This window comes from Gastrolobium bilobum, unplaced genomic scaffold (genome assembly GCF_033153095.1).
Source record: "Gastrolobium bilobum isolate Gb01-03AN ecotype WA unplaced genomic scaffold, APGP_CSIRO_Gbil_v1 utg14995, whole genome shotgun sequence".
NCBI classification, from domain to species: Eukaryota; Viridiplantae; Streptophyta; class Magnoliopsida; order Fabales; family Fabaceae; genus Gastrolobium; species Gastrolobium bilobum.
This window is the reverse complement of record NW_026897755.1, coordinates 301,669-366,782: the sequence shown is the minus strand read 5'-3', so window position 1 is coordinate 366,782 and position 65,114 is coordinate 301,669. Positions and strand designations below refer to the sequence as shown.

The following is a 65,114-nucleotide window of genomic DNA, read 5'->3' as shown; positions in this document are numbered from 1 at the left end:
GGATAGTTTAATTTTTAATAAGTCAAGTAAGTGGTGAATTAGTGACCATATGGAAAAAATTTAAATATGGGAATTGGCGCTGTCAGCGTCAACTTGGCGCTAGTGGCGCCACAAGACTGAAAAGAGACAGTGAGTTTCGCGCTCACAACGTGAAATCCACGCTCTCAGCGCCACTGATCAAAAAGTTCTAGTGAGCTCCGCGCTCACAGCGTGAACTCCACGCTGTCAGCGCCAGTGTCCTCACTATTTATCTTGACTTTAGTATTTTCGTTTTGCTGTTTTGAGATTATGGTTTGATTATTTCCTCATTTTACATACTGAGTTTATTACTATTGATGTTTAACAAGTGTGTGTGTTCCACCTGTGCAGAATTAGCCCTTCGACTAGTATAGTTTGTTGCTGAGGACAACAACGTTCTAAATCTGGGAATTGGTCGCATGCTGTATGCGAGCCTTGCTAAATACTGCGGAACTACACAACAGAAAGGACGTCTAAACAGAAATTTTTTTTCTGAAAAGGGGAGATATTTTAACCTTCAATTTTTTTTATTTTTTTTATTTTCTGTTTTCAGTTAGATTCAATTTTTAAAGAAAAGGAAAAAGAAAATTAGAGAATTCCTCAACAAGCAGTCCCAGAGTGTTTTAAGCTTACTCAGTAAGTAATTAGATTGAGTTAGAGGAAGCATGATATCTGTGAGCAATTAATTGTTTTTATATGAGAAAGATGACTGCTCGTTTTTATAACTGTTTTGGTGAAAAAATTTGGATAATGTTTGATGTGAAACTTTGAATTGAGATTCTAGTTTGAATTATAACTGTGAGGATTTGAGCCTAAACAGATTTCTTTTTAGAGAGGCCTCACTATAGTAGTTTCTAGAACTTGAACTGTTTCTCTGGCTTGCATGCATTACTAAAATGATAAGGGCATTTTTATTCTTGTTAACTTAGAGCCAAACAGCCTACCTATAAGAATTCCCATTGTTAAGCCCTTTTGAGCCTTAAACCAGTTCATTCAAACCTGATGAAAATTACTTAATCCTGTTCCTCTTTACACACCTTGAGAGATTGAATGTTGATCAAAGAAGAAAGTCAAGGTACTTCTCAAAGGAAAGATAAGTAGTTGAAAAAGGAAACAAAAGACTGGTTTGCAAAATATGGCAAAAATTCAGAAAAAGGAAAAGAAGAAAATTTGCAGCTCAAAAAAGCAAAGAAAGAAAACATCTGCAAACAAGAAAAGAAAAAGGTAGTGAAGAAAGGAAAAGAATCCCAATTCTATGAAATGAGGCAAGATGAAGAGAAAAAAGAAAAGAAAAAAAAAGTATTGTTAAAATCAGTGTTTCAATCTCTCCAATCAGCTTCTGACCAAAAGATTCTCACCCCCAAACCAGGCCAAGTTACAACCTATCAAAGACCTTTTGATCAGTCTGTGCATGTCAAATGGATTCCTTAATCTTAGGAATTGAGAATAAGTTCAAGCCTATGGAATTACTACTACACAGTCTACACTGATGGATAAGTGTGAAACCCTCAAACACTGAGCGTGATGAGAGTACATTTAAACTGTGAGGAATGTTCAAGTTAGGATTTCAATTCTTGATATAACTGAAAAGCATTGTTGGAAGTTTTAAACAGAAAGTTATACATGCATAGCAGTCTGAATTCTTAAGCTGTTGTGTTCCATATTTTCACAGAATTATTCTTTACTGATCACTTTAATCTATTACATTGCTGAGGATAGCAAAGTTCAAATCTGGGAATTGTTTGATATGCATTCAACATATAGGGAAATCTAAGCCAAAAAGAGAAAGAATGTTGATTAATCTTAAGCAAAAAGGGCAAATATTACTGATAATCTGTTAAAATCTCAATCAGAGATTGCATATTGATTTTGTGTTGATTTCGTAGGAAAAACAGACAAACTGGAGCTAAAAAGGAAATTGCTAAACTGAAGGCCCACGCTAAGAGCGTGGGTATGACGCTGTAAGCGTGAGAAGATAATTTCAGACAGAGGCATCCACGCTACTAGCGTGGGACTAACGCTAGTAGCGCCAGAGATCAAAAACAGGCAGAAGCTACCACGCTACTAGCGTGGAATTGACGCTAGTAGCGCCAGACTCTCAAGCAGTCCACGCTTGAAGCGTGGTAACCACGCTAGTTGCGTTGAGCTCCAGGATTCTTAACAAAAATCCCACGCTCACAGCGTGGGAACCACGCTAGTGGCGTGGGAGGTGCGTCAATCAACATTAAATCCCTTTTAAATCAGAGACAGATTGCACTGAGATGACGAAAATATTAGATCAAGATTCTACACAAGGTCCAAGACTCTATAAATAGAGACTCAGACCTCAAGAGAAAATAACTTTTGCACGGGAGAAATTGCGAGCAACAGGAATCGGAGCAAGCTTTCGGTGACTGAAATTCAAGATTTCTTCTTCTCAATTCTTCCGGTTATTATTTTGTTTTATGAATTCTTTTGAATATTTTGAATTGTCAGACATGAATATGTCTGGCTAGTTTTTATTATTGTGGTAAGGGTCACAACCCTTGATGTGAACCCCTTGTAGTTTGGTTAAATTTATATTTAATTATTTCAATTGATTTATTTTATCATGTTCTTCATCTATAATTCTTTTAGAATTGATCACTCTATTAGGATTGCGAGGGTTAGGGTTTTCAATAGGAATATTGGGATTCTAGTTCCTGACAAAGGGTAAAATAACAGTTCATGTATGCACTAGGGATAGGCTACATGAACTGCAAACGTGGAAAATTCACTGGGTTAAAGGATTAACTTGAAAAAGGATTTCTAAGGGATTAGGATTCTAATAGGGTTAATAAAGTTAAGATCACTAAGGGATTAGGGCTTAACTAATTAATTAATAGATGGTGAATTGTTTGATCAATAGGATAATTAAATGTAAACATTAAGTAATATTACAAGGTGGGGATCGGAAAGGTGTTGGCGTCTTTTACTGCAATAGCTTTTTAAATATTTTTCTCAAAAACCTTTTATTCTCAAGTTTTCAAAATCATCTTTGAATTGTTCACAAGTCTTGAATAATTCTCAATTTTTACAATCACAAATATTCTCAAAACCAATTTTATTAATCCAACAAGAAAGGAATAGTTAAAATAATTTTGGTGCCTCAATCCTCGTGGAGACGATACTCTACTTACCCTTTTATTACTTGGTACGATCGGTGCACTTGCCGATTTTACGCAACACTTGGTCACTAAGTTTTGACAAAGTCATAGCTTCTTCATCAAGCCATTGGATTACTTGGTCACCAAGCTATTTGACTTCTTCTCTAAGTTAACTTCTCCACAAGTTGTGTAACTTCTTTATTAAGGCATCTTATTTTTTCAAGCTATTCTTTTCTCCTTCTCTCTCTCTTCTCCGCTACTATCCCTCTATTTTTCTCTTCTCCAAGGTCGAACACCATACTTAAAGAAAGACAAGCATAGCATGAGTTTGAGTGGTTTTTTGGTTTAGCTTCCTTCATCCAAAATGAACCTTACATCCTTGGAATCAAAACCATATACTTGGATCATGATTTGAGTGAGAGATTTGTGAGATTTCTTCTTCCAAGGCCTGGATCTCCTTGTTGTCTATGAGCTTGGATAGGCTCTTTTACTTACTTGAAGTGTGGGACGTGATCCTTATGCGAAGTAAAAGTTGTTGGAGGTATAAAACCTTACTTTCTTTGGCTGAATATTGGTTTTGATTTAGGATTTTTGGTGTTCTTTTGGTTAAAATGAATGATGAGAATCCATGAGTATTTGATGAATATGTGGTGTTATTCATTGAAAGTTAAATGAACCATGAAAATGGATGATTTCCCTTCTTATACCATTCGGCCAAGGGGGTTTAATGGGTTAATGATGTGTTTAATTGAATATTAAGATGGAATGTTGATTGTTGATGATTATATAGTGAAGTGAACCAATAGGTTATATGTATAAAGTTGAAAATTTCATGGAGCCCTATATATGGTCATTCGGTCATCTTGAGTAAAGTGGGTACTAGTGTTGTTTAATTCATTTTAAATGATGTTTTGTGTCACTGATATGTCTTAGAGTGAGGTTGAGTAATTGGATAAGCATAAAATTAGTATATAAAAGCATGTCAAGTGGGTAATTTGGCCATGGTGATGATTCGGCCAACATAGGTAAAATAAGGAGGAAATTATGATATTTGTGAACCGAACTCGAAATCCTATGTTGGATATATCATAAGTAGATTTAAAGAGTTAAGTCTTCAATTTGTAAGAGTTTATGTAAATGTGATGTGATGTCATATAAATGAATTATCAAGTATGATAAGTTAATAAGTATTATTATATAATGGGAGTAAGTGATAGTCAAGTTGATGTGTGTATATTCTTTGCTATTGGTTGGTGAATTATGTGATATAGTGATTCCTGATCTAGTTTCGGAGGATTTGACATGGCTTTCTTGTTTTGCAAGTATGCGTGATTTAAAAGCTTTGAGAAGTAAGCTCTTAGTTTAAGGAGTTTTCTCCTAGCTTGTTGTTCCACCATGGTCCAGTGGATTGTGTCTTAATGTCTGTATGATTGATGTATGTTAGATACTAGTATAGTTGCATTCATATAGGATATGTACATGTGACTATATGATATGATTTGACAAGTGATGTGATGAATGATTGATAAGTGATATGATGATATGATTTGACAAAGGATGTGGTGATTGAAAGAATGTTATATGATTGATCAGTTATTAGTCAATAAGTTGTAAATCTTCTGTGGGGAATTTATCCAGTGGGACTACCCATAGAAGTGAACTGTCCTTTGGAAATTTATCCAATGGGACAACGCTTGGAGGAATCAAATTACGATTGGATTGGTTTTGTATGCATGTTCCTTGGGGGATTTATATGTTCGGACAACCCTTGGATGATGCTGATTTTGATTGGATTACATATGTGATTATGGTTATATGATGTATGTTATGCTATGTATCTGACCTTTCATGCAGGAAGTGAACTCATGAATGGAGACTGCTCCATAAACCCTGAGTTTATTGAGATTGTCAATCTCACTCCATTTGGAGATATATTTCAGGTACCCATGCAGAAGCTGAAGAGTCCTCTAAAGGAAAAAGAGTGATATATGGGTAGATATCCCGAGCTGATAGGAGTTATATACTTTGTACATAGACATGTTTTGTGTATGTTTATATTTTGTATCACAACAATGGTATATGGTTTTGTAGCATGACGTATGATTATAATGGATATATGTATATGATGTATGCGTTGTATATGCTTTGAAAGACATATATGTACATGAGGAATTGCAGATATATGTTTGGACTGTGTATGCGAAAGCATGTACATTTAAGGTTTTAAGTTGGTAAGAATGGGCACAGAGTCAAATCATGTTGGAATCCATGGATGGATTCCAAATTTATGAATATGGATATCTGGTTGTTGGACTTTCTTTTTTCGAGAAATACATTAAAGATGTGGATTTTAATCCCTGATTAGTCCAATTACAGCCGTTGTGCTATTCATATGACTCTATCCAAACTAGTACCAGTTATATTTTTGGATAGTTATTTGATCATCAATTTGGTCACATGTATGTTAAGTAAGGAGTTTTGTGCAGGTATGAAACTGTACACTTATAATAATTTGGATAATAATTTACGCAAGGCAATTTACATAGAGGTACAAAAGGGGAAAAAGTCAAGTCACCTAGCTACAAATAACTTTGGTGATACTTTAATTGAAGTCTTCCGCTATATCTTAATCAAGTAAGAGCGTTTAAAATACCATTTAGTATGTTAACAAACCGGATGCATAAGGAATGTTATAGTTAGTATCTATACAAATCAAATTATTGCTTAAGAAATTCTAGTTACAAGATGCAATAATGTGTTCATTTGCAAATAGTCACATGTTTGATGTTATTATTTTGTTATATAATAACACTGAAATTATTAATTAATCTTAAGATATGATTTATATAGTTAAGTTAAATGAAATCATTAGCTTAAATAATTATTTTGTCTTTAACTTATTGCTTGATGCTTTTTTAAAGGATCAAATCTTCGGTTAATTTTTTATTTTATTTTATTAAGTCAATATTTTATACATATTTTTTATGATAGTAAATAAATAGCAAAAGAGAGCAAGAAATAATGTCTAGATGAAGGGTTTTACAGAGAAAGAAAAAGTTTTTTTTTTTTACTTTTTAATAAAGAGCTATGAAATATTAATAAAAATAAATAAAGTACATGCGAAATCCTATGTCCCAAATATAGCATTCTTTTATCTTTGAACATAAATTTAAAGTAGTTATAATTATTTAATAAAACACACACACACACATGTTCTGAGCTAGAACAAACAAGTTTAATTGAACTTCTAATGAGTTAACTTAAGTCGTTTATGAATAATTCAATTCATTATACTCCAAAGTACAATGAACCTGCACGATTTAAAAAAATAAAAAATAAAAAATCCAACAACTACCTTACATATAGTCGAGTAAAAATGCAACGATATCAAACACAATGGAACACTAATCTCTTGACTCTCTTACGTTACAATTTTCACGAGATATTCGATTTCTTGATTTATTAGATTATATTTTTTTCTGGCTTAAGGTTTTACAAAAATGAACTGTGTTTGACAGGGGATGGTTGTAAAAATTATTGGATCAGCATCATATAACTCCCCGCAGAATGATTCTGCAAACCTTTGACAAAACAGAAAACAAGCCGAAAATGTACCGCAATAAACTCATCTGAAGTATGGCATAGAACAAACATAGGCAAAAAAAAAATTGGGAAATGGTTCATTTCCCAAGCCAGTTTACATCTATTCAGATAAAAACTTAAAGGATCAAATCATGTCCCCGCGTTCCTACGGCCAACACGAGCAACAAAACCAGCTTTGATTGGAGCAACTGATCTTCCTGATCCACACTGCAAGCAACAAACCAGAATTGTAAGATAACCCAACAGCTAAAAATAATTTCCAAAAACATAATGATTTGATGTCATTTTATGGTTCAGTCAAACATAAATGATTCAGTCATTTTATGTCATTTCTAAAATAATATAAACAATTAAAGACATGAAACGAGAAGAAAGGCAAATTACTTTGATCTCTCTTAAGATATGATGAAGTTATAAGGACTTTCTCTCTAGTTTTGAAAATTACATATAATTCTTGTGTGTGTTTTTCACTTAGTAACGAAAAGCTGTAAGCAACGAGTATGTGTATCTAAAAACTTAAGTACAAGGAGGTGTTTGTCTGATAATCTTTCAAATTATTGAAGGTGGGGGAATTTTTTTAAACTAGATCGAAGACTGATGGACCTGAAAAGTGGTGAGTGCGTTAGGTAGTTAGTTAGAGAATAGTTCAGAATATGATAAAAGGAGGTGGAGTATGTGAGTGAGGTAGGTATGAATTCAGTATTGGTCTAACGTGGAATTTGAGATCTCCTAAAATCTAGATTTGTTGATTCTAAGGGTGACCTCGGGAGGTCTTTTCCTTGTAATTTTCTTTGTTATTTCTACTGTATATCACTGCTGTTGGTGATTATTACTGTAGTTTGCATCTTTTCCTTGTCTTAGAACAATCTTGTAGAAGTTTATCTCCAATCTTTCATATCAATATAATCTGGTACTATAGTGTAATTAATGTCACTAAACCACAACAGATGATGATTTAATTTAACAGGAAAAAAAACAAAAAAATTATAAAGAGAAACTGAACAAAAAATACATTAACATCATATTTATCCCAAACTAATTGGGGTCCAAGGTCCATGAACCCAAAAAAAAAAAGCAAGGGATTGAAGGAAACTGAACCAAAAATAACTGACCATAATTTAAACAAACAAATTACCAAAAACCTTCAAATCACCAAAGGCCACGTTTGCAAAATAATTGACCACAAATTGAATGATCGAATTACCAAAAAGGCAGAAAACTTAATCTTTTTTGAGAGAGGAGAGGGTAAAGAGTGAAGGCTCACAGCCTAGAAAACAAAGAAAGAGAAGAGGGTGATTGGCACATAGAAAATTCACCTTTTCACATCGGAGAAAGAACAAACGGTTCTCCTTAGAAAGGATTGTGTCAGGACTTTTGCATCCAAGGCAAATGACATACTCATCTGAAAAAAAAAAAGAAAATACAGGATATAATTAACTTTTACCGTGAAGGCTTTGTAGTTCATACACAGCAATGCAATAACCACAAGATACATCACCAACGGAGGCATCAAACAAATTGGAATCACTTTAATTTATTATGTTAAAGAAATATAAAACCATTAATGTAACCTCACCTAATAGCTTAAACTTTTGAGTTGAATTGGTTCTTTACATGGTATCAGGGCTTTGGTGTCACGGTTCGTTCCTCACTGCCTCCCATTTAATAAATAATTAATTAAATCTTGTGGAGTTTCTTAGCACAAGTAGGTGGGCCTGTGCATTGTACACCTTTCAAGCCCAGTGGGCTCTCGTGTGAGGGGGCGTGTTAGAGAAAATATAAAACCATTAATGTAACCTCACCTAATAGATTAAACATTTGGGTTGAATTGGTTCTTTACAAGAGAAGTATAAAATATTACAAAACTTATACTAGAAAATAGGAATGATATGATGACGCTAAATGTAAGAACAAATACTTACTGACATATCGTCGTAGAATTCCTTCAAAGTTCTTGGGTGCAAATCTTCCCTTCACAACCAATCTCTGCTGTCCATCTAGAGAGCCACTAGTACCCAGTTCAGCAAGCAAGAAAGCCATGACATGGTCTGGCTGCCGATGCATCCTAAAAGATTGAGTAGCAATACATTAACCAAAGGAGAGGATGAAAAATGGAAAAAATTTCCAAGAGGCATTACACATAGCCAACAGGAGACTAAGATATCAACATACGTTTTGCATAGATCCATAAAATTCACGAAGACAGTTTTCTTAGTGCCCTCCCGTAGAACTTGTGGAGGCCTCATAACAGTCCTCCGACGGTCTCCAGCAAGTTCTGGATTATTCTCACGTAGAATGTTAAACACTCTGCCAAGAAGCTGCACACAAAAAATATCAGAATACAGGGGAGGTAAAAAGCAACCTCGCAGATGACATCAGAAGACATTACAAAATTTCTCATTCATGCAGAAGCAAACTCAGAGTAAAGTAAAAATGCTCTATGTAATTTTTCATGGAGCTATAGTTGAAGTACCCATATCAACAATCCAATGACAAATCAATACACATGACATTTATATAAGGTCACACAAAAAAGACACATCTTGATTCAACAAGGATACAACACCCTTAAATGCAGAAACTATAAAATCAGAAGTACAGCTAAGGTGGATGTTGATCATTAACTAACATGCTTCCCTATTAAAAAATCTGAGGCACATAAAAGAATTTAAAATAAAAGCTCATTCAAAGACCCTAAGCACAGCTAATAAAACTAATATGGTAACATGAAAGGGAGATCCACAAGAACCACAATCCTAATATTCAGAATCACAGATAAAAAGAAATTCTGTTTGGAAACATTTATGGAACTAGTTGATGAAGATAAGAGCATTAGAAAATAATTTTACAATGATAATTTAACGGAAAGGCGTATTATAGCAGAAATCGTGTAAAATATTTTATACCTCCTCATATTCATAATCACGATCACTCCCTTCCCAAGGATAACGGGGCTGCAAGGAAACGTCATCTGCTTCATCTTCTTCATCGTGATCTAAACAAAGAATTTATCAAATCTTCAGCATCCAATTAACTTCCCTAAAGACATTATTTGTAGAACAAGCAGGTAGAACTTAAAAGTTCGGACATATAACTTTTATGCATTCAACCGACTGCTTACCATCCAAATCTTCAATTGCATCTCCACCCTCATCATTTAAGTTACTGATTTCAACCTACAATCAACATCAAACATCAGATGATAAATTGCTTCTAACCAAAAACTAGCTAAATCAAATGCTTAACCAATTGAAAGAGAAAAATTGTTCATTAATATAACCACATAAAAAAGTCAAATGACTTACAGGTTTCTTCTTCTTCTTTTTTAAACCGGAAAATGAACTCTCAGCCACATCAGAGACTGTAATTTAAAAGCTAACAAGAATCAGCCATGCACAGGCACAAATATAAATGCCTCAGACAATGGCGTCGAAGACAAAAACCATTTAAATAAAAGCATATTTCAATTCAGATACCAGACAGATTTTCTGTCTTCTCAGCCAACTTCTCCACTGAATCATCAGCTGGATCCACAATTGTGGTTTTCTTTTTCTTCTTCTTCTTAGTAGGATCAAATGGCGCAATCTGCAATTACGAAATTCAGGCATTAGAAGGTAGTACAGCTCCAACACACTGAAGTACCACTACCAACTAATCAAGGCGGTTGGTTGGCGACTACCAATACCAGGCATTAAATACCATCATCATAAATAATAATTTACAGAATATAACTTAAAACCTCTGTCTACATAGCCTCATAACCAATCAAGTGAAGCATGTATAGGGAAACCATTGCATAAAATAACAAAAAATCAAGAAGGCAGTTTACTTCGGTGACCTCCTCCTTCAGATCATTTTGTGCTTCATCATCTGCCATGATTACTGATACCAAGTAAAACCGAATCAGTAAATCAGAGTATTCAGAAGACATCATTTTATTTTTTATTTTATTTTGAAAAAAAGAAAGAGAGAGAGTAGCTAGAGAGTAGAAGAATGAAGAAGTTTAAGGCAAATAACAATAAACATCAAAATTAAGAAAATGCAGCTTAAAAAGAATCCTTATAGCCAAACCCGTTAGTACTGTTATTCTTCTAAGTGTAAGTCTCAACTCAATGCTCTTAATCAATAACCCTAAGAGAAACCCTAAGTTAAAACCCAATAATAATAATAATAATAATAATAATAATAATAATAATAATAATAGTACGGAAAAAATAAAAAAGCTAAAACCCTGAGAGAAACCCATTGGTTCGATTAACAATAACAAATCAAGATGTCAACTTTTTAGGCTTAAAAATCATGGGATACTATTTACAAACAAGAAGAACGTTATCAAACTCTACAGAAGTAGCAATCAGAAATTCCACAAATCACAGATCCATTATGTTGGGAAAATGAAACAAACATCAAATTGAATAACTCGAAATGTGAAAAAAAAAAAAATCTTGAATTTTGGACTTCGAGGAAAAAAAAAGAGAAACATCAATTGAGTACGAAGTTCATCGGTCGAAAGAGAAAAAAAAAAAAAAAAACCTGGGAGAGAGCGAGAATCTATCAACTGCTATAGCTGCGTATGCTATGCTCTTCGAATCAAAATCAAAACCCTTTCAGTCTCGCTCCAAAACGGTGCGTCGTAGGTGCAGATTATATAGTGACGAGTGACGACAACGATACTCTTTGATTTTTTATTTTTTATTTTGGAAATACTATACTCTTTGATTTCTATTGTTACGGATTTGGCCCGTTTGAACGGGGCTCTTTTTTTTTTTAACCAAAAGTTATCTTTTTTAAGTTTTTATTATAAAATCCGTTTGAATGTTGGTTAAAAAAATAAAACACGAGTTAAAAAAAAATTCTATTTTTTTTAAAGCTAAAATTTCAGCTTCCAAATAAACAAAATTAAAGGTCAAATATTATTTTTAAAAATAAATAATTTTAACTTTTATAAAAAAATACTTCTAAAATAAGTAAAGTATAGAAAATCTTTGTTTACAAGTACATTCAAACGGACCAACTATGAAATTCAATTATCAGAGTATTTATTTTTGAAAATAATATTTTTATTTTTGTTTGCTAGAATTTTTTTCATATTTATGTAAAAATAAATGGATCTTAATAAATATTTTATATAATGGGATTCATTTATTTTTGTATGAGTCCCCGGGAAAAAAAATCTTTATTAAAAATAGAAATATTCTCACTTTACTTATTTAATAACTGATTATTAATAAAAAAAACCACATAATTATCTCAAAATAAAACCAAGAGACGTGGCAAATATTTAATTGATAGAAAAATATCACCACCAATCACGTGAATCAACTGATAAAGAATTATTTTAACTTAATTAGTAACATCGAGTTAGAGTTTATGAGTTCAGTTATTTTAAAACTTAGTAGAAAAAGTTAATTTTATAACACTTATGATCAACCAAACTAATCAAATAAATGATGAACGGGTGGAAAAATAAAAAATAAAATGAAATCATTTTGGAAAAATGTACTTTTGTAATTCTACATACCATTAATGTTACAATGTTAACTTTATCAAAATATTTTTCACTAGATATATTCTTTATCAAATATACAAAAAATAACACATTAAATTATATACAAAAAATAACACATTAAATTATATACAAAAAATGACACATTAAATTACCGTTATTTTTATATTTATCTCCTTCTACGTCTTTTGCTTTTTTCTCGGAGAGTATTTATTATATTCCAGGATCATCATTTTTTAAGTGATCCCTTAATATAAATAGAAGAATAAAATTGAGAAAAAAAATAGCAGGAATAAAAAAAATGGTATTATAAAAGAGAGCATCAAATTATTAAATGGTCCTGAACCATATAATGTTTGGTTGCGCCCAAAATGTTTTCCACCTTTACGCTCGCTACACTGCTGCGCACTATGAAAATTTATTTAGTTTTTAACTTATCTCATATGTCACATGCCCTGTCTGTATCTATTGCTAATTTGCTATGTACATTTATATAAGGTTTTAATATTTTTACACTGATGATAGATAAGTTATTTATATTTGCTCTTAAAATGACGTTGTTTTGGGTTAAAAAATTAATGAAAAGATGGTTATAACCTTGAAACAAATTATAATTACAAAAATATCTTGATTTTCGCCTCAAAACGACGTTATTTTGGACTCAATGTAGATAAATTATCTACATTGACCGTAGAAAAAATGAACCCGTTATATAAATACAATCTGTACACATTTCCAATTAATTGTTTGAAAATGTCTTGGAGTCGTTTTTAAATTAGTTAAAAAATTAGTATCAAATATTAGACCATTTGAAAGCCGGATGGTGCAATTGATATAATGAAAAATTGAGTAATAATTGAAAGAGGATTAGGCTCTCTTGCTATGTAGTACGCGCAGCAACTATAAAATCATACTGCAATAAAAAAATTGAGTTCAGAGAGAAAAAAATTTAAAAAAAAAATTGAAGTAAAAAAAATGAATGGATTTGCTTGCTGATATTTATTTCCCTTAAAACTTGTTTTTTATTATTTAAACGTGGTTGGATGCCGAAATATTCATAGAAAGCAAATTAATGATAACAAATATACGCATTTTGATTATTATATAATCTTATTATTGTAAAAGGGTATAAATGATCATACAATATTGTATAAAAACCTAAGAAATATAAATTTTATGTACACAAACGAAAGGATGCAAAATCCATCACAGAAATTTGTCTTGACTCTTGAGCATGTTTATTTCGCGATAATAGAGGATAAAATAGGAAAATAATAATTAAGTAGAATGTGAGGAAATTTTTTTTGGAGATACGTAGAATGTGAGGAATGAACATAGAAGAAGCTAACGCAAGGAGAGTGCGTGAAGAGTGGGCATTGAATAAAGGGTTTTATTAATCTCATGTTAAAGGAGATAAGTTATTTCATGTTATAGAGATAAATTTGTGAGCTCCATCACCTAAAAAATAAAAATAAAAATAAAAGAAAATAAAAAGATGACACAATTATTGAAGGGTGTATAAGAGAAAAATTTATCACATATAACATAAGAGTAATTTTTCCTTTAAATAAAAAGGGTTTCAGTCACTTCTATTTATATAGCATAAAGATAGCCATTGTCTCAAGCATAAAAACAATTCTTCAAAGAATCTCTCTTTTTTTCTAATCCAATTCTCTCATTCTTTACCACTTCAGCTGCGTGCTTCTCTCAAGTAATTAGAAAGCTCTCTCTCTCCTTGGTGTTTCTGCTTATCAATTGCATTCATTTTTAGCGGTGTGATTAACTCCTCATACTTGTACTGAATTTTTCTGTTAATTCCCTTCATTTTGCTTCCTCAAGAGTCAATGCCACAGATGGAACATGGTTTCTACTTTCTACTTTCATTTTGTGCGTCTCATGTATAATCATAATAATATATATTCTTAGCGGGAAGATTATATTTACAAAATTTTTATTTACAAACTACACTAACTAGGCCGGTCATACTTCAATCAAGAGTGTATGACCAGTCATACTTAATGTAATTTATAAAAAAAAATTGTAAACGGATCCTTTCTCGTATTCTTATATTTATTAATGCCTAGCCACACAAGAGTTTTGGTATTTGACCTAAAAAAAAAAAGAGTTTTGGTATTTATTTTTTTCACGTAGTTTTAGGCAATGTTGTGAAAATTGGACCTATTGTCCGATCCGGCCGATTCACTTAGAAACTGAATCATAATTGATTTGATCCAAATATGGGATTAGTTATGCACTTGAACCAAACGGAGCCAGCTTTTTTTTTGGAGTTATCCAACTCTAATTATCTCTTTGAGACGAGTTGGCTCCCTCCGGTATCCCCACGAGCTTCGACTCTTTGAGCCGGCTATGGGACTAATCCGGAGTGCGGGGGAACAGTGATGGCTAAAGGTTCAGCCCCCTCCCCAAGAATGCATTCAGCGGGAATCAAACACATATCCAACCCCACTAACTCAGCGCCAAGTTACCAACTGAGCTGCACCCATTGGGTAACGTAGCCAGCTTTTTGTTTATTATGAAATATATTTTACAAAATCTATTATTTGGGTTATTTTGTCAATTTTATTTAATATTTTTCCTTTTCATTTATTTCATATATTTTTTAAAAAATATATGTTTATTTATTATTTTATATAAGTTAAGGTCACAACACAAATCTTGGGATAGTAATTCTCAAAGTACATGAATAGAATGTGGAAAATTAATTTCAACTTTGCACAATGTTATCACTTCTTATTTTCTTTAATATTTCTTTTTCAACACTTTAATATTCAATGAATATTAATTTCATTTCATAAAAAATTTGTAATAAAAATGTGCATTGGTGAGTGAGTAAGTTGTGCTAGAATGTGTGAGTCAATTACTGGTTAAAATTTATAAAGAATAAATGTTACCACTTTTTTTTCGGTAAACAATTACACATGTGCATTCAATGAAATTATTAATTGCGTTTCATAATAATTTTATAATAGGAAAAATATTTATCCTTTCAAAGGATAGTCATTTTTGTTAAAATTGCTATTTTTTAAAATATTTTCACTTTCTCCACCATAATTTCTATTTTTCTTACTATAAAATAGACTAAAATAACATAATTTTATGTCCTTTAAAAGAAAAAACACTAATCTCATTATAATAATTATTATTATTATTAAAAATTAAATATATTTATTTATTTATTTATATGGGACAAGATCAATTTAAAGACGTAAGAATAATAAATCTTACACTCAATATTAATCATTGATATTTTTAATATGTATATATATATATAGGGTTGTGCATGGGTCAGGTCGGGTCAGGTTTTTGTCCGACTCGACCCAACTTGGTTTTTATAGGTCAGGAATTTTGACACGACCCGCTTTAACTTGATCCAAGTCAGGTCTGACTTGGATTGGATTTTGTTGAACTAGTTCAGAACCAGTTTGGATCTCCGCTTTAACTTGATCCAAGTCAGGTCTGACTTGGATTGGATTTTGTTGAACTAGTTCAGAACCAGTTTGGATCTGACCTGACTTGGTTTCTGAAGTGGGTCTGACTTGGTTTCTGAACTGGGTCAAATCTGACCTGACCCGTTTTTAACTTGGTTTTCTCACAAAATCTTGTCGAAATTTTTACGTTGCAAAAGACGAAAATTTCGTCACAAAATTATTTTTTCGTCGATATTTTTACAAAAAAAAAAAAAATTCTATTGAAATTTAGTTTCCGTCAACAGTTTTGACGAAAATGATTTCTTCCATCAAATGTTTTAAACAAAAAAAGAATTTTGTCAAAAAATTTGACGGAATATTTTTCGTTCAAAATTTCGATGGGAATGTGTTCTGACGAAAATTTTGACGGAAATTATTTCGAGGGAAATGTTCATTTGAAACATTCGACGAAATTTAGATTCTCTAAAGAATTTTGACAGAATATTTTTTTCGTCAAAATGTTTTTTTTGTCCAAAACATTTACGGAATATTTTAATAGAAATGTGTTTCGTTGAAAATTTTGATAGAAATTTTTTATCAAAAAAACTTGACGAAATTATTTAGTTGAAAATTTTCGATGGAAATGTGTTTCACTAAAAAATTTCGACGAAAATTTTTTCGTCGAAAACTTTCGCCGAAATTTGAAATCTGTAAAGAATTTTGATGAATTTTTTTGCCGTCAAAATTTTTTGATGACGAAAATGTTTCCGTCGAAAACTTTGGCCAAAATTTGAAATTTGTAAAGAATTTTGATGAAATTTTTGCCGTCAAAAATTTTGGATGACAAAAATATTTCCGTCTAAAACTTTCGCCGAAATTTGAAATCTGTAAAGAATTTTGATGAAATTTTTTGCCGTCGATATTTTTTGATGACGAAAATGTTTTCGTCGAAAATTTTCGCCAAAATTTGAAATCTGTAAAGAATTTTGATGAAATTTTTTGCCGTCAAAATTTTTTGATGACGAAAATATTTCCGTCGAAAATTTTCGCCGAAATTTGAAATCTGTAAAGAATTTTAATGAAATTTTTTGCCGTCGAAATTTTTTGATGGAAATGTGTTTCGTCGAAATTTTCAATGGAAATTGTTTTGAGAAAAATGCTTCATTTGAAACTTTCGACGAAATTTAGATTCTCTAAAGAATTTAGACAAAATATTTTTTCTGTCAAAATTTCTTAACGAAATATTTTTGTCAAAAAATTTTATGAATTTTTTTTACAGAAATGTGTTCCGTTGAAAATTTTGATGGATATATTCTTTATCAAAAAACTTGACGAAAATATTTAGTCTAAATTTTTTTATTGAAATGTGTTTCGCTAAATATTTCGACGAATTTTTTTTTGTGAAAAAGTTTAACGAAAAAGTTTCTGTCGAAAACTTTCGCCGAAATTTGAAATCGGTAAAGAATTTTGATGAAATTTTTTTCTCTCAAAGAATTTCGATGAAAATGTGTTTCGTCGAAAGTTTTTATGAATATATTTTTTTGTGAAATATTTTGACGAAATTTAGATTCCGTAAAATAATTTGACAAAAAAAATATTCCGTCAAATTTTTTAACCGATATGTTTTGAGTCACAAATTTTGATGAAAATATTTTTCGTCAAAAAATTTTACGAAAATTTTTATGAAAATATTTTCCATAAAAAAATTTGACGTAATTGTTTTACGTTAAAACTTTTCTTTTAATGTAATTGTGATTTTTTTTCACATAATGGGTATGGGTCAAGTTTTGGGTCAGTGGGTCAATATTAAAACGAGTCAGGTCTAAAACTGACCCAAATAAAAGTGGGTCAGTATTTAAACTTGTTCAAAAAATATGGGTATTAAGGGTCGGGTCAAGGTCGGATCAAAACGAAAGCAAGGTTAAGAGAAAACAGAGAGAAAAGTCAGAGAACTTGAGGAAGAAAGCATTTTGATAATCTGGTGTAATTCATTGAGTTACAAAGTGAGTACATTCTAGCTTTTATATTACAAGAGTTATAAGAATAATCAGTTGCTAGAGATGCAACTGAACCCGTGAAATATGGAGTTAGTTGAACCACTTTTAACTAATCTAAACTAATCTAACGGTGCACTAAACTGAGGCTAATATATTCCAATATTCTCCCCTCAAGCTCATGGAGGGTGATCAGCAGCAGTAAGTGATCAGCAGCAGTAATATATTCCAATATTCTCCCCTCAAGCTCATGGAGGGTGATCAGCAGCAGTTCAAGGAGGATGCATCAGTAACGGAAGATCAAAAACTTTAAGTTTATCTCTGAGTTCACTGAAACGAGCAACTGACAGTGGTTTTGTGAAGGTATCAGCAACTTGTAAGGGACCAGGAATGTGTTGTACAACAAGTGACTTGGCAAGAACCTTCTCCCTTACAAAGAAAACATCAAGTTCCATGTGCTTGGTTCTGGAGTGAAGGACTGGATTGTGAGCCAATGCAACAGTGCTTTGATTATCACAGTAAATTACTGGAACCTTGATGGGAACTTGCAACTCCTTTAACAAGGATTGAACCCAAAGAATTTCAGCAGCAGTGTGAGCTAAACTTCGATACTCAGCCTCAGCACTTGAACGAGCAACTAGGGATTTCTTTTTAGCCCACCAAGAGATGGGATTGGAGCCTAAGTATACACAAGCTCCAGAGGTGGACCTCCTGTCATCAGGATCAGAGCCCCAGTCAGCATCACAGAAGGCTACAAGAGAGAGAGGATGAAGTCTCGAAGGAGGATGAAAAAGAAGACCAAATGAAACAGTGCCTTTAAGGTATCTTAGAATCCTCTTAACAATTTTCCAATGATCCTCCAGTGGCTGAGAGAGAAATTGACACACTTTGTTGACACTAAAAGCAATTTCAGGTCTGGTTAGAGTTGCATATTGCAAAGCTCCCACAATGGATCTGTAGAGGGAGGGATCAGGTACATAGTTGGCTCCATGTTTGCTGAGTTTACAACCACTTGGCATGGGAGTGGAAATACCCTTTGAATCTGTCATACCAGCTTTGTGCAGGACATCCTTGATGTATTTAGACTGAGATAAAAACAGGTGACCATTGGAGAGTGACTTAACCTTGATGCCAAGAAAATAGTCCAGGTTACCAAGCTGTTTGAGAGCAAATTTGGAATTTAATTGATTGGTAAGATGCTGAATGAGATCAGGATTGCTGCCAGTAATGATAATATCATCTACATAAACCAAGATATAAATGCAATGACCACTTGTTCTAAGTATGAAGAGAGAAGGATCACACTTGCTGGAAACAAAACCAAGTTGGTGAAGAGCTGCCCGAAATTTCTCAAACCAAGCTCTAAGAGCTTGCTTGAGACCATAGATAGCTTTGTTGAGCTTACAAACTAGGGACTTGTCAGCAACCTCAAAGCCAGGAGGTTGAGTCATGTAAACCTCTTCCAAGAGCTCTCCATTAAGAAAAGCATTGTTAACATCAAGCTGCTTCAAGGGCCAACCATGAGATAAAGCCAAGGTAAGCATGATTCGCACAGTAATAGGTTTGACCACAGGAGAGAAGGTTTCATTGTAGTCAAAGCCTAGTTGTTGATGAAAGCCTTTGGCTACAAGCCTGGCCTTGTATTTGTTGATAGATCCATCAGGGTTTTCTTTGATGCGAAACACCCACTTGCAACCAATGGAAGAACGAGAAGCAGGCAGTGGCATAAGAGACCAGGTACCATTAGCAATGAGAGCATTATATTCAGTGTTCATTGCCTGAACCCATGCTGGAACCGAGAGAGCTTGTTTAACAGTGAAGGGCTCCATATGAGCAGTGAACAAGGAAGGTGCTGGACCCTTGGACCTGGTAAAAATTGTGTGAGGAGAAGATGACAACTTAACTGGTAGAGGAGGCATGTAATCTGAACCAGAGGAGGGAATATGAGATGAAGAAGACACTGATGGAGGAGAGTTATTGCTAGAACTAGAAAGTAGAGAGATGACAGATGAAGACTCATAAATCTTGGACAAAGAAGTTGACCGAGGATTCACATGGTTACTGATAGAAGTAAGAGGAGAAGAGGAATCATGCCTAGGAGTAGTGGCTGATGTATCACAAGGTGTATGATCTACTGGTTCAGCTGAGGAACAAAGGAAAGGAGGCTGTGTGTTTGGATTGTCTACTGGACAAGTTGAGGGACCAAACAAAGAAGGTTGTGGGGAAGAAGCAGGTAAAGATAAAGCAGCAGGCAAAGGTAAAGGGGATGCAGCAGGTAAAGGAGAAACAACAGACAAAGGAGCCTGCGAAAAGGTAGATGCAGCAGAGAAGGAAGCACGTGAATGACCAATTTGTGATGTAGTAGACAAGGGGTGATGGGAACTAGACTGCATAGTGTTAGGTGAGTGGGTTATAGGAGATAAAGGCAATGTATGATGGGAACTCAGCTGAGTGTGTAAAGGTGAGTGTGAAGCAGTTGATAAAGGAAAATGAGATAGGGGATGCTGGGATATATTGGGTAAGGAATTGGGTAAGGACCAGTCTAAAGGGATAATGGTGCTAGAGTAAGGAGTTGTATGTGTAGGATTAGGGGCAGTGGAGGTGAACTGAAGGAAATAGGTTGGGAAAGGGAAATTTGAACTCATTAAACACAACATCTTTGGAGATGTAAATTTTGCCATTAGGACTAAGACACTTGTACCCTTTATGGCTTGGTGAGTAGCCTAGAAAAACACACTCATGAGACCTAAAATCAAACTTGTGCTTGTTGTATGGTCGAAGGAGGAAAAAACATGCACAGCCAAAGGTTCTAAGAAAGGAAAAATCAGGAAGGGACTTGTGAAGCACAAAGTGAGGGATTTTGAACTTTAAAGCTGAAGTGGGAAGCCTGTTAATTAAGTACACAGTTGCGAGGAACGCATGATCCCAATATTTTAGGGGAAGAGAGGCATGTGCAAGGAGAGTTAGCCCCATGTCTACTATATGTCTATGTTTTCTCTCAACCAACCCATTTTGATGATGAGTGTGAGGACATATCAAACGATGAGTGATGCCCAACTCAGTGAGAAATTTGGTAAAAGGCCTAAACTCACCACCCCAATCAGTTTGGACAGACTTAATAGCTTGCTTGAATTGTGTAGAAACCAGGGAATGAAATTTTTTGAAAACAAACAAAGAGTCAGATTTTTGTTTAAGAAGGTAAATCCAAGTGAACCTGGTTGCAACATCCACAAAGGTTATATAATACATGAAGCCTTGGGATGACTGAATTGGAGCTGGTCCCCACAAGTCACTAACAACAAGTTGAAAAGGTTCAGAATAAACTGTAGAAGAAGGAAGTGAAGGCAATCTGTGAGATTTGCCCATACAACATGCAGAACAAAAATCAGAAATTGGTTTATTTCCTAATGAAATATTACAATGAGATAGTATCCTTTGTAAAGCTTCAAAGTGAGGATGTCCTAATCTAGAATGCCAGAGATTATAAGACCTAGATACATCAGCCACTGAAGTATTAATGGAAGCAGTATTACAAGAGTTGGGAATACACACTGTATGAACAGACTTATTGGAAAAATTACAAGATTGCACAGAATTAACAGAATTACAACACGAAGAATTACAAATAGCTACTGAATGATCAGAAGCACTCGAAGGATTGCTTGAGCAGCCTGGAGATGGTGAGGAAACAGTGGTTGGAAGACCTTTGAACTTGTAAAGACCATCACTTCCAAGAAAGCCTTCAAGTAAGACCTCCTGGGTCTCCTGAGATTTGACAACACAGTAAGTGGAATGGAATTCAAAATAGACATTGTTATCCTTAGCAAATTGACTGACACTTAAGAGATTTTTGGTGATTTGTGGAACAAGAAGAAGCTTATGTAAATGAAGTGAAGTATGTGGAGAAAAGGGAGAACAGAAACTACTAGAACCAATAGAGGAAATTGCCAAACCTTGGCCATTACCAACAAATATCTGATCTGGACCACCATATTGATTACTGTGTAACAGATTAGCTGGATTTGGAGTTACATGATGTGAAGCTCCTGAATCAGGATACCAGTCCAAAGTCATGTGATTGTTAGAAGCACCAACAAATGCATGAGTATTACCAGCCTGTGAAAAATTGGTTGGAGGCTGCAAGTTATGAAAGGATCCAGGGAAGGCAGATGAGAAACTCCAGTTAGGATTAATTGAGGGATGAGAGACTGTCAAGTGTGCTGCAGCAAGAAAGGTGGTTGGAGAGTTCATTGGAGCATGTGAACTCATTGGATAATGAGAAGAACTGGCTGAAGGAGAAGACGAACTGTTGTTGTACCTCCACCAGCAGTTGGTGGCCTCATGACCATTTTTCTTGCAAAGTTGACAAGTAACAAAGAACCTACCACCAACAAAATTTATGCCACCACGATGACGTCCTCTGCCACCACGCCAACCACCACGAGTTGGCTGCACAAAGTTTCTGATGACATTTCCTTGTTCGAAAGACTGTTGAACAATTGATCCTTGTGGTCTGTAGCTGGCTTGATCTGGAGCATGTGAGACAGGAGGTAACTGAGGACTGTGAGCCACATTGATGGAGTTGAGACTTAATGCATGTGACTGAAACTTCGTGAGCATTGCTTCTTGAGCCAAGATCTGTGACTCGAGATCATCAAAACAACTTGATTCTCTGCCTCTGAAGTAGGTGATGAAGGGACCATATTCTTCAGGTAAACCTTCAAGAACTGTGCGCACAAGTTCTTTATCAGTGAGAGGCTCACAAATAGCAATAAGCATGTCACCAAGAGCCTTCACTCAAGCAAGATACTCTTCAATGCTTCTATCACCTTTCTTGATGTTTTTGAGTTCGGAACTCACTTGATTCGCCTTGGCTTTGGTTACTGAGTCAAAGTATCGATGAATTTTGTCCCAAGCTTGATAAGACTGTCGAACTCCAAGAATCTTGTTGATGATTTCCTCTGAAAGTGTAGACTGAAGCCATGTAAGCAGCATTTTATCGGTTTTCTCCCATTCAACAAAGGCTGGATTTACTTTTTCACATGCACGATCTTCATCAGACAGAAAACGCAGTGGAACTTGAGGATTTACCAGAAAATGTTCGAGTTGATGAGCTATAACCGGTGGTTCAACGATCTGTTTCCACAAGAGGAAGTTCTTGTTTGTCAATTTTACTGACAGCTGTGTATTAAAAAACATAGGTGATCTTGAATCTTTTGAGGTATTATGAGAAGAAGGATTGATAGTATCAGCAAGATTTTGTGTAGCGGAAGCCATGGAAAGGCAAGTAATGGATCAGGGCCCCAAGATTGGAGCTCTGATACCATAAACGAAAGCAAGGTTAAGAGAAAACAGAGAGAAAAGTCAGAGAACTTGAGGAAGAAAGCATTCTGATAATCTGGTGTAATTCATTGAGTTACAAAGTGAGTACATTCTAGCTTTTATATTACAAGAGTTATAAGAGTAATCAGTTGCTAGAGATGCAACTGAACCCGTGAAATATGGAGTTAGTTGAACCACTCTTAACTAATCTAAACTAATCTAACGGTGCACTAAACTGAGGCTAATATATTCCAATAGGCAGGGCAAGTGAACCAGTTTTTTTGCACACTCCTATATATATATATATATATATATATATATATATATATATGAATTTAATGATATTATTAATTTTTTTTATATAATAATGTCACCCATTCTAAGTTTTCAAATAACAAATTTCAACCATAGATGTATAATAGATTCTTCGAGTTGTAATTTTCCTGTTTGCCTCCAACTGGGTATTGGTTACCCACTGTGTCTCTTCACTCTCTTGGTTTCATTTTTTCATAATAATCTGTGTTCTTTTTTTCAGAATCGTTCTAACAAACAAATTAAAAGGATGAAATCGAGAAAGTCACATTCGTGGTGGTGGGAGAGTCATATCAGTCCCAAGAGTTCTAAATGGTTTTCCAAAAATCTTCAAGGTATGTAATGCAACTATCGTTTAAATAATCTTCTATATATGCCCACTTGTCTTATTTTCTTAATTCATTATCAAAAGTTAAGCAAAATAATGTGTCAAACAAGGATGCAGTTTTTGCTCAACCGAGAGTAGGAACACCTTTGTTATATCCTCTACAAATTTAGAACTTAAAAATTGTTAGGAAAATAATATTACTTTAGGAATCCTATTATTAATATAATCATCACTTATAAGCTTAACTTATTTGGTTAAATTAATTGCATTACAAGATATTAGAGTGAGTGGAATCGTATCATCTGACCCTTTAATTTAAACCCAAACACACTTGTGAGAGAATGTATTAAAAATATTAATATGAAATTATTAATGTAATTATCACTTATCAATAGACAACAGGTTAAAATGGAAAATATCTATGGTACAATCGTCGCACACTGCACTCGATGAGATAGCCAATAAAAATGGAGCAATAACTGTGATATCAATACAGAGGAAAGAAGAAAATATTTTTTTTAATCCAAGTGTCACTTTCTGAATCGTAGATGCACGTACAACGGGTGTATAGAAAATGATCCTATTAAAATGATTCTTTACTCTCTTTTTTCTAAATATTTCAATCGATTCATCACTTCGCTACTAGTCTGATTCGGAGTAAGTCCAAGATTAATGTTTTAAACTCCACCCAAAGGTGGTACTCGGGAGGACCGAACACATGCTCTCACTCTCACTTGCTCAGCTCTCATACGCCAACTGAACTACCACCATTTGGTTTAAATGATTCTTTACTATGGATCTTGTCTAAGCAAGCAATTGTTTTGTTTTGTGTAACTTTATTTATATTTTATACAAATGGTTGTGTTGGAAAGAATATCTTTAGAATATCTTTATTATTTATAAAGATCTATTTCCTTATTTCATTATAATTTAGGTTAGGTCTGGACTAAGCACATTAGTATTTCTTTATATATTGTACTCTCCTGAATTAATTCAATATACAGATTTATTTCAATTTTCCTCTCCTCTCTTGTTATTTTACATGGTATCAAGAGCCTATTGAGAGGAATCCTTGTCCTTCTTTCCTTACTTTTTTTTCATAATTTTAATATGGTAGTAGGGAGATATCACCCATCATGAGGGATTGACTTTCCCAACTTTTTCATTTCTCTTTTTCTCTCCGTTTCTCTTAGTTTCTTCTTCACGTTCCTACCTTCGCCGTTGCAAGTGTTGTGCTCTGTCACCGTCAATGACCCAGCCACCGTCTAGCACTTTGTCCGCTTCCGTCGCCACCGGTGTTGCTGTTGCCGTCTGTGACCACTATGCCAGTGTTCGCACGTCGTCTCCCTCCTGGTTGCGCGCATTCTTTCCCGGTCATGTCTCCTCTGGTCGCGTCTCTTTCCACCTCCCGCATCATCTTTTCTTCTGCGGCCGAATCTTATTTCTTCTGGCTGTGTTTTCTTCTTCTTCAGAGGGAGCATTTATCTCTGTTGTTGCCTAGTCCAAGGATTTTTCCAGTTAAAGTGGCTCCGTCAGCTTGTATCCCAGTTGCAACAATGTCTTTCCCAGCCCTTTTTGGCTAATGTCTTTCTCAGTTGTTGCCTGGTCCGTAGATTTTTTCCAGTTAAAGTGGCTCTGTCGGCTTGTATCCCAGTTGTAGCAATGTCTTTCCCAGCCCTTTTGGCTGATGTTTTTCGCAGCCCATTAGGCTGATCCCTTTATCGACTCTTCAAATTTATGGTCATTCTAGTTGATTTGCTGGCGATTTCTCCGATTTATATTCCATGAAGCTTCGTTTTAGTTTTCTTTTTTTTCCAAGATAAAGTGTCCCTCCATCTTGAGGGGGAGTATTCGAGAAATAGATAATATTTTATTTTAGTTTATTATGTTTGTTTGTTTTTTCAGTGTGGGTTGTAGAGTTGTTACAAACCTCACTTATTTATTTTGATGTTATGTTTCTTAATCTTTTTTGTTTAAGCTTGTTGCTTATGATCTATACGCTCCAGGGGAGTGTTGGAAAGAATATCTTTAGAATATCTTTATTATTTGTAAAGATCTATTTCCTTATTTCATTGGAATTTAGGTTAGATCTATATTAAGGTCATTAGTATTTCTTTATATATTGTACTCTCCTGAATCAATTAAATATACAGATTTATTTCAATGTTGCTCTCGTGTCTTGTTATTTTAGAGGTTGATATGCTTCTATATATCTCGTGTGAGAAACCATAACTCTCCAACTGATATGCCTCCAACTTTTTAAAGCAGAGTTTTATTGTTAGTTTGAAATTATATAGCCTTTAAGATAGCTAGGAAAATTATCTTTATCTGAAAACAAAAAAATTTGCTCCATTTATTGTCATCATTATTATTATTATTATTTATCTTCAACCATGCAACATATATGAACTCCATTATAAGTACCCGTTCCACCCCTCCCCTTATTCCTTCCACCGATATAACAAAACAAAAGGTTCTTGTTAACAAAGTCCTAGATTCTGTTCTTCTAATTCTAACCACATCTATAGCTCCTTTTAACAAGGTTTATAAGCAGTTCCACATTTGCACATTCTAAACAAGGAAAAGACAAAACAAGTAAACAAATTAACGTTGGTGTCATATTAACAACATCTTGTCTCATCCTTGTCCTCATTATACTGCAAAAAAGGATTTACCATTCCCCAACTTTGCAGCAGTTGGGGAGGGTGGTTGAATTTTATTTTTACTTTTTACTTTTTCTCATTGAATTTCAAAGTAAATTTGCATGCCATAATCATTTTTTCATCACAATGACTCTCAAGAAATTAACAAAGCGATCCTTAACCTCAGAGATGGACCGTAACGTGAGGCAAATGTTGAAGCTGATTGAAGAGGATGGAGATTCATTTGCACAAAAAGCTGAAATGTATTATCAGAAGAGGCCAGAATTGATTTCTCTTGTTGAAGAGTTCTACCGTGGTTATAGATCTTTGGCTGAACGTTATGAACATGTTACAGGTGAATTGTCGAAGAACATGCCTTCTGATATTCAATCACAAGCTTCATGTGTTTCAGATAATGGTTCTGATCCACCTTCAACTTGGCCATCTCCTTCTCCAAGAAAATTGGGTCGTCGCATATCTAGCAACCGTGCTGCAGGGTTTGATTTCTTTCTTGGTTCTGGTGGAAATGGTTATGATGCAAACCAAAAAGATTATGGAGATGGGTCTTCTACTTTGACAGATTCTGATGATGAATTTGATGATGCTTCATCTATGAATAGTTATTCAGGTTTCTTTGGAAATGGAACAGATCATGCCATGAACAAAAGGATATTGGAATTGGAAATTGAGTTACGTGAGGTAAAAGAAAAGCTCTCCATGCATGAGGAGGAACGTGTGGAGGGTTCATCTAAGGGGATGATAAGAATTGATAATGCTGAAGATGTTCGTGCCAAGATTAATGCATATGAAGAAAAGTTAAGGCTTTCAGAAGAGGAAATCACTAAACTGAAGATTGAGCTTGAAAAATACAGGTCAATGAAATCAGGAAATTTGGAGGGTGGTACTGAATTATCATCAAGTGAAGAAGATATCAAGACACTTGGGGAGGAGCTAAGAATCACAAAAGAAAAATTTGAGTCTTCAGAGAAGCAAATTGCTTCTTTGAAATTTGATGCCAGAAAATCATGTGAAAGCATTCAGCAATTGCAGGATCAACTTAAATTGGCTCAGAAGGACATTGCTACTTGGAAAACAAAATTCAATTCTGAGAAAAGAGAGAGTACTAAACTCCAAGAAAGACTTGGGAGGTTGAAAACTAGTCTAGCAGATAGAGATCATAAGATAAGGGATTTAAAAGCTGCTATTGATGCAGAACTAAAAATCTTCTTGGAGAAAGTGCAGTTGAAGTCTGAAGTATCTAGATTGTTGGGGGAACAGACACGTTTGGAGGAGAAGATAAAAGAATTGGAATGCCATGGCCAATCTTTGGAAGAGGATATTAGAAAGATTCACTTTGAAAATTTAGAGATGGAGGGTGAAATTGAGCTCTTAAAGGTAGATATTAAGGACAGAAAGAACAACTTAAAAGATCTCAATGTAAGCCTTGATGCTTTAAAGTTAGAAAGAGATAATCTCAATGCAAGAGTTAAGCAACTAGAGGAAGAGATTGATAAGCAAAGGATTGAGATCTTAGAAGGAGCTGAAGAGAAACGTGAGGCTATAAGGCAGCTATGCTTCTCACTTGAGCACTACAGAAATGGTTATAATAAGCTTCGGCAAGCTTTCATAGGGCACAAGCGGATTCCAGTTTTGGTGTCCTAATATATGTGTTTGCATGATTGCAAGTGAGCTTGTAAATCTACTAGTATAACCCTACCATTCTTTCCCATGGTACTTTTTTTTTTTTTTTCCTTCTTATATCCTCATTTCTCTGTGTCTGAGATGTCTTTCTTATACTGTGGGGTCTAAGGTATATTTCACCCCAAGGTCATGAGAAGGTAGAACTTAGAAGTGGTAGCCATGGTTTCATTGTTTGATTGACACTTTGGCTTGTTTACATATGTTGATTCTAAGTTTCATCCGGTTCAGTTAGGAAGCTCTGCAGGACCACCTTTTCTTGAGGAGATTTAAGAACTGGCTAGGTTTCTGGACCAGTAAATTGGAGATGTTTGTATCCCCATCTTCTGTTGAGTTGTTGCAACTTGGTTTTCAGTTGCAGGAAATGTAAAATTTTGTGGTGAATTTTGTTTTAGTTTTCTTTTGCTTTTTGCTTGAACCTAGACTTTCAGCTTAGGATATAGACTCCCAATGCATGTGTTATAGGTGCTTCTTTGAATATTTTAATATTTCCTAATAATCCTTCAAATTATTAAAAATAAAGGTATTAAATACTTATTATCTTTTCAATTTATTAAACTTTTTTATTTTGTAGTTAATAATTTATGTTTTAAATAGTTATAAAGATGTTGAAGTATTTGTCAAGAAAGATAAACAACACTTGTACATTTCTATGAAACATATCACCTAGTATAAACTAGTATAATATGACAGAATCAAACTGCATAGAAAGATATCAAATGATGCAAATCATGGTCGTTTAATTTACATCAAGAGAACTGAGCAGGTGGGGGTAACAAAATGTGTTTGATCCTCCTCAGTGTCATAATTAGGAGAAGTTTAAAGCCTTAATCTCGGGACCCGTCCCGAATCGGATTAGTCGCGAAACGAAGAACCAATTGGAATATCTAAAAAAAAAGTGCATAGAAAGATAAACCCATTCTACTTTACTAAAAGACACGCGTCACTATAAATTGTATCCTTTTGTAGACACACAAATATTATGGGCCCCACTATATAGGTAAAAGAGAAAAAAATTGAGTGGGTCCCATATCTTTTTGAGTCAACTAAAAAGTTTCATTATCTCCTATTGCATGAGATTTAGTGCCTGTTTGGATCCTCTCTTTTTTAGCTAGAAGCTACTTATAAGCATAAGTTAGGCCAAACAGGTTTTGAGAAAAGCTCTTATATGAAAAGCTCTTCTTTTTGAAGAAAAAAGCTGAAAACTAAAAGCTTTTTTTAAGCTCTTATCTGTTTTTCTTGAATTATGTGCTTTTTTTAAAATGAAGAGTGATAAAGATGGAAAGAGAGATAATTTTCTTGAAATATGTGCTTTTAAGTAATTTTTAAGCTAAGTTTTTTATGTAATTTCCAAACAGCTTTTAACTTTTTTTTAAGCTCTTTTTTTTAGCTTTAACTTATAAGTAGCTTCTAGCTTAAAAATAAGAGGATCCAAACAAGCTCTTATATCCCCCCAACATATTTTGTGATCGTTTTGATTGTTTGATTTCAACGTTATGATTTTTGCTCACATGGGTTTTTTTTTTTAAAAAAAAAATTATTGCCTATCACTTATATCACAATTTTAACATAAAAAAAGAAGTTAATTAGAATACAAATATGCAAAAATAGAGTGAAGTTAATTATAATCAAGTGATTAAAATTATATAAATTTAAAGTGAAATAAGCATTATTTCTTTCATATTTGCACTTATTAAAGTCAAAATATATTTAAAAAATTTAGATACACAGCTGAATTAGAAAGCTAAGTAGATGATGAAAGGACCTCGATTTGATCCTTACCAATACCACCTTTGGGAGGCGCATAAGATCTTATTCCCGGACTCTCCCCGCACTCGGGATCAGTTCCACAGCCAATTCAAAGAACCGAAGCTTGTGAGAATACCTAGGGGAACTTACTCGCCTCAAAAAAAATCAAACCTTACTTCTTGTGCTTTAAGTATATATGCCATTACTCTTGTAGGCATATTAATCCCCACTAATCAGGTCGAAGAGGATGAAGTTGACCCCTCGGATGATCATCCTGATACAAATGAGGATGTTGCGGTTCATTACGGTTAAAGTATGCAGGAAGACTTGCAACACACAGCTCCCACAAATTAGCAACTTATGGAGAAATTTCTGCAGATGGAGTAGGAAGTAAGGCAAAATAATGCTCTCTTGCAGGCCCTTTGTGCAAGGCTGAATGTGGACTTGAGTTTTTACTTACCTCCCTCCTCTGTTACCTTGGCAACATATGGTGGTTATACTGCTGGTGATGGAGATGTTTGCCCTCCGAACCATAATGGTATAAAAGGTGTAACACCTCGTCAGCTGTCGGTTTGTCATCATTATGTATAATATTAAGCACAGTTACAATATACAGTAGTTGAATTAAAATACGAATGAACTTTTTCTTTACTGTTAATAAACGTTTACTGTTTAAAGTTCTTTCTGTATGTAAACAATTCAAAACTGTAATTATAACTCGAACAAAGTGCAGAATAATTAAACGTTGCTTTAACATATCATACACTACCTATAAGTTACCACCATGAAGTTCCATTTACTCCATTCTCAAACTTTGGATAAACTTAATAATTCTGGGATCATATTAATGGTCAATGACTATCCTAGTATGGTCACATGTACCATACCAGATAGAATCTCACGAATAACATTTCAATTGTAAACTGTACATTCCAGGGATAATATCCCATTATTACTCATGGTACTTCAAAACCAGAAAAGTCTAGTCCAGACATATATTAAGCAGTCTAACCATAATAAACCTAGAATCTATCCATGGATTCATATACTTAAGGCTCTGTGCCCATACTTCACATTAGGGTTGGCAAAAACGAGCCAACCAGTCGGGTTGGCTCATAACCCGTCAAAAATGAGCTGCCAACCCGACCCGACTCAGCTCGAAAAAAAACGAGCCAACCCGCGGGTCAAACAGGCCAGCTCGCGGGTTGATTTTTTTTTTATATAAAAATACAAAATATAATATACAAAAATGGACAAAACTCACACATGTTGTCATCGTCTTTCTTCCTTCTCTAAACCTAAGTCCCTAATCTTCTCACATCCCGGCCATTTTTATATTTTTAGTCTGTGCTGACTCTGTTTGGTTCAAATATCTTACCTACTTCGTAGCAAGTGGTTCTGATTGTTTCTTGATGTTGGTGCAAATTTGTTGTGAAAAAAATTTGAAACTAGAATATTTTGTTTTTATTTCTCATTTTGTAATTCTTTGTTTAAGCTGATCAAAGCCACATAGCTGGTGCATTAATATTACAGGTTCATTTAAATAGGCTAAAAATGAGCCAATTTTCGAGCCAACTCGCGAGCTATTTTTTCAAGCTAACCCACGAGCCATGTTTTTGAGCCAACCCTAACCCGACTCGGGTCAGGTTAGGTTTTCTAGCTCGTTTTTTTTTAGCCAACCCTAACCTAGCTTGATTTTTCGGGTTGCATGCGGGTCGAGCCGGGTTGGCCCGTTTTGCCAACCCTACTTTACATCATTATAAAATCTATACACTTACATGCATCCTCTGAATATCATACTACTTTGCAAATGTTTAACTACAATAATGGTTACACGTGCCTTAATTACAAACCGTAAACAACATATACATATCTATGCCTCAAAATACATATTAGCCTATATAACTGTGCATGATTATACCAAAATAAACCACAAAATCTCTATACAGTCATTTAGTCTCCAACATGCATGAGTCCTCCAACTCCGTGCGGGCCTCTTGCCTCTGAGGGCCCATCTCCTGCTGCTAGAGCACCTGAAACATGTTCCTCATACGAGGTGAGATTTCAACATCTTAGTAAATTCAAGATTTATGGAGAAGTTCTCCACCCATGAGTTCACTTCCTGCATGAAAGGTTAGTATATACATGGTATGACAACAACATATATCTAGAGGCAAATCCTTAAAAGTCCAAATGGCCAAAGTACATACAATAGCATCATCACATAAACTTCACTTGTTTATCAGCCTTTTCACTAATTCTACAACCTAGCCCCTAGTGCTTGTCTATTGGTCCCTTCACCAATTATACAACAGTTCTATATGAATGGAGTCATACCAGATTACTAACAAGGAAGATCGAATGGGGACCTTTGGTATATCAGGAGTTCTTTACCGTTGGCAATTAAGAATGGATAGTCTCATATGTCATCTTCACCACCTACCCATGGACTTATTTACCAAGCTTCAAAGCACTAATATCAACACATGCGCTCAAAGCACAACTGTATGCGTCCCTATTTAAACTTTCTCCATCTCATTTCATCAGCACAAACATGTTCAAAACATCTTCACAGTGACTGTTATGAGTATAACCAGTAAACATCGCAATGTATGAAATCCCATCTATTTTAGGCATTTCATCAAAAATAATCTTGCCTCATACAACATTCTATTCTGCAAATATCCAGACGTCATTGTTGTCCACGTGATCACTTTACGTATTGGAGATTTGTCAAACAGTCTTCTAGCTTCTGACATATTTCCATCTTGAGTATAACATGAAATCATTATGTTCCAGTAAATCAAATCCCAGTCTCATTTTGACTTAAACAACCGATAAACCTCCTCGATTATCCCATTCCTAACATATGCTAAAAGCAACACATTCCAGGAGAAGGAATCCTTACCAGGCATTATACCAAACACCTTCCTTATTGAGAATGCCCAGTTAACTTGGTAGTTCACAAAACAACATCCTTTTAAGGCATTAATTCAAATAATATCCGATGAGAATTATATTCCAGGATAACAAGTCTCTTTTAGGCATTTTATCAAACGGGTCCTTTGCAAGGTCAAACTTTTTGCTCCTCAGATACCCAGATATCATGATGTTCATGTTGTAAGACACGGAGCTTCGACGAGGCATGGAATTGAAAAAATGAATTTGGCCCTTTGGCCTTTCAGTAAAGTCTTTATCGTAGGTGATCGAAAGTAGATTGGCAATCGAATGGACGAATGAGCACCTGACCCTTCGGGAGTTCTTTATTGTTGGCAATCGAATGAAGATTGACGATCGAATGACACCTTCAACCTTCGGTAAAGTCTTTATCAAAGGCCGTCGGATGGAGAATTGCGGCCTAATGGGAACCTTAGGCCCTTCAGTAAAGTCTTTATCTTTGGCAATCGAATGGAGATTGGCATCTGATTAGGCATTATTCGCCTTTCCGTAAAGTCTTTATTGTACACAATCAATTAGAGATTGGCGGCCGAATGAGCACCTTTGGCCCTTCGGTAAAGTCTTTATCGTTGGCGATCGAATGGTGATTGGTGACTGAATGAGCCACTTTGGCAATTCGGTAAACTCTTTATCGTAGGCGATCGAATGAAGACTGGTGACCGAATGTACATCTTGCATACAACGAGTTAAGAGAGTAGAAACTAATGCCAAAAGCAAGCTCTATATGAAATCTAAATGTGTATGAAATGTTTAAAATATATATCATAATAATCTCACCAGGTTTAACACCTACTGTCTTCATTGACTCAAATACCATTAAAGCCTCTCTGTCAAATCCATGTCTAGCATAACCAGCTAACATTGTGCTCCAAGAGACGATGTCTTTCTCTTTTATTCCTTCAAATACATCATTAGCTTTCTGCCACACTTAAAATACATTACAAGAAGTGCATTACCCACGAAACACCCAGTCTCATACCTCGTCTTCACCACCTACCCATGGACTTGTTTACCTAACTCCAAAGCACTAATATCAGCTATGTACTCAAAGCAACACTACACGCGTCCTTATTTAAACTTTCTCCATCTCATTTCATTACCACAAACATGTGCAAAACATCTTCACAGTGACCATTACGAGCATAACCAGTAAACATCGCAATGTATGAAATCCCATTTTTTCATGCATTTCATCAAAAAGAATTCTTGCCTCATCCAACATTCCATTATTCAAATATCCAGACGCCATTGTTGTCCATATGATCACTTTAGTTATTTGAGATTTGTCAAACAGTCTTCTAGCTTCTGATATGTTTCCATCTCGGGCATAACATGAAATCATTATGTTCCAGGAAATCAAATCTCAGTCTGATTTTGACTTAAACAATCGACAGGCCTCCTCAATTCTCCCATTCCTAATATATGCTAAAAGTAGCACATTCTAGGAGAAGGATCTTTAGCAGGCATCCTATCAAAATCCTTCCTTACTGAGCATACCCAGTTAACTTGGCAATCCACAAAACAACATCCTTTTAAGGCATTAACTTAAATAATTTGTGGGCATCCCCAAGTCTGCGGTTTCTAACATATTCGATGAGAATTATAGTCCAAGATAACAAGTCCCTTTCAGGTTATTTATCACACAGGTTCTTTGTAATGTCAAATTTTTTGCCTCTTAGATACCCAGATATCATGATGTTGTAAGGAAAAAAGCTTCAACTCCCTTCGGTAAAGTCTTTATCGTTGGTGATCGAATGAAGATTGGCGACTGAATGGACGAATGGGCACCTTTGTCCCTTCGAAAGTTCTTTATCGTTGGCGATCGAATGAAGATTAGCGACAGTATGACACCTTTCACCTTCGGTAAAGTCTTTATCGTAGGTGATCGAATGGAGATTGGCGGTCAAATGAGCACCATTGGCCTTTCGGTAAAGTCTTTATCATTGGCAATCGAATGGAGATTGACGGTTGATTAAGCACCTTTCGCCTTTCAATAAAGTCTTTATCGTACTCGAACGAATAGAGATTAGCGAATGAACGATCGAATGGGCACCTTTGGCATTTCAGGAGTTCTTTACCGTTGGCGATTAAGAATGGGCATTCTCATATGTCTTCTTCACCACCTACCCTTGGACCTGTTTACCAAACTCCAAAGCACTAATATTAGCACATGTGCTCAAAGCACAACTACATGCGTCCCTATTTAAACTTTCTCCATCTCATTTTATCTCTATAAACATGTTCAAAGCATCTTCATAGTGACCGTTATGAGCATAACCAGTAAAAATCGCAATGTATGAAATCGTATCTTTTTAAGGCATTTCCTCAATAAGAATTCTTGCCTCATACAACATTCCATTCTGCAAATATCCAGACGCCATTGTTGTCCTCGTGATCACTTTACATATTGGAGATTTGACAAACTGTCTTCTAGCAATTAACATATTTCCATTTCGGCAATAACATGAAATTATTGTTACAAGAAATCAAATCCCGGTCTGATTTTGACTTAAACAATCGATAACCTCCTTAATTCTCCTATTCATAACATATGCTAAAAGCAGCACATTCCAGGCGAAGGAATCCATACGAAGCATCCTATCAAAAACCTTCACTACTGAGCATGCCCAATTAACTTGGCAGTCCACGAAACAACATCCTTTTAAGACATTAACTCAAATAATTTATAGGCATCCCTAAGTCTGCGGTTCCCAACATATCCGATGAGAATTATAGTCCAGGATAACAAGTCCCTTTCAGGCATTTTATCAAACAGGTCCTTTGCAAGGTCAAATTTTTCGCTCCTCGGATACCCAAATTTCATAATGTTGTAAGACGCGGAGAGGCATGGAATTGAAAACATGAATTTGGCCCTTTGGCCATTTAGTAAAGTCTTTATCGTAGGTGATCGAATACAGATTGGCGACCGAATGAACGAATGGGCACCTTTGGCCCTTCGGGAGTTAGTTATCGTTAGCAATCAAAAGAAGATTGGTGACCGAATGACACCTTTGTCCTTCAGTAAAGTCTTTATCGTAGGCTCTCCAATGGAGATTGTCGGCTAAATGGGAACACCTTAGGCACTTCGGTAAAGTCTTTATCATTAGCAATCGAATGGAGATTAGCGGCCGATTAGGCACCTTTCGCCCTTTAGTAAAGTCTTTATCGTACGTGGTCGAATGGAGATTGGTGAATGAACGATCAAATGAGCACCTTTAGCATTTTGGGAGTTCTTTGTCGTTGGCGATTAAGAATGGACAGTCTCATACGCCATCTTCACCACCTACCCATGGACTTATTTACCAAACTCCAAAGCACTAATATCAGTACGTGTGCTCAAAGCACAACTACATGTGTCCCTATTTACCAAAGGGCCAAAGGTGCTTATTCGGTCTCCAATCTCTATTCGATCGTCAACGCTAAAGACTTTATCAGCTCCGCTCTTCATGGTTTATCGATCTCCAATCTCTATTTACCGGGAGGAGAGTTCCATTTATATCCCATCTAATGTTAGCGGGTGACTTGGTTTTGTTTGGATAAGCTTCTTTGGAGCAACTGGAGGTGATGTTTGACTGCCTCAATAGATTTTGTGCTATGTCTGGCCAAGCTATGAGTATTGACAAAACGGTCATCTATTTCTCAAGAAATACCCTTTTGTCCACTAAGGCTTCCATTGTTCAGGAGAGTGGAGTTAGACAGGCAGAGTCCCTGGGTAAATATCTTGGGGCCACTCTTTACCATGGTCGAGGGAGGAAATCGAATTATGAAGGGATTAACCGAAGGGTCAAGCAGTGTGGAAAACCAACCTTCTATCCTTTGCTGGGAGAACTACCCCAGTTAAATCAGTTATCAACCCTATTCCATCCTATCATATGCAGTACGACACTCTGCCTATTTCAATTTGTAGAAAAATAGAACAACTGCAAAGGTCCTTTATTTAGGGGGATTCAGCTCATAAAAGAAAACCCCAGTTAGTCTAGTGGGATACTTTGTGCACTCCTCAATCAGTTGGTGGCTTAGGTTGCAGGCCCATAACAAAGCTTTCCTCTTCAAAGTTGCGTGGAAAATGCTTAAGAATAAATAGGATTTATGGGTACAAGTGTTACATGGTAAATATGGTTGAAACTTGGACTGGAGGAGGAAAATCATGGCTTCAAGTCATGACTCCAGTTTCTGGAAAAGGGTGTGCTCGATTTAGGAGATTTTTAGTCAATCTTTGCAATGGGATACGGGTGATGGACTCGACATTCTTTTTTGGCAAGATTCTTGGACATGTTTGGAGAGGTCTTTTCACGAATTCACCCATTGTGCCTTGGATGATGAAATGCTTCAATTGAAGAGTGATGAGCTTGTTCAGGACATCACAGGATAGTGGAATTTGGACCTAATTAGTGAGTTTCTTCAATCTGATGTGGTTCAACACATTCGCTCGTTTCTGCCTCCTTCCATCGATAGGGGACCAAATTAGTTAATTTAGAGAAATAATATTGGTGAGAGGAGATTGGTTAGTACTGCTTACAATTATATTATGGGCTTTGACAACATAGCTCCTGACCCAGTTTGGAAAAGGATATAGAATTGGGTCGGCCCACATAGAATGCGCAATTTCATCTGGTTGGTGCTTCCGTGTTGTATTCTGACTAAGGAAACCACATCTAAGTGGGGAGGATCTACTTATTGTCATGTTTGTCTAAATGAAGTGATGATAGTCTTCATGTTTTGAGAGACTACAAGAGGGCAAGACCAATTTAGAAGGCCTGGCTCAGGGGAGGAGACTCTGTGAACTTTTTCTCGACAGACTTACAATAGTACATTAGGAAAAGCTTGTCCGAAGGATGCTGGTCTCATATCTTCATAATATCTATATGGCATTTGTGGATGTGGAGAAATCGGGAGATTCATAACCCCAATTTCAACAGACCCAGTAATCCTTTCTAGTTTTAATCTATATATATAGTGGAGATCCGTGTTGGGATGTTAATCCAATCGAAACCCTCCTCCTGGGATTTTTGATTATGAGGCCTGGTCTCCTCCTCCAACAGGGTGGGGGAAATTAAATGTAGATGGTGTGGTGGATGTTATCTCTAACAGAGCCACTTGCAGTGGCCTGATCAGGAATGAAAATGGTGAGTGGGTGAGAGGTTTTACCTAGAGTATATGGAGATGTAGTCCTGTCGTTGCGGAATGCTAGGCGATTCTGATTTGTCTCCAAGTTGCGTGGGAATGTGGGATAAAATTCCTAATTGTAGATAGCGATTCCTCTCTGGTGATTGAGGACCTCAACCGTAGGAATGGTTCTAGGATAAACTCTCACATGGTTAATAACATCAAGACCTAATGTGCTAAGGATTGGGAAATTCATTTTATCCATGTTAGAAGGGAGAGGAATAGAAGCGTTGATTGGTTAGCGAAATTTCCAGGTGTTTTAGGAGCCAATATGATCATTCATCAAGATCCCCCCCCATGTTTTAGGGTCGCTACTGGCTGCTGATGCTGGTGGCCTAACCCTTAGTTAGTCTTTTTTTTCTTTGGGCTTTGGCCCCTTTTTTATACTGAAATAATAATAATAATAAGTTAAAGGCTTATGCAAAAAAAAATCATATCATATTGTACAACTTTAATCTTACCCATCCTTTTATTTTCAGCCTCTTCTTCATCTTTTCATTCTTCACATAACCAAAGCCAGGGACTTTCTCAAGCTTTTATATTAGGGTTGGTATCCAATATATATATATATATATATATATATATATATATAGAGAGAGAGAGAGAGAGAGAGAGAGAGAGAGAGAGAGAGAGAGAGACATATATCTTACACCAGTGTAAGAGTTAGAAGTCTTACACTCAATCTTGATCATTGATCCACTTGTATCCAATTACTCACATTATTAAAAAATTAGAGCCTTAGATATAAGGGAGATCAATGGTCAAAATTGAGAGTGTAACTTACATTGGTGTAAAATGATCCTGCCTATATATAGAGAGATAGGATCCTTTGACACCGGTGTCAAATTTGAATTTTGACACCTCATCTGATAGCCGTTAGATCAAAAAAGATCAATGGTGTCACATGCTTACAAATCCGAGTCGTTAATCTTTTTTGATCTAACGGCTCTCATATGAGGTGTCAAAATTCAAATTTGACACCGGTGTCAAAGGATCCTACCTTTGTATATATATATATATATATATATATATGAAAAAATGTATATCATTTTAAATGATATAAAATTTTGTCATTTTAGAGAGAGAAAGAGATAAATAATAGGAGAGAAAGTGGAGGAAAAAAGTTTTAAAAATATAAGTCTCACCTCTGTGAGGGTAAAAAGATGTAAGGTGAGTTTACCAAAAAAAAAAAAAAAAAGATGTAACATGTGTCATTTAAAATGACACACTATATATATATATATATATAAATATATATATATATATATATATATATAAACTATTGGAAATATATTTCTAAAGTTACAATATACAATTTTGTCTCATACGAATGGAACCCACCTTTTCTCTTTCTTCATCTTCTCCTCACATGGACCTTATACACTTCTATGTGTGTATAAAAAAAAAAAATTTATTTCCTATAATATAAAAAACATAAATCTTATAAACTATAGGTTTGTATATTCTCCAATAATAGAAAATATCTCCTCTTATGTTACAGACTCGAGCTCTGTGAGTCCCACCACTATAAATAAAAAGAAAAAAGAAAAAAGAAAAAAAGAAGGCAAACATGTCTATATACCTGCAAGAAGAATAATGTCTCTCCGGGAGAAACATATTCCCCATAGACTATATGATCCTTTGAATAACAATAATTGATTCTTGAACAAATTAGGCTAGTTGCAAATAGTCAAATTGTCACTAACAACTCTATTTTGTCTTCATTTTTTATTTTACCTACATCATAGGCTTTTTATTTTTATTTTTTATACCATTTTCTTTTATTATCAAGAAAATAACTGTTCAAATTATTACATAAACTCAGACGCTTAAGTGACACGTGCAAAGAGGACGGGCACCGAAATAAAGGTGCAAGGGATAGTAAAACAAGTAACCTAAAAAAACGAAGGAATGGCAGAAATAATAGACCAAATACATGAATAAAAAACAATTACCACATTTTCGTGGGTATTCTAAAATGCGTAAAAGTGCTAAAAAAAGAAATTAAACATGGAAGTGGAATACACAAAGCTGGATATACATTCGATGATGCGGAAATACCTGTAGGAATACAGGCACATTTGCCGCAACACAAATATAAAGAAAACATGCGTTTCTAGTATTACATAAGATGCATTACCTATATAACTGTACAATGCGTCTGTCTAGCAAGCTACTTGTTACAAGTGAGCTAGCTAGAACAACAGTGAGAGATAATACGTAAACTTGCAAAACTAGAAACTTGTCCATCTCCACAGCATCTAAGAAGCAACCAACCTATATATGCACATATTCCAAGTCAGAACAGAATATATCAATTATGCATCAGAACCACAAAACATATAACAGCAGTTTGCACATGGAAACCATTAGCTCGGGTGTCGAGGGAAAGAGTTGCAGCAAGCGAAGCCATGATATATAAGTGTGACCAACCAAGACAGACCACCAAGAAGATGGAAACTCCCCCCCCCCCCCCCCCAACAAAAAAAAGGAAGATGATAAGAACTTTGGGATGTCACCCCAAAAGCTAACTTAAAGGATGGGAATGTCCAAGGCCTTATAAACCCCACATTAGTTGCTCATACAACCAATGTGGGACTTCAATTCCCATACCTTGCAAATAAGATCATAAAATTCCACCACAATCCGCAACTCCGGCGCCCATGCGGGCTTTGCGCTAGTCTTTTACTAGCCACGAGCGAACACTGCAATGCCTACGTAACCACCCGCGTAGCTCGATTGCAACTGGGAGACATAGTGGAAGGATCTAATACCATTTGATAAGAATTTTGGGATGCACCACCCCAAAAGCTAGCTCAAAAGATGGGAGTGTCCAAGAACTTATAAATCCCATATTAGTTGTCCATATAACTGATGTGGAACTTCAAGTCCCATACCTTACAAATGGGATCATAACAAGATTAATAAAAAAAATAAAACAAAAAGCTACATTACCAACCTTGAAGGCTTTGGCAATTGTCATCAATCATCCCAGGCACTATCTGCTGCGCCCTCTCCTTTAAAGTTTGAAGGAGTGATCATGAATTTATACTTATCTTCGATGTTAATGGAAGCAGATCCCGATCCCAAGTGCTTGGATAAGGCGATATTTGCCTCTTTTTGTGCAGCTGCCGCTTCTTTCTCCTTCCTTCTAGCAACCTAGAAGCCAATAGCAGAAAGTCAACAGTGAAGCCCAAGGTTAAATATAATGTAAAGAACCTTGGGATACATCACCCCAAAAGCTAGCTCAAAGAGTGAGAGTGCCCAAGACCTTATAAACTCCACATTAGTTGCACATACAACCAATGTGGGACTATATATCTCAACACGCCCCCTCACACGAGAGCCCATTGGGCTTGAAGAGTGGACAATGCAACAGGCCCAGCCTACCTGTGCTAACAAACGCCACAAGAGAAAGTGGGGAGCGGCGAGGCTCTGATACCATGTAAAGAACCTTGGGATACATCACCCCAAAAGCTAGCTCAAAGGGTGAGAGTGTCCAAGACCTTATAAACTCCACATTAGTTGCACATACAACCAATGTGGGACTATATATCTCAACATATAATATCCCGAAATTGAAATAGGATTCGGGAGAAAGTGAATGTCTTAGACACAAAACTCAGACATCTAATTATACTACTAAACTAGTACAGTACAACTACAACTAGCTACTACAAGCCCAGCCCAATAAAACAACTAACACCGTAAGAGTCCTTAAACACTAATTGTCCGTTTAGTATATACGAGACACCAGTAAAATTATATTGAAAACTCATTTATTCATTCTTCACCATCATATTTATTGGTATTCCAACTGGACCACAAGAGTCCTAACTCATTCTAGCAGGACAAATATGGTACCTTTCCAGTTGCAAACGCCGGACTGTTCCCAGATTCAGCATCAGCTATTGCTTTCCTTATATTTGCCACAAGGAACTAAAGAGCAGAATCATATTAATATCAAAGTCAAGAGGAAAAAGCCAAGTTCAAATTTTTCATTAATTTTTTTTTAAGAAAAGGAGGATAGCAAGTACCATGTCACGATCAGTGTAAAAGGAAGTAGATAGGCCGGTTGATCCCGCACGCCCTGTCCTTCCAATTCGGTGTACATAATCTTCCATGGTCTATAATTGAGGCAGCCATAACTGAAGCTTCAGGTATGTATTTCTCAATGAAATTAAATTTGACTGAAAATTACCAGTCTAATGAGATGCCAACATAGCAGTAGCAGAATGACAATTCATTAACTGCGGAAAATCCCCGTCCGTTTTCAGATATTCTTTTTCTTAGTGGATTAAAGACAAAACTCATTCATCAAGTAGTTTCCGCTTGAAGCAGAAATACCTTTGGAAGATCTAGATTGATGACATGCGACACTCCTGTGACATCCAATCCCCGAGATGCGACATCAGTAGCAACCTGCATGATGCAGTATAAACAATTAATATGGTTAGCGGATAAAATTTCAAAAATTTATTTAATATAATTATGCAAAAATTGTGAGGATTTAAAATTTTAATTAGAATTACGTGAAGGAAAAAGGAAAGTACAATATAAATATCAATATATCATAGGTCCATATGTTAAGCACTGTAGCAGACTGATGGGCTGAGATAATTAGTGATGGGCCTGAGATAATTAGTTAGTTAGTTAGGGAGTTGTTCTAGAATATTCTCAAATAATAGGATATAAGGAGGGGAGTGTGGGAGTGTGAGGTATGCATGTATTCAGAATTGGTTAGTGGGGAAATTTGGGGATCTCTGGGAGTTGAGGTCTCTAGGGGTTTATTTTCTGCATTTTATCTTGTAAGGAGCTTGGCTCCATTTATGTTTTCATTATTTCCAGTTTTATAAAAATAGGTTCCATCACAGACATAGGAGGTGGCACGCAGACAACGCAGTGCATGTTACTTTAATGAGTTTACTAAAATTGAAAAAATTAGATTATAAATTGATAAAACCTCAAGGAATTCACACAGAGTGGAAACACAGAAATATACTATGGAAAATCAGCTTTACAGACACCAATATCCAAAATAACGATGGTAATGGCTGAAAACAGCCTTAGAGACACTATGAAAATGCTAACAGAAAAGCCACTACGAAAATGGCAACAAAGGGCTCTAAGAACACCTCTTCCCAACCCACTACCCCAGCCAAATCCATTACAATTCACATACCCACTCCCCATATTATCCCACCTTTTTTCTCATTCTCTAGGAACGTTCTAGAAAAATTCCCTAACTAACTCACTCACTCACTTTCAGGCCCATCAATATTCCCCCTCCAAAACTCACCTTGTCTTCAAGGTGAAGAGAGAGGACAAGTAAGGTGAGAGAACTTCATCCAGGATCCCAATTCTTGTAGCATCTTGACCACATTGGCAGCTTCAATTCCATTTCCTTTCCATGAATCTCACCCCTCAACTTCAACCAGTGGCTGGAAATGAGACCCACAATACCAAGGATGCTCAACCGATGAGTCTCGCCATCCTCCATGCTTTCACTATCACAGAACTACTCTTCCCCTTCCAGCTTCAATTTGTCAGTACCCATCAAGATGATGGGGAAGTGCTGGTTTTGGTAGATTTGGTCTGGTGAAAAATGAGCATTGCTCTGGAAGCGTAAATTTCTGCGCCACCCGAACCTCGACCCTCCCCTTACTCCAGCTACAATAAGGTTTTTCTTGACCAGCCTCACACCTCCATTGTTGGAGGTCACCCCTTCTAGGCGTTGCCCCTCATCAGGTTGGTTTCCAATGTTACTCTGGTCGCTAGCTTTCCGGTTGAAATCGACACCGGAACAGTACTCTGGTGGATGTGACCAGTGAGGAACGGTGGTTCTGGCAGCAATTGGTGATTCTAACGGTTGAAGAATCAAGCCGGAAGGATGCACGGCATAGAGGATCTACCGGAGGGACACACAGCTGATGATAACTTGCCGAAAGGACGCACGGCAAAGTAAAAGAGAACACCCAAGCAGTGGACTTAGGGTTTTAGCAAAAGCGGATGCCCAAAACAAATAGCTCTGGTACTAACTTGAGATTAAAGAATAATTGTATATTGAATAATCGTGTACAAGAGCTCTCTATTTAAAGAGACTAAAAGACCTAATGGACTAAGCCCACAAGATGTTGGATTATTCTATTATATACACTAAACTATTCTAACAGTTACAATCAACTGTCGTCTTGTTTAATCTTCCCGGGCCATATATGTTCGGCCCATTTCACAACTCGGTAACCCTGAAGTCATCGGGCCCATTCTGCATCCCAGTAACCCTGAAGTTGGGCCTCACGTCCTTGCTATTGTTAGCCCGCTTCATAAAGGCCGGGCGGGCTGTCATATCTCCGCTCTGCCCACTTGACAAGTCGACCCAGAATCTAATACCCGGGTATGGTGTCACATCTCCTAGCTGTTTTACTTCGTCGTCTCTTTTATCCTCTTTTTCTTCTGTGACTTCTTTTGTTTCTTTTTTCTTCTGCAAGTTCTTCTCCGTCTCCTTTTTTTTTTGTTCAACATCTACCTCTTCTTCCTATTGATCTCCTTTGTCTTCTTGTGCTTCTTTTTTTTTTTTGGTTCTTCTCCAATTTCTTCTGCATTTTTATTTTTTTTCTTTTCTGAAATGTCTTTGCCATCACCATCCTGTTGCTTCTTGGCTTCCACAGTTAGAGACTCTTGCTTCTCTTTCCATGCATCTATGATTTTTATCATTTTCCGCTGGCCTTCGCCCATGCTCTAAGTTCTCCCCTGGTTTTCACCTTCTCAAGGATTTGGACCATAAGCACTTCTGAAATCGAAGATGCTCTAATACCAAATCGATGAAACCTCAAGAAATTCACACACAAACAGAGTGGAAACACAGAAATATACTATGGAAAATCAGCTTTACAGACACCAATATCCAAAATAACGATGGTAATGGCTGAAAACAGCCTTAGAGAACTATGAAAATGGTAACAGAAAAGACACTACGAAAATGGCAACAGAAAAGACACTACGAAAATGGCAACAGAGGGCTCCAACAACACCTCTTCCCAACACACTACCCCAACCAAATCCATTACAATTCACATACCCACTCCCCATATTATCCCACCTTTTATCTTATTCTCTACGAACATTCTAGAAGAATTCCCTAACTAACTTTCAAGCCTATCATAGATCAACCTATTGGGCTGACTCGCACGATCCATTCCAGCCCACTTTGTTTGGCATCCAACCCCAAACCCATCACTGACCCACGCAAGATTCCTCCTCTCTACCAGTGAAGTCTCCCTCATCATCTCCGTTAAACCGACGATATTCTTTTGCAAAAGCTATGTACAGAAACTATCACAGACCCCATGTAGCCAAATCTGCATGAGCATTTGGTCATTTGCATAGTGCAAAGTGCTAATAATCTTTTCAAACTCCGCTCGAAAAGAAGCCACATCTCCGGTCTACTTCAGATTCATAAGCTCTTGGTAAGGACTCCCAGTGACCTCCAACTGAAAACGCTCCATGACTTCTGCTCTAAATTCTGTCTAAGAAGCATTTGGGTGGTTTCTATCCCAAATCAATTATGAGCTGGGCCTTTCAACACAACCATCACCGCTTCGACCTTATCCCTGTCAGAGATCTGATTGAGTTGGAAATACCGTCTGACCTTCATCATCCATGTATGGACATCATCGCCAAAGAACCTAGGTAGTTCGAGTCTGGGTATAGGTCGCTGCCCACCACGGAAATCAAATTCTGCCCAAGACCCACCCTCAGACTCGGTGGATTTTAGGCTCCTCCAACGCGAGCGGCCGCAATGGTGATGCCTACTCTGACTACGCCTATCCCTGCCAATTTCCTGTTGTAGGAGTTGGAAGATCTCATTCAATCTACGATCATTGCATTGGTGATGCTCCTCCACCAATTCCTCATCCTCTCTTTTATGATCTCAAACCGGTTGTCCGTGTTGCATGTAAGAACCATTCAAAGCACCCCGGATCGAAGTGCTCTGATACCAGTTGATAAGACTGGATCAGATAACAAAGAAATCAAACAATTTTTGGCCCAGAAAAATATCTGGATTTTCTGTATATTGAAGAAACAAAGGTTACAGCAAAGGAAATTTGCATAAAAGTAACTACAACAGAGCAATGCTGTTAACAGAAGGAAAGTTCAAAAGGCAGAAGCTAAATATAAGCAAATTAAAGAGATGTTGATCTCTCCAAGTCCAAGTTCCAATTCCAATTCCAAGCTGCCCCTCCCTCACATGCCCAACGCCCCATATAACCCATCATCCTAACCAACTTAGCCATCTCAGCATCTATATAACAGAATTTGCCCATAACAGAATTACAGATACTCAATTAATTACATGCACTATCATCTAGAATACTCTCATGGCTAAATAATCCCCCGTGACGCCTCCTATGATACACCTTCACATGTGTCTTATCATAAACATAATCATTTAAGCTCAAAATTTTCTTTTCTTTTCCCTGTTTGATACAAGAAGGAATTTCATTTAGCAATCTAAGGGATTAGAACAAGCCAAGGCTGGCTTCAATGTTTTTAGACAAGCCACAGCTGGCTTCACTATATTTCTCAAAACTATTTTCATAACTACCAAATACCAATATCCATTTTGAACGATTAGTTGTGATGGGTGATGACAAAATATTGTTGAGGATAACCACAGATTTGGTAAGGGAATGAAAGCAAAAAGAAGAAAAATGATGTACTGATAAAGTTTGAGTATTGTGCTCTAGCAATGCAGGAGAGATTACCAAAATGCTGGTGGAGCCACTCCGAAAATCTTGCAGGGCAGCCTCTCTTTCACTCTGACTGCGGCCACCATGAAGAGAAACTGCAGATAATCCTTGAGCTACCAATGCTTCAGCAATTTCGTCACACCTTGTCTGCATGCAGCCACATCGAAATATAAATAACGAGAAACATGGAGATATCAATGTTTAAACAAACCGCTCAAATATTATTTTAGGCTAAAATAAAAATAACCCGCCTCAACTTTAACACTATCAAACTACCTGTGGTTTCCGATTTTGGAACTAATCCACTTAAACTCTCAATATCTAGCAAATAACCCATTTCATTCACTAAGTGAAAGAAAGCAAGGAAATTAGGTTAACTAAGTTGAGTTTGGCTAGATACAACAAGAGTGCTACTAAATGTAATTTCTTTTAATTTCATGATCATATGGGATTTTAGAAATTTATCGCATTTTGATGACCCTGCCGAGTGGGATAATGGGGCTAATTGTGGTTGTTGGATGGAAGGGTCAATTGCCTATTTGCCAAAATTTCAGGTGAATTTGCCAGGTTAAAGTTGAAGCAATCTATTTGCCATCTGCCCCATAAAACAAAGCAGAGTTACAAAAATATAGTTCAAGGAATGCATGCAACTAGTTTGGCACACAAATCAAATTAACAAATATCATTACTCTACTAGGAAGAGTTTGGAACCCAAATCCAATAATTCTAAGTTGAGCTTGATTCAATTCTGCAGTGCATTATTACAATATGCAAGAACAGAAAACAAAAAATTGGGTCAGGTCACAGCACAAAATGAGAAAATAAAATTGAAAATGGGCATAATGCCATAATGGAGAGATAATTCGGCATGACTAACCATAAACATTGAAGCATTTAACTTTTGACTTCTTGTATCTAAACATATAAGAAATGTAGATGACATATTGATACATAGAATGTACAAAGAATACAGCATACCTTTCTCTCAACAAACACAATTGTTAATGGAAATGGATGACCACACTTTTCAGCCTGTGATGCCTCCTCTACAAGCAAATCTAGAAGCCGATCAATCTACAAGAACATTATAAGATTTCAGAACAGAAACCAAAAGCAAGACAGATGAAAAGAGAAACAAAAAATAAAAAATTGAAGAGAAGGACCACGCATATTTCAGAAAACGTAGGGTTAAAATGTAAATAAACTAAATAATTTATCCAGTTTCTTTCTCCACTATCCTCATTTTTCCACTCTTACCTCTATAACTTTTCTCAATCTTATGCATTCTCCACTTATTTAATTTTATGCCCACACATGTTTCATGTCATGTACGTAAGAACTTGCATACAACTACAACTCCTCAGAATACCACTCCTTCCAGAAACAGGGAGAATGAAAACAAGAAACCGTAGAGAAATTAAAAACAATCTTTGAAAATTATTGATAGCCAATATTGTAGGAAAGTTGAAACTGGATAATTTTTAATACATCTATTAATGAAAGTATATTTATTTTTGTTAGCTTAGTAAATGTACCTTCTCATCTTCAGAAACCTTCACAAGAGTTTGTGAAACATTAGTTGTTGGGCTACTGACTTTTCCCACCCTCACCTGTACAGGGCTAGCTAAATACTCCTGAAATTGAACAGAAAATTGTTGAGCTTCAAAAAAACTCTTTCAACAACTGAACTTACAAAGAAATATATTGATGACAGGAAAATGCTTAAAAAGGATATTTTGGGACTATCATTTAATTATAAAGAAAATCATGGGGGCAAGATAAAATAAAGAAAGCCAAAAGGAAAAACAATGATATTCAAATTATGGAACACACATCTACAATTCAAATACATTTTATCATCAAGCAGCAAGAATTTTTTATAAAATTATTTCAGTGAAAAGCAAAACCTAAATGCTAGAGTTATTTTGTTACTTGTCTTACCATTAGCACACAGAAAGTCACTTCAATATATCAGAATAACACCATGCATTATTTTAACATAGCTCAAAGGAGAAGATACCAATGTCGAAAAAACATGTGTTGAGAACAAAGGAAACCTGACTTTTGCTAATGCTTCAATCTCCTCAGGCATAGTTGCACTAAACAGCAATGTTTGATGCTTCTCTGGAAGACTTCTCATTACCTGAGGATAATATTAGAAAATGTAAGTTTTTCTTTCGGTAATTTAGATGCACATCTATTAATTCAACACAAGAATGTAATATTGCAACATAAAAGGCTTTTTTATTTCTGATAACCCATTCACAAGAGAGCATATATGCAATAATCAGGTAAAAAAATTCCAAGCATGACCATAATAGTTAGGTCATGAAAATCCAACTCATGTAAGGTACAGACAAATGAAACTGCTAAATTCTTAAATCTGAGAATGAAAATGAAATTTCTATCCAGACAAGAGGAATCATTTTATTGTTGAGTTCGTGCTTTGGAAATTGTAACCTCGTTTTTCTTTCTTATCTAAGGAGACCTTCTCCTGATAAATTCTTAAAGAGGTTGGACTCCCATAGCCAAATCATAATGTTTGACATCATTGGCTTGAGTACCAAATTTAATTATGGCAACAGTTGAAGTGAACAGGAAAAGAGATCCATGGAAACAACTGAATTTGGAAACGTTGTAAAGAAAAGCACAAACACTGTAATGAAGTCACAAACATATATCTTACATTAGGAATGGAATTGTTGTGAAAATAAAGCAAAAGTTCACATACCCAAGAAAAAGTCTAACAACACTAACCTCTCTTATCTGTGGTTCAAAACCCATATCAAGCATTCTATCTGCCTCGTCTAGAACAACAAAAGAAATTCTAGAGAGGGAAGTATTGCCTTGTTGTAAGTGATCAATAAATCTTCCAGGAGTGGCAACCACTATTTCAAGCCCTGCTCTTAGTTCAGACCTCTGTCATAGAGACCAGAAAGAAAACATGCAGAAAATAATGTTACATTCGAGTGGAGCTGAATTAAATTTAAATTAGAAAGTGTTCCCAAACACATAACACATGTATACTAGCTGCATGAAAACACAGCAAAACTAAAAATGAAATCAAAGATTTATAATAGCTTATACATATATGAAGCTCTTTGACCACACTAAACAGAATTTTGTAATGCCAATAAGACAAATCATAATCATCATTTGTCTTTGACCAAACTTTTAACAAAAACAGGCATAAAAAGAGAAGATTATGTAAACATATAATTACCTGCTTTTCAATGTTAGTTCCACCCACAACTATGGCAGTTTTCAATGACTCGAGAGATCTGCTAAAAGCTTTAACCTGCCAAAAGAAAAAAACACAACAAAGATTCTTGACAGAACAACAACAAAAAACGGGTAATTCATAGAAAGGAGATAATAATAGATAAAACGAAATGAATTGATGTAGATCCTAGTTTCAGGCATAATAAGAGAAGATGCTGATTATAAAATTACACAATGGATAATTCAATGATAGCAAGAATCTTGTACCCATGACAAATTTGTTAGGGATCCAAATACCAAATAGGGAAGAAACATAGAGAATAGACAATCTCAGCATAAAAAAAGAGAGAATAAAAAACTTTGAGGCTTTGCATCCAAAAATTAAAAATAAATAATTAAAATCATTGTAGTAAGAATGGCCATAAGGGGAGTATAATTGACTATTTACTTCCACTTTTAAAAAAATTCAAAGGTGAGAAAAAAGTAAAAACATTCATGTCTCAAGCTCCATGTGAATCCAGATATAAGTATCATTTAGAGATAGTCCTAAAATCATTTATGGCTTACAAAGAAAATTATCAACTAGAACTGGAGAAATAAACAATAAAGTCTTCCCCAGATAACCCATGATTCATCCACATAAAACTACATATATCACCTCTTTTTCTATTTGTTGAGCAAGTTCTCTAGTAGGAGCCAAAATTAATGCCATGGGACCGTCATTGCGCCGAATTGGAGGTTGGGCCAAGCAATGCTAAAAATAGGAAGGAAAAAAACATTAAATCACAAAGAAAAGGATGATCTTTGTAATTGGTTTGTTTTTTCACCACACGGAATCTAAGGATATCATTACAGAGTTCAGTAAACATGTAATGTCTAATAAGTTCAGACCTGTATCATAGGAATTGTGAAAGCTGCAGTCTTCCCACTACCCGTTTCAGCACAACCCAATAGATCCCTTCCACTGAGAGCAACTGGCATGGCCTGTGCCTGGATAGAAGTTGGCCTAGTGTATTCATGATAAGCAATATCCTTCATGATACTTGGGTGCAAACACTAGAACAAAGAAGTTCACAATTTCACACACATTTGCCATAATAGCTCTTTTTTTTTTTTTTTTGGGGGGGGGGGGGGGGGGGGTTGTAAAGATAGCACATAATTACATGAAAGAAAAATGAACACGATCAAAAAAATTAAATACCATATCAGTAAATGATTCAATTGGTGCAGGTGCAGCAGGAGAGTCAGATGCAATAGTAACATCAAGATTAAGCCGCAAGCGGACTTCTTCAATCTGGATATAGCAAGCACTAGAATTCAGTAACCAATATTTGCTTGTGGTTATAAAACTAGAGAGAACAGGTAGACATAGCAACATAAGGGTAGAAATGAAGTATGAAGACAAAAGCTAGCTCGCAGAACTTTAAAAAAGACAAAATGACATAATGATAACTCTATTAAATATACCCTAAAAGAGAGACAATTAAGATGACCAAAACAGTAGAGAGAGCGATTGTAAGGACCAACAGAAAAGGAAATAACAAGGTTCGGGATGTTGAAGAAAAATCTATAACAGTCGTTGATAAACCACAAAAGTTGAAGCCCCCTTCATCACAACTTAGTAAAAACTCACTTTGCATCCAAGGTGAAAATAGCAACCTTTCTAGCTCCTTCTTTGACGAAAAGTCACCTCTACCCTTCTCACTCACTTTAAAGCCTGCGGCCGAAATAGCTCACTCCACAACAACACAATACTGTCCTATTCAGCTTCCAGGTAGTTAAAAAGCCACCACTCCTCTGATTTTCTTTGTTGCAAGCACTACATTTACTAATAATTACAATGCTCGTGATCATATCCCAAAATTCCAATTGAACCAAACTTCCATAATAAACTTCCTGAACTGAATTAAAAAAAAAGTCCACCACTTTCATAAAAAAAGCAATGCATCACAGTAACACCAGCGAAACACAAAATTAAAATTAGGGGAAAAAATAATAAAAAATCCCTAAACATATGAAGAGAAACAGACATACATTCCTTCGAAAAATCTCGAAATCAAAACATTCATTCAGTTCAAAGGTTAAAAAACCAAAAACAAAAGAAGCGAAAGAGAACTACGATATGAAATTGAAATGGAAGTTGATAAACAGTGAAAATGGTGATTGGATTGGAACCTGGTCGGGGTTCATGCGGGAAACGCGCTCAGAGGGTTGCCAGTGAGGGATGACGGGGTCGGGGACGGCGAGAATCCGGGACGGCGGAGGAGCGACGGAACTCCGGCGAGAGGCGTTGGAGAGAGACGAAGTGAGAGAGTTGTTGTTGTAGTTGTTGTCATTGGAGTGAGAGTTTGAGGAGGGAAATGCGAGCTTTGTGTGATGGTGGTGGTTGTGATTGTCTAGGGTAGCCACGGTGGTTGAGCTCCCGTTTCTCAGGTGTGGAGGCACATACGACATCGTTTATCCCTTATCTTCCTAACACACACGGAGAGAGAACGAGACAAAGAGGTTTTTCTCACAGTAAGGTGAGTTCGTGATAATGATAACGATGACGAGTATGAAAAAACGGGGATAGCCTAACTCGTAGCTATGGTGCTTTCTCTCTCTTTCTTACTATATGGGCTTACATGATAATATTGAGACCCAATTACATGGCCCATTTTTTAAGTATAATTTTTGTTATTTTTGAAAAATGTTCAATAATTAGATATTTATTTATTGTCTAGCAGGTTATTTTTTTTTTTTTAAATGTGTATCATTTTAAGAATATAAAGTTGTGTCATTTTAAGTAAGAGAAAAAAATAGATAAAAGATGAGAGAGAATGGACAAAAAAATATAAAGACGTGGATCTCACTTCTTTAAGAGAGTAAAATAACACAAGTTATGTCATTTAGAATGACAAACATTTTTTCTTTTTTCTTTTTCAACTAAATCCGGATCTTTTGCAATTTTAAGTAAAACTTGATGACGTAATGGTACAAACTCATTAAACTATATTTGTTTTTAATATTTTACCATTAATAAAAAAGTTTCAAGAGTTGAGATACCTTACAGTTTAATATTCATTACAATGGAGAGTTGGTGACAATAATGTATATAAAATTTATTATTTTAGGAAAGACTATATTTATTATCATTTTAGATTTATCACAACAGTTAAAAAAAACAAAAATTTCCAATAATTTCAAATTAATCCAACAATAATAAAATAAATAATAAACTTAAAATGGTGGTAAGTAACCGCTTCCATTCTCTTCCTTTTACACTATCTACCTTATTTTACTTTCATAATCATGTATTGTTTTTAAATGTTTCTTTTTGTATTTTGATTTTTTTTATAGAAGTATTATGATTATTAAGTTAAAAGTTTATTTTATTTTCAAAAGTTTACATTTTTTTTAAATATAAAAATAATTAAAAATAAATTAATTTTTGGTTGAATTATTTTGTGGGAAAAATGTTTCTGCAGTTAATGCAGATAAGTTATCTGCATTTATTCCCAAAACGACGTCGTTTTGATATTGAGATCTTAAAAAATTATAAATATAAAGACTATTATAACCCTGAAATAAATTAAAATTACAAATACATCATGATTTTCGCCCAGAACGATGTCGTATTGAACTTACTGCAAAAAAAAAAACGAACCCTTATTTTATTTGATGCAGTCATAAACTTAAATACAAAACAACTAAAACAGCAATAAAGTTTAAGCACTAACACTTGAAAACTAAAACTTTTATTTTAAATTTTATATATATATATATATATATATATATATATATATATATATATATTAAAGACAATTTATTTCACACGTTACATTGTATTATCTCACTTAATTTATAATTATTATTAATTTTATATTTTTTTATAATAGTAAATATTCAAAATGGATTAAAAATATTAATTTGAAGTAAGGAACAATAATAATCTTATGTACTATAAGTAATATAATATTTAAAAATACATCTTGCAACACCACCTTATTAAGTATGTTAAATTATATTTAGCATATACGTTTCAAGTTTAATATTAATGTCATTAGTTAGTATGTATTAATAATAATATTATGTACATTGATTAATTTAAATGGTATTATTCAATATAATAATAAATAAAAATTAGTCAATGCACTCTGTAAAACACTAATTTTCAATAAATAGTTATTTTCTTATCATGCCTTATCAGTATATTTTGAGAATATAAGAAGAAATTAAAATTTAAGCTTATCATGTTTTTCCTAAAATTTTAAACCTAAAATTATTTGTAATAAATTATTAAAAAAAAATTCCTAAAAAAATTTCCTATATTTTTATTCTTTTATCACTTACTTTGTGCTTTAATTTTTATCACTTACAACTTTTTATTTTTCCATCCAATTTTCACCTTTTAATGCTGTAAAAATTATATTAATTTACTCATTTTACCTCATAAACAGTTAAAAAAACCACAAAAAGTACTACAAAGAAAAATCAAAGCACCACAGGAAAAAAACACTACAAAGAAAAATCAAAGCACCACAGAAAAAATATGAAATTAAAAGTTTAAAACACCAGAAAGAGAGGAAAACAACACAAATGGAAAAACGTGGATAAGCATGCTGTCGTTCTGAGCTGTGTCACTGTGTGGTCAACATAAAAGAAATATAGTTGTGTGTCATTGTCCAATGCAAATTACTGCATTGCATATAGCTTTGTGTATTATAATTATTCTTTATAACTTCTGGATTTAATGTTTTTCATGTTATAAGAAATAAATTTATCTCTTATATACTTATAAAAGTGTGTGAATTTTATATATATTTTTTCTCTTTTCTTCACATAGTTTCACATGAGTCCTAAAAAATAAAATTATTTTTTACAAGACACCTTAATATCATCCTATTTTGCCCGATGAATGTATGAAGCAAAAAGGACAAACGATCAAACACTATGTAGTGGGAATATACATGATTGAGGACCTCGATCTACATTTGTAATATTAAAAAAATAACAATGAATTTTGCTATAAACAAATTTGTATGCCTAATGTAGATGTGTTTCAGCTTCTAAGAAAGTAGACCTGATGGTGGTGATAACGTGTTAGGGAGAGAGAAGTAACAGAAAGAAGGTCATGCAGAGAAAGGGTACCATCTACAAAGTTGAGGGATCATTACTGTTAGGAGTAAGAGAATAAATAGATGATAGGAAACATATATTGAAAAGGTAGATACAAAGAGAATAGGACAGGTGTGACTACACGTGTAAAGTGGTAAGATAGAATGGTTGTACAGATGTTGGATAAATAGGCAATTGTAACCGATTGGAATTCACTTTGAATGAAAATACTATTTTGTTGTTCTGTCTCATTCTAGAAAGACTCTCTAACTCAGAGAGATCTAAAATTGGTGCTTTCATCTTGTGAGCTCTTGATCATGAAGATTCAGGATATGGCGGAAGAAGTGTCATCGCTACAACATCGATTTGATGAATCACAGAGTCAAATCGCTTTGGTAATCGCTCAGATGCAACAATTGAATGAATCGATTGGGGCATTGCATGCGAAGGAGAAGACCGCGATGGATTCCTCTCACTTGGAAACAAACCTATCTGCGACGGGAAAGGGTTCAGGTTCAGGTTATTCTGATGGTGCTGCAACGGGAGATCCACGTTCATTGCTGAAGTTTGTGCGGATGGAGATTCCGTTGTTTGACGGAACAAACCCAGACAATTGGCTCTTCAAAACTGAAATTTTCTTTGACCTACAGAAGGTTCCACCAGAATTGAAGGTACAATTGGCAGGTTTGAGGATGGAAGGGTCTGCATCTTCTTGGTTTCAATGGAAATACAAGAGTGGCGCGATTAGGCTATGGGCAGAATTTACGGTTGAGTTGCGGCAATGATTTGGGGTTGCTCCACAAAACAATTTGACGGGAGCTTTATCCAAATTGTCGCAGACTGGGTCAATGAAAGAGTACTTGTCTGAGTTTGAGAAGCTGATGAATCAAACGTCAGGGTTGAGTGATGGGTTATTGATGTGTTTCTTTGTGTCTGGACTCACCGCGAGGAGGGCCATTGAGATTCATGAACCCAAATCATTACAGCAAGCTATGCATCTGGCGACAGTGTATGATTCTCACTTTTCTGAATTGAAGGTTTCGTTGAGTTCTGGGGTTAAGAAAGTCCAGAATCATTGGTCTCAGACTAATGAGGGCAGTGGAGGATCAGTTTCAGCGAGTTTAACACCAACTATTCCAGTCACAGCTCCAACATTAGGAGGTAAACACGCTCTGTCTAATATACCTTTTAAGAAGCTATCGAATGAGGAGTTAGCAAAGAAGAGAGAATCGGGCATTTGTTATACCTGTGATGCCAAATGGACTAAACAACATAGATGTCCGAGTAAAATGTTGCTGCTGTTAGGTGATGATTCTGATGGAGATGAGGAAGAAGAAATAGTTTGGAATTCAACATCCAATCCATTAGAGAGGGAAGATGCTGCTTTGCATTCCCTTTCTGATAATTCTAATGCTAAGGCATTCAACTTCCTAGTAGAGGTGTATGGGAGAGAAATTCATACTTTGGTGGATACAAGAAGCACACATAACTTTGTCCAGAAGGAATTAGCTTTGGAGTTGGGTCTCAAATTGGTTCGGGTAAAGAAAATGCGTGTGTTTCTTGGTAATGGCGAATTTCTTACCTGTGATCACAAATGTCCACAGCTTCAGTTACAAGTACAGGGGCACCAATTTCTGGTTGATTTTTGGGTATTAGAGTTGTCCAAAGTGCGATTGATTTTGGGCATGAAATGGCTGGAAAATCTAGGGAAGGTGACCTATGATTATAAGAATCTCACAATGGAGTTTGCCTGGAGGGGGCAGAATGTGTTATTACAGGGCATTTCAAAGCAAGATGGCAACCAAGGGGCTGATGTATTTCGGATGCAATGTTGGTATATGGCAGAGGCACATACAACAATAGAGGATACTGAGGTACTTCCTGAATTACTAGCTATTAAATCTGTGATAGATCCATTGTTGTGGGACATCTTGGTGGACAATCAATCAGTTTTCTTACTACCCATGGAGTTACCTCCGTTTAGAAATATGGATCATGCTATACACTTAGAGAAAGGGTCAAAGCCAGTTAATGTGAAGCCATATCGATATGGGCATCATCAAAAGGAAGAGATTGAAGCACAGGTTGATAATTTGCTGTCTTCTGAATTCATTCAACATAGTAACAGCCCGTACTCTTCTCCAGTGTTGCTGGTCAAGAAACATGATGATACTTGGCGAATGTGTGTAGATTATAGGGCTTTGAACAAGCTCACTATTCGAGATAGGTTTCCAATACCTACTATAGACGAGTTGATGGATGAGCTAGGTGGATCAACTATATTTTCTAAATTGGATTTAAGGGCAGGGTACCACCAAATACGGGTGTTGCCAAATGATATCCCTAAAACCGCTTTCCGCACTCATGAAGGACACTATGAGTTCTTAGTCATGCCATTTGGCTTGACAAATTCTCCAAGTACATTCCAAGCTGTTATGAATCAGCTGTTTCGACCCTATCTCCGCAGATTTATCATAGTGTTCTTCGATGATATCTTGGTCTGCAGTCGTTCCTTGTCAGAGCATGTCCAACATCTGGGTATTACATTGCAATGTTTGAAGCAGCATAATTTTTTTGTGAAGATGAGCAAGTGTGCATTTGGAGTTGGATATATTGAATATTTGGGACATAGAGTGTCTCGGTTGGGTGTTCAGGCAGATTCCAAAAAGATTGAAGCAATGTTGTCTTGGCCAATTCCTAAATCAGTTAAGCAACTTAGGGGTTTCCTAGGCTTAACAGGTTATTACCGTCGTTTTGTAAGGCAGTATGCTACACTTGCTGCACCTCTCACTGATCTGTTGAAACAAGGAGCCTTCATATGGTCCGAAGCAACACAGCTCGCTTTTGATCAATTGAAGTTAGCTATGTCTAGTACTCCCATTTTAACACTTCTGGATTTTCAAGTACCATTTGTGTTGGCGACGGATGCCTCTAATACAGGCATAGGTGCAGTTCTTCTCCAACAAGAGAAACCAGTGGTTTTTTTTAGCAAACGGCTTGGTCCAAGATTGTCTACAGCATCCACATATGTGAAGGAATTATATGCTATAGTAGAAACAGTCAAACGTTGGAGGCAATATCTATTGGGGGTACACTTCACCATCAAGACTGACCATATGAGCATAAAGGAGCTTTTGGGACAAACAATTCAAACCTTGGAGCAACAGAAATATGTGTGTAAGTTGATGGGGTATTCTTTTACAATAGAATACAAGCCAGGTCCTCAAAATGTCATTGCTGATGCTCTCTCTCGCTGCCATGATGAAATAGTACATCCGTCCACTCAGGCACTGATAGTTGAGCCTGTGTTTGAGTTACTAACTCAGATTAAAACAGAAAATGAAATAGATCCCTACTTGTTGTCATTACATCAGAAATTCCAAGCTGATCCCAATTCTGTCCCGTTTGTTTCTGTCAAAGATGGCCTCTTGTTTCACAAACAAAGGTTCCTACTCAGTTCTACCTCCACACTCATTCCTTTGGTAATCAAAGAAGCTCATGATTCATTTGTAGGTGGGCATGCTGGTGTCCTTAGAACATTGCTTCGGGTGGCTGCATCATTTTATTGGGATTCCATGCGCAAGGATGTTAAAGAGTATGTGAGAGCTTGTCAGCTATGTCAACAGATGAAGACTATGACACACGCCCCTTTTGGTTTGCTGCAACCATTACCAATACCTGAAGGAGTCTTTGAGGATTTAACATTGGATTTCATAGTGGGCTTACCACTTTCCAATGGATTCACTACAATTCTGGTAATTGTTGATAGGCTAAGTAAATATGCCTACTTTGGCACTCTGCCTTCTTCATTCACTGCTGTTAAAGTAGCAACTTTGTTTTGTGACTTAGTGGTCCGAAATCATGGTTTTCCAAAGTCATTGCTTTCTGACAGGGACAGAATATTTCTAAGCCAGTTTTGGTCTTCTATCTTCAAAAATAGTGGCACAACCTTGAAGGCAAGCACGACTTACCACCTTCAAACCGATGGCCAAACTGAAGTGACCAACCGGTATGTGGAACAATATCTGAGGTTGTTTTGTAATGACAAACCGCAAGGGTGGTCCAAGTTGTTGGGATGGGCACAACTGCATTATAATACAGCCATACACTCGGCTATTGGGATGTCACCATTTCAGGCTTTGTACGGAAAACCCCCGAACCAGATTCCTTTTTATCCCAAAGGGTTGGTTAAAATAGAAGTTGTAGATACTGTGTTGTAGCAACGTAATGAAGTGTTGCTTACTTTGAAGAAGCATTTGCAGCAAGCAAGAAATAGAATGAAGTCTCAAGCGGATAAGCATAGACGTGACAAGGTGTTTATAGTGGGTGATTTTGTTTGGGTTAAGCTTCAACCATATAGACAGGTATCTGTTGAATGTCGTTGTAATCACAAGTTGGCCAAGAAATTTTTTGGGCCATTTAAAATCGTTAAAGTAGTGAGTGCAGTAGCTTATCGGCTTGATTTGCCACAAGGCTGTCGCATACATCCTACTTTTCACATATCCTTGCTGAAGCCTTGATTTGGGCCACCACCAGAGAAACCTCTCTTTGTTCCGCAGTTTGTGGTGGATAATCGACCTGTGCAATCCCCAGTTGCTATATTAGATAACATACTGCTCAAGGAGGGACAGCACCAGCGACGTGAATATCTAGTTCAATGGTCTGATGCTCTTCCTGAAGATGCTTCGTGGGAGAGGGAGGAATTTATGAAGCTTGCTTATCCTGACTTGAACCTTGAGGACAAGGTTGTGGTTGAGGAGGGGAGGTATGTTAGGGAGAGAGAAGTAACAGAAAGAAGGTCATGCAGAGAAAGGGTACCATCTACAAAGTTGAGGGATCATTACTGTTAGGAGTAAGAGAATAAATAGATGATAGGAAACATATATTGAAAAGGTAGATACAAAGAAAATAGGACAGGTGTGACTACACGTTTAAAGTGGTAAGATAGAATGGTTGTACAGATGTTGGATAAATAGGCAATTGTAACCGATTGGAATTCACTTTGAATAAAAATACTATTTTGTTGTTCTGTCTCATTCTAGAAAGACTCTCTAACTCAGAGAGATCTAACATAACGACATGCTCCTTGATGTGCTTTGACAGGAAAAGGGGTGTGCATTATTCTCTGGTCAGTATCAATCATAATTATGGTATATAATATAGAATATTTAGTAGTGTTTAGTTCAGGATATTGAAATATTTTTTCATATATCTGACTTTGGTATTCTGTGTAGTTCATGTTTGGTACAAGATATTGAAATATTTTCTCAAAAAACATATTTGCCTAGCGTTTAAAAATGCTTGTAAAATGGAATAGAAAACACTGTCCTGAAAGACCACTTCGAAGATAGTATTTGTAGTTAACCGGCTAAATGGCAAGAAGCACAAGCAAATGCACACGAAAATACCCCTTTCTTTCTCATACTTCTTCTCTACAAGAAGAAATTGGTTTGTGACTGTGTTCACCATGAATGTGGGTTTATTGATGGCATTAGGATTCCGGTGTGGAAAACAAATGATAGGTCTCGAGTATGAGGGCAAAGATGGCCTCTTTTGCAGTTTTTCGAACTATGGCATTTGGTGCTTGGTTCTTGTGATTAGATATTTAGTGGTTGGTTGACTTGTGTGGGAGTTTGCTTTATGGTCTTTTTCTTTGTTTTTCAATCATTGGAGGCTGGTTACTAGTTTGGACCAATGTTGTCTCGTGCAGGGAAATGGATCGGCCATGTCAATGAACTTGTGTAAACCATGTTGGATCGGCCGAGTTTAACAAAACGAGTGACCCACGAGTTAATGTGACCCGATAGAGTTGTAAACAATGGCATAACTGAAGTTCACTGTGTCTTTAAATGGGTTCTGAGGAGAAATTGCAGGGCAAATCATGGTTTCCAGATTCAGAATTCAATCTGAAAACAAGAGGAGAAAAAATACCATTTTTAATAAAGGGTTTTATGTTATATATATTCATATTCTAAAAGTATAAAAAGGGTTATTTTAGTATTTTTAACTAATTTTTCAATTAATATTTTACATTCAACCAAACATACATTCAGAAAATTTAACTCATTTTTTCCGATAATATTTCGGCGTACCAAATAACTTTTTTAAACTTTTCTACCAAAAATATTTTCCCACCATATTCCTAATAATCATATTTTTCTGATAAAAAAAATTTCCTCTACTGAACATCTCCTTAGGAGGCGTTTGGTTGAGGATAAATTTTAAGAATACTAGAGAAATGTAATTACTAGGAATCCACAGGAAAAGTTAAATAGATGGGGAAGTTAAAAAAAAAGTAGTTTGGTTTGACATAATTTTACTAGAAAAATATATGAAAATTTGGAAACCTATGTTTGGTTAAAAAAAATATTTTGATGGGTAAATGATGTAAAATTACAAAATTAACCCCGATACACAACTTATTAACTAAACAAGTGGCCAGAGCGTTTTAGTCGATACCTTTCTAAACAGTGTATAATGGGAGGAGGGTATAATGAGAGTCCAAGAATGGTGTGAACAGTACCTTACCCAGGTTTTCAAAAAAAAAACCACCCTCAATTTAACTTTCTAAATAGTGCCAATATCTATCTTTCTCAGCCAAAGTTGAAAAAGCCATACAAATCACATAGATGGGGATTTGGTCAAAATCTATTGAAACAAACATTGGCTTTTTAAAAACCATACTTCATTTGCATAGGAATATGTTGAAAAGAATGGAACCAAATACCACTGAATTAAGGTGAAGACTCCTTTCTCATATGGTGGCGGTTAAGAATTTCCAAAGGGGTTAAGATTTCCCCCCTTAATTATTGGGCTCAATACTTAATGAACTTAAACTGAATAATATATGTAGAACTCGCTATATCTTTTAAGGTATCAATTTAAATGAGATCATACAACTCGAACAAAATTTTGCATGAAGAAAATGAATTCTTCAATTCGTAACTCAAAATAAAAAATGTAGTGCGAAGAAGAATTATAGGCAAATCAAACAAGTAAAATGAAGGCAGAAATTGCATTGGACGTTTTAAACTTAAAAACGGGGCGAAACAAATTTTTCGTGGTACAATACTTGAAAATGTTATATCATAATATATGAATTTAATTTTTGTAAACTATTTCCTTATTATTTAATCATTTTATTATGTTAATAATCATTTGAAAAGTAAAACTTAATTAAGTGATAAAAGAAAATTTTGACAGAATAATAAATTACAGTATATTCTGTTATGTATGAATTATGTCTTTTTCTTTCCTTTTTGGTAAAGAATCAGTGTCATATTTGGTATTGACATTTTAATCAAAACAAGCACGGTGCACCAGTGCAATACAAAGCCCTTTACTAGTTTATGTTGACATAAAAAAAGTGGAGTTGGCCTTTTGGGTAGGTTAGGTAACGCATTTTCATGTCTTTTTGGTTGTAGTAGCCTAGTAGGTGAGACTCACAGTCAGATTATCACAACTTCAAACTTCGAATTGGGAAACGTGTTTTTTTAATAAAAAATTTAGGTGAGGTTAAAGACAGGTAGCATAGCCGACCCCAATTAGAAACACTCTTTAATTCTTTACATATTTAATTAAGAGAAATATTACTCTCCTTTTACATGAGGTAACTTATCTCATTTTCTCTCACTTTGATTTTCGCACCCCACTTTTTTCTTCTTCTTTTTTTTCTTGTAATGGTGGGACCCACCCATTTTCTCTCTACCACATAAGATAACTATCTTATGTGGAAGGAGATTAATAAAACCCTTTAATTAATTGGCATTCCATATTGTTATCTCACTTTCGCCATTATTCTTCCTAAAATGTGTGTCGCTGCCCTCAACGCCGGAAATATTTATTATGTTCAGGATCACCTAATAATTTGTTGTTCTTTCTCATAACACTAATTTTTTTTTTCTTTTTTTATCCTTATCATTTTTATTTTTATTTCAATTTTACCTTCTCATTTACACTAAGGGACCACCTAAAAAATAGTGGTCCCGGTCCACTATAAATTCTCTCCTCAACAGGTTTCACCATTACCCTATCTGTCACACGAGAAATTCACTAGAGAAAAAAAATAATATATATATATATATATATATCATATTCCTAAAATATATTAAATATAGAATATTTGATATGTTAAAATGTTCAAAATATTTAATATTTTTTCCTTTTGGTAATTGCATAAGATGAATGATATGTCCATTTAACAAAATTTTTAACATATTTTTATTTGTTTCACTTATATTGTTGAGCAATCCTCTAACCATTCACAGATTGTTGTTAATATTTTATACTCACTAATTAGAGAAATAGTAAATTATAATTCTGATATTGAGAAATATACAAATTAAATCAGAATATGTAAGATTTTAATATAAAATATCAAATTGATGCATCCAGAATTAGCTTACGATGAAAGGTCGGGATTTGAAAAGTAATTTTATTTTTTTAATCTTTTAATTATTATGTTGGTTTAATTTTAATTATTTTTTTATTGAGGTGAGCTTAATTAATATTATACTGCATTTGGATACATTTAAACTTTACTTTTATGTACTAATTTTTTTTTTCTTTTCGGTTTTAGATATATTTAATTCTGATTGTGTTGTATTTGGTCAATAAAATATTTTTTGAGACCCTCATATAAAGAGTTGAATTTTGAAATATTTTGATAATCGAAACCATTGTTGTTAAAAACTTACATTTTTACTAAGGTGATATGTCTTAAAACGCAAGTAAAAACTCTCTTTAGTAAAAACTGGTAAAAACTACGTGTTAAAACGTAAAAACGGTAGAAACACAAGTTTTTACATAAACCAAAAAATCAAACCAGGTCAACTTTTAACCCATGATTAGTTTTATTTTTATATTTTTAATAAAATAAAATAAAAAAAACCTATTTTCATTTTCCCAAATCAAATGCGCAGTATCTTCTTCTAGCAATTTGAAAAAAAAATCCTCACGTGAGGCCGCTGTATTTCCAGTTAAGAGTTGTTAAACTTTATTCTTTTGATAATGTGAAACTTGGTTATAGGCGTTGTTAAATTCTTTTTGTGTTTTTGGACTTATGTCTTATATAGTTATGTAACTTATATCTTTTAAATATGAAATTATTCATTAAATTTTGAGTAGTGACTTACGTGATATTTTTTTTACATACATATATATAATTTTGTATCTTGATCTTAAGTAGTAAAAATTTTACGTTTTGTGTCGTTTCTACGATTTACGTTTCTACCATTTCCTTCCGTTTCTACGTAAAAATTCGACTTTGACAACATTGATCGAAACTAAAAAGTAAAGGTTTCTCTTAATCAATCCTTGTTTTTTTATTTAGCTTACCTTTCTCTTGGCACATTTGACATCATTTGGTTATTAGAGCTTTAGGGACAGATCTAGAGAAGGGCTAGGATCGGTGGTCGCCTCTATTTAAATTTTAATTTTGTTTATTATTATTATTATGGGTTTTATTAATCTCATGTTAAAGGACATAAGTTATCTCATGTCATAGAGATAAACTTGTGGGCTCCACCACTTGAAAAGGGTAAAAAGAAAAAGGTGGCACAATTATCGAAGGATATGTAGGAGAGAAAACTTATCTCATGTGACATGAGAATAATTTTTTCCTATTATTATTATTATTATTATTATATAATAGTATTTTTTTGTAATATTAATGTTAGTTCTAACAGTTAGCTCCTCCCTAAAAAAATATATATATCTATTATGATCCCACCCAACCACAATTGCCTCAATTCTAAAAAATAAAATAAAAATCATCAAGCACGTGGGTCAATTAGTATGAGGTCGTTCCAACTTAACCAACAATCTCAAGTTCGAGCCATTTAAAAACTTTATAGGAAGAGTTTTGTTGCCTGTTAGATCCTACCCAATTCGAATTCTTATTACTTGCCGTTTGTTAGTAATCAAATACCGAATTATTTATACTAAAAATAAAAATCTTTATAAAAGAAAAAGGTAAAACGTTAAAGTCAAAAAAATATCTCAACCCACAATGTTGTTCGCGACTTTTGATAATATTGGAAACCATTATATACTTTCACATAATTTCTTTTAAATTTTGTTATCTCATTTAATTGCTTCTTTTGTTTGCAACTTTTGTTATGTGTTCCGTTATTCCTAATATTTTTAAAAGTTTAAAAATAAATTTAGCATAATAATAAAGTAAAAAAAAAAACTCA

The 65,114-nt window shown here is 35.2% G+C and overlaps 3 protein-coding genes across 7 annotated transcripts; 1 reads left to right on the top strand and 2 right to left on the bottom strand.

The window, feature by feature from the left end:
* Positions 1 to 6,744: 6,744 nt before the first annotated feature.
* LOC133309941 (eukaryotic translation initiation factor 2 subunit beta-like) lies at positions 6,745 to 11,361 on the bottom strand. The gene is made up of 10 exons (XM_061510803.1): positions 11,280 to 11,361; positions 10,576 to 10,628; positions 10,223 to 10,331; positions 10,052 to 10,107; positions 9,868 to 9,922; positions 9,653 to 9,741; positions 8,919 to 9,064; positions 8,669 to 8,811; positions 8,063 to 8,148; positions 6,745 to 6,953 (listed from the first exon to the last, which is right to left on the bottom strand). Exons 2-10 carry the CDS (start codon positions 10,621 to 10,623, stop codon positions 6,876 to 6,878), a joined length of 810 nt encoding a protein of 269 aa, XP_061366787.1. The 5' UTR covers positions 10,624 to 10,628; positions 11,280 to 11,361; the 3' UTR covers positions 6,745 to 6,875.
* Positions 11,362 to 22,949: 11,588 nt separating this feature from the next.
* On the top strand, positions 22,950 to 27,940 carry LOC133309937 (protein NETWORKED 4A-like). The gene is made up of 3 exons (XM_061510796.1): positions 22,950 to 22,961; positions 23,532 to 23,643; positions 26,466 to 27,940. Exons 1-3 carry the CDS (start codon positions 22,950 to 22,952, stop codon positions 27,938 to 27,940), a joined length of 1,599 nt encoding a protein of 532 aa, XP_061366780.1.
* Positions 27,941 to 39,782: 11,842 nt separating this feature from the next.
* Positions 39,783 to 52,362, bottom strand: LOC133309939 (ATP-dependent RNA helicase DBP2-like). 5 transcript variants are annotated; one of them, XM_061510800.1, is made up of 15 exons: positions 51,997 to 52,362; positions 51,023 to 51,115; positions 50,713 to 50,877; positions 50,480 to 50,575; positions 49,823 to 49,897; positions 49,357 to 49,518; positions 48,662 to 48,742; positions 48,135 to 48,233; positions 47,578 to 47,673; positions 46,615 to 46,746; positions 42,197 to 42,271; positions 41,887 to 41,976; positions 41,714 to 41,788; positions 40,809 to 41,008; positions 39,783 to 40,126 (listed from the first exon to the last, which is right to left on the bottom strand). In XM_061510800.1, exons 1-14 carry the CDS (start codon positions 52,273 to 52,275, stop codon positions 40,832 to 40,834), a joined length of 1,695 nt encoding a protein of 564 aa, XP_061366784.1. In that variant the 5' UTR covers positions 52,276 to 52,362; the 3' UTR covers positions 39,783 to 40,126; positions 40,809 to 40,831. The 5 variants fall into 5 exon arrangements, 3 of the variants coding, with proteins under 3 accessions (XP_061366784.1, XP_061366785.1, XP_061366786.1); XM_061510801.1 differs by lacking the exon at positions 39,783 to 40,126 and adding an exon at positions 40,373 to 40,594; XR_009751380.1 differs by lacking the exons at positions 39,783 to 40,126; positions 40,809 to 41,008 and adding an exon at positions 42,051 to 42,099 and having other exon boundaries at positions 41,742 to 41,788.
* Positions 52,363 to 65,114: the final 12,752 nt, after the last annotated feature.

Excerpts from the sequence above, each read along its gene's own strand:
- LOC133309939 (XM_061510800.1), bottom strand. The coding sequence starts at position 52,275 with ATGTCGTATGTGCCTCCACACCTGAGAAACGGGAGCTCAACCACCGTG. Across the intron at positions 50,576-50,712 it reads TCACAATTCCTATGATACAG|CATTGCTTGGCCCAACCTCC; the intron begins GTCTGAACTTAT and ends TCCTATTTTTAG. Across the intron at positions 46,747-47,577 it reads TTGTGTTTGTTGAGAGAAAG|ACAAGGTGTGACGAAATTGC; the intron begins GTATGCTGTATT and ends GGCTGCATGCAG.
- LOC133309937 (XM_061510796.1), top strand. Across the intron at positions 23,644-26,465 it reads GTTTTCCAAAAATCTTCAAG|AGATGGACCGTAACGTGAGG; the intron begins GTATGTAATGCA and ends CCTTAACCTCAG.
- LOC133309941 (XM_061510803.1), bottom strand. The coding sequence starts at position 10,623 with ATGGCAGATGATGAAGCACAAAATGATCTGAAGGAGGAGGTCACCGAA. Across the intron at positions 10,108-10,222 it reads GAAGACAGAAAATCTGTCTG|TCTCTGATGTGGCTGAGAGT; the intron begins GTATCTGAATTG and ends TTTAAATTACAG. Across the intron at positions 8,149-8,668 it reads AATTCTACGACGATATGTCA|ATGAGTATGTCATTTGCCTT; the intron begins GTAAGTATTTGT and ends TTTTTTTTTCAG.